A 72,089-nucleotide genomic window follows, 5' to 3' on the forward strand; every position below is an offset into this window, starting at 1 on the left:
TGAATTGTGGTATGGACATGTTCCTTTTGTAAAACATCTTAGGGTCTTTGGTTCCACCTGTTGTGCTTTGATACCAAAGGTACATAGAAACAAAATTGGTCCTAGAAGTCGTAGGTGTATCTTCCTGGGGTATTCAAACACCTCCAAAGCATACCACCTCTATGATGAAGTAAATAAAAAGTTTGTTGTATCTAGAGATGTAATTTTTCTTGAATCATCCAAATCTGACAATGTTGTTGAGTGGCAACTTGATCACTTGGATAGATTCACAAAAGAAAAATCATTTCAAGAATTTGATAATCAGATTCCACATCTTGAAGGGGGGGTTCCTATTCTAGATCAACATGTGGAATCTTCTTCTGAAGAACAGTCTCCCTCGAATGAAACTCCAACAACGGTTGATGCTTTAAGTGATGTAATTGATAGAATTGGGAGACTCAATATTGATTCAATCCCAACTCAATCAACAGATCAGCCTGGACCTTCTCAGAAAGGTCCCCCAAAGTGGCTGACAAAGACACTTGAAAGTGTTCATCTTGATGAAATTGAAAAAAAAGGAACCAGAAATTCAAACCGGTAAAATGGAGGTGATGTAGATGACTCTAATTCACATGTCGATATGGATGTTACTTATGATTGTGAATTGAACTTGTCTACATATTTTGAACCAACTTCCTTTAAAGAACCTGCTTCTCATGATGAATGGAAAGAAGCGATGCAAAAGGAGTATGATTCCCTCATAAAGAACGACACTTGGAAGCTGGTTGATCCTCCATTTGGAACCAAACCAATTGGTTGCAAGTGGGTCTACAAGAACAAGAACAAAGCTGATGGCTCACTTGACAAGCACAAAGCTAGGCTTGTGGAAAAAGGATTTGCACAGAAGGAAGGGGTTGATTATGAGGAAACTTTTTCCCCCACAGCAAAATGGGCCACCATCTGGACACTCTTTGCACTAACAGCTCACAACGGTTGGAAAGTCCATCAAATGGATGTAAAAACCGCCTTCTTGAATGGAGATCTAAAAGAGAATGTTTTTATGTCCCAGCCTCAAGGATTTGTTGTGAAAGGACATGAACATAAAGTATGCAAACTTTTGAAGTCCTTGTATGGGCTCAAACAAGCACCACGAGCCTGGTATGAAAAAGTAATTGAGCATCTTTTAAAACTCAATTTCAATCATTTTGATCTTGATGATGCAAATTTATTTGTCAAGAAAGTTGGCAAAACAGTTGTATATGTTGTGGTATATGTAGATGATCTTTTAATAACAGGGAACAATGAAAGCTACATTGCATCCATAAAGAAGGAATTGGGGAAAATTTTTGAAATGAATGATTTGGGCTATGTTCATTACTATCTTGACATTGAAGTAACCCAACATCCAAAGTCCATATTTCTTTCTCAAAAGAAATACGTTGGAGATTTGTTGAACACGTTTGGCATGACAGAGTGCAATTCTCTTACTACTCCAATGGAACAAAAATTAAAGCTCACATCTATCGAGGGAAAGGAATTTGAGGATGCAACAAAGTATAGACAGCTTGTAGGAAGTCTCAACTGCCTAACCACTACCAGACCAGACATTTCATTTGTTGTTGGAATCCTATCCAGGTTTATGCAAAAGCCTTGTGAGGGACATTGGTCTGCTGCAAAAAGAGTTCTAAAGTACTTGAAGGGAACTCGAGACTTTGGAATCAAGTACACACACGTGGATGACTTCAGTTTGATTGGATACTCTGATTTAGACTTCGATGGAGACAAAGAAACTGGGGTATCTACTTCAGGATATGCTATGAGTCTTGGATCAAGAGCTATCTCCTCGAGATCACGCAAACAATCAGTTCCAGCAGATTCCACAACAGAAGTAGAATACGTGGCAGTAGCTGAAGCAACAAAAGAAATTGTGTGGCTCATGAAAATTCTTGAAGATTTGTAGGTAAAACAAGTACAATCAACTCCACTCATGATTGACAACACCTCTGCAATAAAGTTGGCCAAGAACCCAAAGTTCCACGATCGAACAAAGCACATCAATACTAAATATCATCTGATCCGACATCATGTTGAGGCCAGAACAATCCATCTTCGTCATTGTTCCACAAATGAGCAAATTGCAGACATCTTCACCAAAGCGCTTGGAAGGGAAAAGCTTGAAAGATTCAGAATGATGCTTGGACTCACCAACATCCCTTCAGATTAATGGGGGGGGGGGAATGTTGACACCTAATTGTCACGATTGGGTGAATTTATGTAAATAATTAAATTAGGAATGTGAATAGTCATCAGGAGATGAACTGAGCAGTCACACCCTTTTGTATATAACAATAACATACCTAATGGAATAGATCGAATCAGTTTTACTGCCTATTACAGTTACTGCCTCGCCTGACATTATTTTCAAGGCATTTAGTTCATAGCATTCTCCTCTTCATATTAACATGGATTTTCCTTGGTAGTATAAAAGATGAGTCATATATGGAGGGTTCAAGAAAACTGCCCAAATTTTTGTGAGAGAAATCTATATTTTCAAGGATCTCATCCAATTTTCGTTACTTCCATACAAATTAATTATGAAAATCTGGCTAATAAACTATTTATCCAATTGTTCATATAAAATAATTATGAAGATGCTACTAAGAAACTCTTATCCTAATTTTGACCTAAATTAAATTTCCTTATTGATATTGCTCCCACATAAATTAATTATGAAAATGTAAGTAATAAACTCTTTATTGAAACGTTCACCCAAATTAATTAAGAAGATGTACTCTTTATCCAAATGTTTACATAAATTAATAATGAAAATATGACTAATAAAGTGTTTGATATTGAAAGTTGTGTGATGATTTAGTCCTTTTGAGATTGAAAGTTGTGTGATGATTTAGTTCTTTTGAAATTTAAAGTTGTGTGATGATTTCATTCATTGACTATCATGTTTAATAATAATTAATAAATTTGAAAGAGATACAATTAAAATAATTTGATTTTAATCTTACTTTATAAGAATTTTACCAAAAAAATATTAATAATGAAAAAATTGTAGGGAAGATCAAGAAAATCCATATATAAGTACATGAGACATTATCGAATTCATAAGAAAAATACAATACCAAGTATGCTCAACATAGAACAAAGAAGTGTTTCAAGTTGGGAGACAAAGTGTGGTCATATTTGAACAAGGAGAGGCTACATAGTCTTGGTAAGAAAATCAAGGCTATGTGATATGGTTCCTTTCAGATACTAGAAATGGTGAAAGGTAACATATATAGACTTAGTCTACCCCTATACATGTGCATTTACTTAATTGTGATGTGGAAAATATAAAGCCTTATGAGCCTTCCATGTGATGAGGAAGAGGAACAAATCCTACCTCATGTAGATGATTTGAGACCAAATGTTCAGCGAAAGTTGACAGACCTACAAAACTACAAGACAAGGATAGCATGACCTTTAGAAAATTGGGTAGAAAGGACAACTTCAAGGAAAATCTAAATGGTACACCCAAGAGAAGGTGGAGGACTAATTTCCTCACCTCATTCATCTTTTGGGGACCAAAATCCTCCCAAAATGGGGAGGTGTGATCCATATTAGATCATTATACTATTTATCATCTATGTTGATGATTTCTGACTCGAAAAAGTGGAGAAAACAACTCACAAGACCATTTTACCAATGGGATCCACTTTTGAAAATTAGGGTTTGAAACCTTTTAGAATCATTTTTAGGCATTAAATGAAATTTTTGGGGGTAAGACTTTGTTGCGTTAGTGTTGCACCTTATTTTCCTATTCTACACATAGAAACCTTTCCAATTGTACAAGAATCACTACATAGGAAGTATGTAGGAGTTATGCCACTTGAAAGTTGACCTTCCTATTTTGGCCACCATAATTCGAGAGAATTCCACGTCAACCCCCATTATTTATGGAAAAGGGGCTAACCTTGTGATCACAATGAAGGAGACTCTAGAAGAGTCTGTATTGTAATTTTAGTTAAGAGTTGAGGGAGTTAAACATATCCACAAGTAGGTTATTGGGTTGTGTTATAAGTAGACCACTAGGAGGAAAATGGGTTCCGTTATTTTCAAGTGCGCTTGTTCCATAGATATGAAGTTGATAGGGACACAGAGGGAGCACAAAATAGGATTTGTGCATTGTAATAGCCCACTAGCCATAAGCCTTACTTCTTTGTACTAAGGAACCATTTTCTATCTAGAGAAAGAGAGTAGCCTCACCTTCCAATTAGGTTTTCTTTGGAAATGATTTGCTTGGATATTTCTTGTGCCAAATGTGGTTTATGAGTTTCCATCTTGTTGTTCTCTATTCTGCGCATAAATTCTAATTTCCATGCTTATGTAATAAACAATTATATATATATATCTATATATATATATATATATATATATATATATATATATATATATATATATATATATATATATATATAAAAACAAAAATAAACCCTTGTAGTGAAGATTTTAGATTTTCAAGTATAATTTTATCATATATGTTGTGACAAGTTGTCCAAGTGGAATATTCACAAGATTTTATGGATAAGAATTTGTGCAACTTTTTTAAGAGGTACATTACTAGCCAAACCTCTATAAAAGTTTCTATTTACTAGATAAAACTTGTGTAAAGGGTTTTAGTGGTTATTTGCAATGATTTTTCATGTTTTGGGAAAATTTTGTGTATATTAATATGGTAAACTTTCAATAAAATGTGTTTACTTAAAGTAATGTTTGAATAGTCCATTTTTTCCTTCTTTGTTAAGTCCTAGACAAAGCTCCATGTTAAAGATAAAGTCTCATGCAAAGCCTTACATAGTGAGTTGTATTTTGATTGTTATATTAGTGTGATAGGCTAGACCCTTCAATCATAAACGTACCATTTCCCCAAGCTCTCTCTCTCTCTCTCTCTCTCTCTCTCTCTCTATATATATATATATATATATATATATATTAATGAGACCTAGTTTTAGAATCATCTCATCTTGCCTTGTGCATTGATTCACTATAAAGGGAGGTTTCTCCTTTGAAGTGGATTGTATTCATTGATTTTTTTATTATTTTCAAGGCATTTAGTTCATAACATTCTTCTCTTCATATTGACATGGAGTTTCCTTGGTAGCATAAAAGATGAGTCACATATGGAGGGTTCAAGAAAACTGCCAAAGTTTTTGTGAGAGAAGTCTATATTTTCCAAGGAACTCATCCAATTTTCATTCTCTCATATAAATTAATTATGAAAATGTGACTAATACACTTTTTTCCAAATTGTTCATATAAAATAATTATGAAAATAATATTGAGAAACTCTTGATACTATTTTTCACTTGAATTAAATTTCCTTATTGGCATTGCTCCACATAAATTAATTATAATTACTAAAATGTAGGTAATAAAGTCTTTATCCAAACTTTGACCCATATCAATTAAAAATTATACTATTTATCTAAATATTCACATAAATTAATAACAAAAATATGACCAAGAAACATTTTGAGATTGAAAGTTGTGATGATTTAGTTCTTTTCAGATTAAAAGTTGTGTGATGATTTAGTTCATTGACTATGGTTTAATAGTAATCAATATATTTAAAAGAGATACAGTTTAACTAATTTAATTTTAATCTTACTTTATAAGAGTTAAGAAAAAACATATTAATAATGAAAAATTATTTACTAAAATTATTTTAAATAACATTTTTCTTGATTTTAATATCATATAATAATTATTTTATTATTGTACTATGACTTTATTCTTGAATTCATTACTATATTGTAACCTTACCCTTTAATATATAATACATTAAAAAGTAAAATCTGTAGAGGTTTAGCTTCTTTTGGACAAGAAGTCTTGGCAATACCAAAATTAATGGGTTAATTTTTATTGTACTAACTTAGCTGTTTACATTTTGACTAATAATCTTAATTCCAAATTTTTAAAAATAAGATCACAATGAATTAATGTGAATAAATTCTTAATAAATATAAACAATCAGTTTAATATTTTCTATAAGTTTGATAATCTTTTTAATAGTGTTTTTTTAATCTTTCTCTGTTTTTTTATCGTTGGGTGAAAATCTCATAATTTTTAACAAGATTGTATTTGTGCTTTTATTTATTTATTTAAAATATATTTTTGAATACATAAATAAACTCAACACTTTGAAAATTTTATGAAACAATAGATTACCTATACTACATAATTTATAATTTTAAAAAATCCCTAAAATTAATTAGACAAATATACCTGAAAAAACCAAAACATAAAAATATTAAACTATAACTTTTTCTAACAATCATTTATTAAAATTACTAAAATCTAACATAATAACCTCTCCTTTACAAAAATTTAAATGTTACAATTTCTCTGTCCTTTCAGAAACCCACACTACAATCTATTGCATATGTTATGTTCACTTAGAAATGAAGAAGAACCATGACCATATTCCTTTTACCATCATGGGATTCTCTTTATTTTCCTTGAAACTCAATTAATATGAAAATGCTATTAACTTTGATTAAAGCATTTAATGTCCAAACTTGGAGTAAAATCTCATGCAGATTTTCTCATCTATGAAAACGCCCATTGTTGTCAAAGGCATCCAGTCAAAGATCACTTTTTTAAGATTCCACCAACCACAAACAAAGAGGGCCATCACGTGAGAGATCACTTAATTCATGGAGGACAACGATCAGCAGAAATCAAGGAGCGGCCATCCACATCACAAAACTATCATTGAAAGCCTTGACAAAAGTGGTTTATCTTATAATGTTTTATAAATTATTTGGGTGTCACAATTATTACAAAAGTGAAATTTATACAAAGTCTGATAAGTCTGACAAAGTGTGACACCATAATCACCAGTAATATACGTTCAAGTACTATTCCACCACCTAAGTTTTATTCTCCTGAAGTCTCCAATCTCCTAAAATCTAGTGGAGAAAGCCCTTGTCACGTAAGCTGGCCACTGTATCAGCCAAACATTTGTTTAGTGGGGTGAATGAGAGGCCTAGATCTCTAAGCCTCTGATTAGAAAACTTGTATGGCTGCTTCCTTGGGTTTTTCTCATCTGAACACCTGCAACATTCATGCATGGCCAACGTCATTGTCCACTACTTAATTCATCATTCAATGTCATTGCCCACTGCTTAATTCATTATTCAATAATATATAGGGGTTTAAATTTTTTTGAATTTCTTATAGTCTAAAATATATATACTAAATAGATTTAGCAGATATATAAGTTTTTAGCCAATTAAATAACTTAAACTTATAAGCTAAAAACTTATATTTTTAGAAAATTTTCATTGAAAACAAAATTAACAACATTAATGAGAAATTTTTTTTACTAGAAACAAGGTATTTTTTCTGCTACTTAAACCTTTTTCTGCTACTTAAACTAACGTGTGTATATATGGTGATTGCATACTTGATAGGAAGTGGATTGTGTGGGCACAGTTCAGCCAACATTTGGACAAGGTCTCCTCTGTGGAGATTGGATTCTGCACAGAGATATCTATAGCCGCAGGCAGAAGGCGTTTCATACACTAAAATGTGAGCCTCTGCCACGTCCCTCACATCCACATATGCCTGAGTTAAGTTTGCATACGTCTTCGCTGATCCTGATTTTCATCATCACAACGTCCATTCATGTAGCGGTTAAATCACTATTCCACTAACTACATACAGCAAAAACCAACTAACTCTATAAACCAACTAACTACTAGATATTCCCCACCTGTCAAGTATTTCATAATATGGGCAGTGCTTGCGTTCATGGCGGGCTGCAACAGTGGACCCAAAACCAGACTCGGATTCACCACTGCCATCTCTAAATTCCTTTTCTCGGCAATCTCCCATGCTAATTTTTCTGCCAAGGTTTTTGCATAACAATACCAATTCTGTAACGCATGAACCAGACCAACGATAAGATTAGTACATGAAAGTATCCATAGCATTTCCACAATATTATACCTAAAATTCACAGTACTCCTGCTGCTGTTTTCTTAAAAAATGACCTAATACCTTAGTTTGCATGCAGTAATCCAAATCGCTCCAACAGTCATCATCGACTATGGCGAGTGGATCTCTGTGAGGGTCCATGTAAACTGCGCCAATAGAAGATGTAACCACAACACGCTTCACTCCCATTGCTGCACATACCTCCATAACATTCCTGGTTCCATTCACAGCCGGTTCTATCACCTGCTCCTGTATCATCAAGCCAAACCACGTAAGGAAATTTTGGAATAGAAGTTACAGAATTTTCAATCTTAAAAAAAGTAATAATAAGAATATGGATGGGATAGGTTTAATAATGTAAGAATTTTTGGTAATATATATAATTCAGCTTTTCTAAAATGTTTTTTTGTTTCTGATCTCCACTCTTGGATTAGTTCTTGTTTCTGATCTCCACTCTTGGATTAGTTCTATATATATTCTTTTAGTTACTTGAATTCTCTTTTGTTCTTAGTATTAGAAATTTTTATATTTTTTTAGTAATTTGATTTTTTTGTTTTTTTTAGTATTAAAAATTTTCAGTTTTACAAATGGGGCATAGTTATTTTGATGATTATGAATATTTATTAGGCATTTAGTTCATATGGCTGTGTTAGTATTATAGTTTTTTGATTAGTTTAATTACTACATAACATCTATTTTCATTCAAATTCTCAAGAAATTTTATATTTATTCAATTATCCAGTAAATTGGTTAAGTTTATTGGATATGTCTTAAATATTTATAGTATATTGAGTTTAGTTTGGGCAGTTGATAGAATAGTTAATATTTAAGTTTGGTAATTTGATATAGAGTAACTAAATGGCTCTTTGAAGTGAGTATATATTGTGCACTAGCTAGGAATCAACAACCTTTTTTTTCCTTTAGGTTAGGAGGGAAGTTGATTTTCACCACCAAAAAGATTTTCAACGCCCAAAATTATGCCAATTGAGTGTTAAAAATTTGCTTTTAAAAAATAAACATGTAATACTAGTAAATGAGTATATTACTATATACACTGTCTGTTAGCCATGTACCAACAACTTTTCTCCTACTTTAAAACTAATAAAAACAAATTTCTTAACCAACTATCCCAATACCCAAAACTTTGTTCCATTTTTAAATGTATTAAATTTTTTAAATAATACCAATAAAAAAACATTCAAACACCTTCCTTCCTAAATAAGAATGTTACATTTACTTTGACTTGAATTTAAACTTTTATATAAAAATGTAACGTAATTTCTGAAATATAATAAAAATAGCATTAAATAAAACATTGTTTACGTCCTAATATAAATATCAATCACTAAACTACAAAATGAACCAGTGATTTGCATCGTAACATAAATATCAATCAACTGGATTACTAACTACGTATTAAGGCGAACAACCAATTTGAAAAGTCAAAAACCCACCTTTATACCTAAGACTTTTTACCTACCCTAGCTATATACATATGATGACTTCCCATCACAATCATTAAACCACTGCCAGAAACGAGAACAAAAATAATAATATAAATTACTACGTCAAAAATTTAATATAAAAATGTAACGTAACTCATAACACAAATATGAACCACTAACCCACAATTCACGAAATTGAACCAATGCAAACAAAAAAAACTAATCTGAAATTTGAAATTGCAACACAACTTCAATAAGTACAATGTTTGCAGCATAATATAAAAATCAATCACAAAATAAGAAAAAAGATTGCAGAATAACATAAATATCAATCGAGAAAGACAGCCTGCCAGACAGCCTGCCAAATATGACCAGCTATCCAAGATGAAGTTTGGAATAAATCTTTCAATTAATTTTTTCCTTTAAAAGCTATCCATATATCAAGGGATTGTGTGGGAGGTTTCTTATGTATAAATTTATCCATTAACTGTAATGACATGGTTACCCCTCAGATGATTGCTGGTGTCAAGAAAGATAGCCCAGCAAATATAATTAGTCATTAGTTTGTATTTTTTTCTAACTATATATACACTAAAGGAAAAGGTTGTGTGGTGGATTTCTGATGTAGAAATTTATCTATAACTATGTATTAACTTGAATTTTTATTTTTTGTTTACAAATTTACCCACACACAATACCAACATGATCACTACTCATATGATCACCTACACAATAATCACCTACACGATACTGACATGATCACCACTCATATGATTTCTAATTTTAATGAAAACTAAACTCCATACTGCCACCAAAACTTACAAAAAAACATACCTCTATCTTATTTCCTGTAAACTAAACCTGAAACTACCACCCAAAAAAAACATCCCTCTATCTTATCTCCTGGTTTATTGCATATGATGCATTGCAATTCAAGATTAACAAAGTTGATAGATTCCTTTTTTAAGCTCTAACATCTACGTTCATTAACAAAGAACATAAGAGATTCTATATGAAAATTACAGGGTTGTCATTTAGAAGGCAAGCCATGTGAAAGACACCCTGACAGCCTTGGATAACTGTGGCTAAGCTCTGGTAATCCAGAATATCAGCTTTCACAAGCTCAAGTCTCTCCTTTGCTCCTTCCAACTCTCTGAGATGCTTATACTTGCAATCATCATCTGTAATTGTCACATCCATTAGAATAAATTACAATACCCATTGCATGTAAAAAGATCAAAGAACTAAATGAAAATTATGTAAAGACTATTATGCTAGTTGGTTGGTATACCAGTTGGGTTGGTGCGAACTGCTCCTCTGACAGTATAGCCTCTGCTGAGGAGCATCTTGACCAGCCATGAGGCAATGAATCCCCCTGCTCCTGTCACACAAACAGTTTCATCTGTTTTTTTCTCCTGCTGCATTTGATTTGGTCCCATTTTTCTTTATTATTCCTCCTACAGACTGCAACACTCGGATTAACAACTTCACAGAGGGAGGCAGTAAGCAGTGAAATCTAAAGCTTCCTGAGAGTTGTGGAAATGAAGGGGAGGCCTTCCTCTTTAAAGGAGAAATTTTTGACAAGGCAAAGAAATGGCTGTGAGATAACCTCTACCGTACTTGAATGTATATATAGGACAACAATGCTTACATAAACGTATAGTTGGGGCAAAGAGCAGACATATATTGAGGAGTGGTTGAGCATTTACTTGGTTCGGATGGCTTCTTGGATGTGACTGATAGTGCAATGTCCTAAATGTTTTTATTTTTATAGAATTTGCACTTCCAAGGTAGGAAATTCTTGGAAAATATTCAAAGCTGCTCGATATATCAATAAAGTGTTTATTTAGGCCATGTTTGCATGGGCAATATTACATTTTAAGCTTTAAAAGTATTGTTAAAGCACGCTTACCTAAACAATATGATGGTGAGTATTCTCGCCTTTTATTTAATCAGATAAAAGTTATAATTTGGTTTGGACGGTGAAAAGGATAGCGACAATGTCCTCAATTCCACACAATCCCATTGCGTTTGAAATGTTAATAAGATTCTTTGAATATTTGGACCATTAAATTTAACATGCACATAGTTTCAACAACTAAATTTGTTTGATCAACTGCTAACGGGATATATGGGATATTCAGTGATAAAATTAACGTTTAACATAGTTAATGTACTTAACGTTTAACATAGTTAATGTACTTCTAGAATGATGAGGTTATTATCTTTCTAGAATGATGTATTTCCAAATGTCATTTTTAAAATGTTGCTTTAATTTATGTAATATAAGAAAGTTTCAGGTAGTTTAATATATATATATATATATATAAATAAAAAATAAATAAAATATAGATTGATATAAATAAAATAAAAAATAAAAAAATAAAAGATAGATTGGATTAAAAAAAAAATAAATCATTCCTTATTTATATTGGAAAGATAATTGTTTTGATATTTTTATTTGCTATTTATTTATTTATATATATATATATATATATATATATATATATATATTGTGAATCTTTCCTTATTTATATTGAAAAGATAATTGTTTTGATATCTTTATTTCTTATTTATGATACATTTTATGATTTTATAATATATTTTAATATGATAGAAAATAAAATTTCAATTTATAATAATTTAAAATTTAATAATGTATTTTAATATGATGGGAGATTACAATATTAAATATTATAATTTTATAATATATTTTAATAGAAAGGAGGATGATTTTTTATTTTTTTATATGATATTAAAATTTCTAATAATTAACCTTGAATGTAAATGTATTTAAAAATATGTAAATTTATATTTATATTTTTCTATTAATGATATAAATAATGTTTTTTTTTTCTTGAAAATAAAATATGAAAACAAATTTAAAATCTCTCCATAATTGAAACATTGTTACGAAGATTTTTAAATAAAATTTCACATAAATATTTATGGTTTGAAAAATCCTACAAAGGATGATTTGTGGAAAAGAGTTTTGCATAAGATGATATGTGTATAGACCTTTCAAAAACTAGTATGACTTATTGATTTAAATGTTGGTGGTCTAGGTTGATGGCTTTGGTACAATTCGTAGATTGATTCATGTGTTGGTACGCAAGAACTTGAATTGCATTAGGAGGTGACATTAGAGGTGCCTATTAAGGGGGTTTTCTTTCAACTACTACACAAGTATTGTAGATGTAAAAATAAATCAAATTTAATTTGTTTTCAGTCCCTCAAGTCATCTAATGCATGTTCTATTGTGATAGTCATTTCTTCATTTTGACTAAATAGTTGACCTTTTCACTTACACAGACATCTTGTATTGTGAATAAGTTCAAATCACACTTTCCATGCATATGTTGGCCTAGTAAGTCTTGGAAAATTTTAGGGGATAAATGTAACACTCTAATTTTTAATCCCTAGATTAGCAATGCATATTTGTTAATATGATGTATGGTCATAGGCCAAGTGATGCAATAAGTAAAAATTATATAGTGAAAAGAATAAAATAAAATACATCTTCCAAAAAGATAAGGATGGAGTCGTGTAGGCTATGTTTTCATAAGAGAGGAGGGCTTAAAAGAGGTGAAGGAGAAATTCCACATGCCTATTAAAGCCAAATAATTTTTATAAAATCACTTTTGTAATGGAATTTCTATTTGGTTTTTTATTATTTAAAAAAACCAATTATTGGATGCATGTAAGAGGTATGGTGGGAAAGTCACTTTGCATGGGAGAAAATGAAATTCAAATAGGGGGAGAGGGCTATTTTTGTAGTTTGGTAGAATAGAAAAAATGAGAGTTGAGTGTATGGAAGAAGGAAACCATAATGGTGCTAAGGACAACTTTCTTGAGCTAGTAAATGCACTAAGAATTGAACTATTAGACTTATTGAGTCATGAAAGATACCATTAATTTACATCCTTTTACAATCTTTACACAACCTTTCCTTGAATTTTATCCTTTTCAACTCTTTTGTAACCTTGTTTTTCTCTATTTTAATACTTTGTGTGGGATTAGTTTCAAGACATCCTCCAATACATTTATTTTAGTATTTTAAGTGATTTTGTGATTAAATATTAAAAAAATAACATGTTTCACTTATCTTTGAAATTTAGTTGAGTTTTCCAATGATTACATGGATATTTAGAGCTTGCAACAATGTAAATTTTATTACCTAACTCAAATTTTGAATTTCCTTTTCAAATCATTGAAGAATTTTCATGGATTTGGGATTAGTAATCAATCATCCAATATAGGGAAGCAATCTTGAAAATTTTGATGGGATTGGTTGTGTGTTGTTAGAAAACATCTTAGAGATATTTATGTGAATATACTTAGAGATATTTAATTGCTAATTATTAGAAAATGTTTGCAATTACTTGTGAGATATGTGGATCTAGATTATTTATTGTTTATCTTAGTTTAAATTCAAGTTTATATACAAGTAAGAGTTCCTTATCCATTCTAAAGGGATAACTCTTGGAGTATATGTCCAACTTATGATGGAACAAAACAAAACTTCCTAGTATTCTTTTCACATAGATTGTCATTCTCTAGTTTTAGTTGTAATATATTTTGATTTAGTTTATCATGTTATAGAGTAGTTTTCTACCTTGTTTTCAAGAGAATTTGTTAAACAAGTGTTATCATTGATATCAAAAGTGTAGTCATTAATCTCCAAAGTGTTGATATGATAAGGAGATGATTTGTTCAAGGGGAGCCTCTCCCTATTATTCCCCAAATTACAAAACGATGAATTCTTGAAATCTCAATGAATTGGGATCGAGGTGGATATTGAAGTCTTGTGTAAAATCCAAGCTTCTAGATGCATCCAAACCTCATGACTGTATCCATGTATCAAGGTAGATTTTGGTCCATCAAAGTAACACCTTAACAAAACACTCAGATCCAAATTTTCATCTTGGATAGCAGACGGACCCCAAGTATAATATGGCATTAGAAGTGGCATGTTAATTGGTGCCAAGTAGCAAAGCAGGTGATATGGAGGCATGAGGATTTGGCACATGACATTAATTTTTGGCATTTTTGTGTGGCTAATGAGATAGGTAGAAGGTGACATGTGGGAGATGCCTCGACACTTGGTAGTACTAAGGAACTCTACATGGCAATGAGTTGATTTTCTAGTGATGCAACAAACTAACCATAGGACCTGCAACTTAAATATTAACAAAAAACATAATTATGAATTCCACATAATAGGTATGCACATAAAATCTCATAATTAATTGATTAATAAATAAAATATTTACAAGGGAACTATTGGCTTCATGCTTGGCCACTGACTCTTCACTCCTACTCACACACTTACATGCCTCATGGGCTCACCTAGATTTATACAAGTGGATTTGAACCCAAAGTAGGTTCTAGATCCTAAACAAACTCCCAAAATGTCTCTCATGATCCATAAAAACTCTCATATAATCCCTTATATCTAGATAAGATATAACTAACCCTCAAATCTCTCAACTCTTCCAAAATACTCTCGAACCTTTTCCTATTTACAAGAATTCTCATTCTCTCTTAAAAATATAGGAAAATACATTAAATAATTAAATCCTAACTTATGAAACTAACTCCTTTAGTAAAAAATAAACCTTAGGTTAGATACACCCGCATGACACTCCCCAAGTAAAAGAAATTCATGGTCTCCTGACCATATATCTTCATAAGTTGAATAAAACTCCTCGTGGATCCCAATATTTAGTTTGTAGCTCATCAAATCCTCTGTCATATTCTTTCCATTATGTTGTTGTCTGTTTGCCTCATCTTGCAATATCTTGGTTTATGTGTCTTTTCCATTAGTTTTCTTAATTCTTCAACCTCAATATCCAATCTAGTTTTTTACTGAAGTTTGTTGTTACTAGCTTGGAATATCAATTCATCATCTTTAACATTAAATTGAAAATTACATTTCATCTCAGGTTCCACATTTTCAATACTTAAACATTTCTCTTCTTTATTTGTAACTTGATTAGATTCAAGTTCCATCAACATCTTTTCTAGCAATTGTAATTCTTCTTCACATTTCATAAGCATTTTACGATCGCTTTCAGAAATCATTTCAAAAGACTAACTTTCATCTTGTATGAAATATAATCAATTAAATGTCCATCATCTACAATATATCTTTCACCCATTCACCAATTTTCATATTTAAAAACACAAGGCTTCTGATCTTTATGTTGATGATTTTGTCCTCAAGTCATTATGTTGATCTTTTAGACAGTTTGTGGTTCCATCTGTGGGAATCGAACCCATGTTCATATCAACATATTTCATTTTAGCATCATCATCATCCTCACTAAGCATCGGTCCTTATTCTGGTTCACAAATGTATACATTCATCTCATTTATCTGGAGTTTTTCTGCTTCCCTTAACAAAACTTTCAACTTATGCTTCTGTCTCCTTACAATCAACTTCTTGATTAGCCATTTAAATTTCTTCTTCATTATCCATCGATGTTTTTGATTTTGTAGCAGATCCATTAATACATCAAGTCACGCCTTCAACTCAAATATATCTTTCTCGAGCTCTTCATCACTTATGCCAAGTGTTGTGGCATCACTGTGGTTTTTCTCTGAATTCTGCAAATGAATATCCATAGTCATCTTCATCTCCTCCCACAAACTTCACCTTGTTCACTATAAGCTGTAATTAAACTAACACGTTGCCAAGTTACCTCCTCTGAACTTGGCCAATGGTTTAATTCACTTGAACCATCTTTTGGAGCACTCCTTGCTCCTCTGACTACAACACTTCCCTAGCTTATTTACTGAGAACTTGCACTTGTATTCTTCCTAGCTTTTCCACATCGCTATCTCTTTGCTCCTACCGCACTCTGCAACTCATACATTTTAATTTGATGCAAGATTATTGAAACTCTCATTACTTTGGGTGTCGATCTCTATAGAAAATGCACCCAATTACAATCAACTTGACTTATCACTCTAATGTTCTTTTAAATCTAGAATTCTAATTTGATGGATCTTGGGTGTCGGGTACAACCGAAAATGCACCCTTTTATAAATTATATAAATGACTCAAGATTTAACTTGACTCCAACTTAGACTCTCAAATTAAACTCACGACTTTCACTTTTACCTATTACATAAAAATCTTAATACTTTCCATGAAGAGTTGAGAGATTTTAGGGTTAGTTATATCTTATCTAGAGATAAGGGATTAGATGAGCATTTTTGTGGATCATGAGAGTTATTTTGGGAGTTTGTTTAGGATTTAGAACCTGCTTTGGGTTCATATCCACTTGTATAAATCGAGGTGAGCCCATGAGGCATGTAAGTGTCTGAGTAAGAGTGAAGAGTGAGTGGCCAAGAATGAGGCCAATAGTTCTCTTGTAAATATTTTATTTATTAATTAATTATTTGTCAGATTTTATGTGCACACCTATTATGTGGATTTCATAATTATGTTTTGTTTTAATCTTTAAGTTGCATGCCCTATGGTTAGTTTGTTGCATCAACTAGACAACATGGTTATGAAATGGAAAAGATGACTTCATAAGAAAACCATGTGGGAGGTCCTATTTTGTATAAAGAATATTCACACAGCACTCTCTAAATCCTTGAGATTTGTGCCAAGGTAGTGTTCTGGTGAAGATTTAATGTGTATTTTAATTTGGACAAAATGGAGATGAAAAAAGAATGTGTGCCAAAAATAATAACCCTTAGTAGGTTATCCGACCATCTAGGATTACATAGAGTCATACATCGAGGTGTGTATCTAGTTTGGTCATTTGACAAAGGCACATATATTGATTAAAGTGAAGAAAAGGAGTTAAGTTAGAATTCTAATTTGCATGGTTCCATGCAAAATAATTAGAATTATATGGGAATCCATACATCAAGGTGTCTATGTAGTTTTTCCATTTGATAAATACCTAGATATGGATGCAATTGAAGAAAAGGAGATAAGTTAGAGTTCTAGTTGGGTCAAGGCTTTGCATACAGAAAGTGAAAAAGGTATCCATGTATCTAGGGATCTTCCTATGCAAGTACCATAGTCAATAAATAAAGACCTAGATTCCAAATACATTGGAGAGGTGAGTTAATACTAGGGTCCTTTCCCCAAGTTAAAAAAAGGGCTAAGTTCATAACACTTGGATCCAAAATCAAATAATAAGGAAATCTGGGGCATCTAGTAATATGGGAATTTTGAAAGTGTCTTCTTGGACCCATTTTCCAAATGTATTTCAAATAGTTGTTTACGGTTTTTCTCTTGATACATGGTCATGTGGTTTTGTGAGTTTGAATTTAAGGGCCCAGGGCATCAAGTGTTGGGTTATTTTATATTATTTCCATGACTAGCCCACGTAGTTAACCGAGGGGTTAGAGCCCCCCCCCCTTTGTTGCAATGATTTTGTAGTGGGGGGGTTACAGGATGTTTGAGGGGTGCAGGTAGCCCCCCCTTCCCCCTATTGGGTTTGGGGTAGCGCCCCAATTTTTTTTGGTTTTGGACCCTATATTAGGTTGGGCGGACGTACCTATGGTTTTGTGCATGATTTTCACACATGGTTTTGGACGCGATGATTTTCAGTCCATGGTATTGGATGCTTCTTCATGTATAAATATGTATTGTAACATTGAAAGGAACACACTGAAAAATCAAGCTGGTAGTCCCGATTTTGGGATCCAGGGGAAGATCTCTATATATATGTGTTTTATGTGTTATGCTCTTGCATTGTTTATTTTCTATGTTTAAGAATTTGTATGCATGTAATTTTTGTACGGGGTTAAAACCTACATCAAGGAACCTTGAAACGAGAAAATAATATAGGTTATATAGAGTGGTCCTACATGGCATGTTGGCTCTGCTAAGTTTCTATTAGCGTAATTTATCCTAAGCCAGAGAAGCTTGAGAGTGTGAAGAACATGAGATTGTACATGATAATGAATAATAGAATCAAGAAATATGAGTTTCGTGGGGCTTAATACAAAAGAAATATTAGAATGAAGTGTAAGGAAGATGTGCCAACTAGACAAGGAAGTAGTTTTATCTAAGTGAAAATATATGTTGTAAAATCTTGATGTACAAAACTATGTAGACATAAGAAAGTTAAAGAATGAAAGAGCATTTTACTGTTGTGGGTAAAGAAGTAAGAGACAAATCATAAATAAATGATTTTATATGATTTTATATGCCTATGGATTTACGTCTCAAAATATCATGATAAAGGGATTTCTAAGCTAGTTTAGGTTAGTGTATTAAAATATTAGGGGATCAGTTAGTACTTTTAGCTAGTGCCAATAAATCATTTCAAGGGAATGACATCTCCTTCTCATTGGTGTTGTAAATCATTTTAGGGGATTGGTGTCTCTTTTTTCTTCATCTCAATAAATCATTTTAGGGGATTGGTGTGTCCTTTCTATTGGTGCCAATAAATAATTTAAATGGGATTGATCTCTCCTTATGGTTAGTTCCAGTAAAAGTATTGTAACAATAGGTTGGTTCCTACAAAAACATTCGTACAACTATGTTTTGTGGTTTTCTACCATAATTATTTTGGTGTATTCTCATGTCGTTGATGTGATTGACATTTTATATGCATCGAAATGTTTTAATTATTAAATTTGACATTATATAGATTCACCTACCTCCCATTCTCAACGTAATCATACTTCCAATAATTGGTTTCAGAGAAGGTGCCTTCAAGAAGCAGTATAACCACTAGAAGCTAGATCGCATGGGATCATGGCTAGTGTTATAGACATATTTGGGCACATCAACCCGAAAATTATATGTTGATAAACTAGGGCTCATCAACCCCTAAAAGAGTTGTTTCATACCCTAAAAGAACATAGTCGTTTGATTACATCATTCCCCAAAAGTTCCACCTAAGAAACCATCCGGAATTGGCCTAAACTGAACCATACATACTGCTCCACTCACAAAGTGCGATGCATATTGAGTGTTACACTACCAGGGTGTGATGCATACTTTTTGGGCCTTTTATAGGGTGTGATGGGTGAGGATGGACAAATGTACTAGACAATTTGCTAGGTGGTTTCTCATGGAATCTTCTAGAAACTTCTCCTATGACACTTGCCTCCCTAAATTCGCCCAGGGATGAGTAAGAGATCCAAGAAATCTCCAAGTGGAACCAATTGTGACTAGTGGAATGACACTAATCAAAACCCTAGAGATGACTCACACATCTATAAATGGATCCCTCATCTAAGAGACCTAGAGGCTGGAATATTGTGAATTGCAAGGAATTTCTGATAGTTTGTAATTGAGGAAAGATCATTGCATTGCTAGTGTGATCTTGCTACTTCATTAGGTGAAGAGGTATTGAAGTTGGGAGGATGATGTTGGATCAGACAACTTGGTTGTAATTCTCCCTTATATTAATAAAGTTCTTCAAGTTTTCTTCCATATGATTGTGAAATTGTGAATTTTATCATTTGTGAATGCTATCATTTGTTCATTATATATCTAATTCTCTAATGTTTATGCTATAATAGATCACGATGCTTTGACGGTTATTTGTTGTTGTACTTGTGTGGATAGTCTCCAAGAAAGTTAAGTACGGAGAAGAGTTGCAAGCTCTATCAAGGGGGAGAGAGATCAAGCAAGGGATTAAGCGGAAGTTCCAGGTTGGTTCCATTATCTTTCTCTTATATATTACACATAGAAGAATTCGTTGAATTGCTTTAAACTATTGTTCCTATGGTAGCTACCAAACCTAGAGGGTTAGTCGTTCGATAAGGCACTAGTTTTCCCAGTCGCCAAATTGGCGACTTTGCTGGGGAATGGATAGATGTTTGTTTATTGTTATTGTTTTTTTTATAAACTATAGACAGAGCCTGAAGTCATCGAGGTAGCCTTCGAACTACTCTTGCTTTGCAATTGCATAGTAGTTGAATGTTGCTTCAGTCAATCTCTGGTTTAGTTTATGAATTAAAAATTTGAATTGCAAGCACATCTAGATGCCCTTTTGGTAGCTAAGTAACCTCTCAAGATCATTCCTCTATCTTTTTTCTTTACTCTCCATCAAAGCTCAGCCTAACTCACTGAAAATAGTTGCACATATCAGCCAAAACCCACTTCAGTTGTGCTCCCTGGACCATCACACTGTTTGTCATTGTAACCTAGTATGCATCACACCTCCCAAGTGTGTAAAGTGTGATGCATCCCTGTTTCTGTAAAGCCCAGGTGTGATGATTGATTGAACCTTTTTCCATTCTAGAAATTGGGGGTTTTTGACCTTGTTTTTAGTTTAGTTTAGTTGTTTTACTACTTATGAACAATGCCTCCTTACTGAAGCCTACTTACATCACATAGATCAACCTCCATTAATTTAGGATTAGTGAATGTTTTTTATGTATTTGTTCATCATTTACAATCCTTTGTCGAAAAGTTGCTAAAATCGATTTGTCGCTTTGGTACAAAAAGTGTCATAATTGTCGTTTTGTGTCGAAAAGAGAAGTGTCGTGGATTCTTCTTCCCTGGATGGTCGATTGAAATTTTCATCATGTATTTGGTCTGATTTGTTTATATTCGAAGTGTTGAAATAATTTTTTATTCAAAATTGAAAAGTGTTGTTTAGTCTTTTTTTCTCTTTTGAATAAGAAATTGTCGAAAATGTCATTTTGAAAGAAATATTTCAGATCTTTGCTACATTTAGTTTTACTTTTTGGCACTTTTCACATTAAGGAGAAAGAAAACGAATACATGCATTTGAATTTCGCATTTTTTTAGTTTGGATTTAGGAAAATGCACTAGTGTGTGCTCTTTTCTCTTTGTTTGAAAGAATTGTAATCTTCTTTCTCTAGTAGCTAGGATTTTCATTGCTCAAAATAAACAAGGATTGTTTATCATTGTAGATTGCATTTTAGGAATTTCAAATCAAAATCACACTGTGAACCATTGAAAGGAAAACTATAAATAAGATCAACTTTAAAATAAATTTCAATAAACCTAACAATGCTTTGGAACTTAACGCAACACATCTAGAGGTCTAGGCTAGAGACGTGTTCTGGTGTCATTTAAACTAGTAACTATCATTTTCATTGAAGGTTGGGTGATTCCTCCTCCTTGATACGACAAGTGATAGCACGGACTTGTGCTCCCCGTACTGTCACGTATATATTGGGAGACCACAATAGGCTTATATCCTTTATCCATAGGAAGTTGAGCCTATCGCCTTATTGATTGCAATGCACTGAACACAGCATTCAGGAAGATTGACTGCCGTACATAAGTCCTTGGTAATTTCTCTTTAATTTATCACCAATGTGTATATTGCAGTTTTGCTATTGGTTTGGTAATCCCTCAGTCTAGATTTTCCAGAGTAGTCACTTTCATTCCTTTTCAACTCTTTAAAAGAAAAGGTCCATCTGAGCACTTGTAACTTCAGGCTCATTAAAAATCGAAGGAGACTAGAGTCATCTTTAGCTTTTTCTTGACTCTAAAAAACTAAAAAAGCAAAGTTGTGCCAAAGCTTCATTAAAATTCATTGAATTCAGAATAACATCCATGTTCCTTAGTTGATCTTAGATTGAGACATATGGTGATGAATCTGGAGTCCACTGATCAACGAATCCCTTTTGAGGGGAATCCTACTCCTTTTTTCCTCTCGGGAATTACCATTGGCATACTGATATAACTGTTTTCAACCTCTGTGGTTCAAAATGCCATGATTCCTCCGCAATTGAATCAACCTCCAGTTGATACTGAAGTTGACCCTTCGCCTTCTTTTTCATTTGTTTCTCCCTCCCTTTCTTCCTCTTCGCTTGGTGAAAGTAGTGATGCTAGTAACCAGGTGGCTGAGAAGAAGAAGAAAGGGAAGGAGAAGAAGAAGAAGCCAATTTAGCAAGGGGGAAACCAGGCAACCATTGCTTTGAATGCATCATCTGGTGAAAATCTGTGCATTAAACTTCCCAAAGCTAAATTTCCATGCATAATTTGTGTGGGTGACCATTTTTCTCGGGACTGTCCTTGCTTTCCTTAGATCTTGAAAGAATGGTATTCCTGTTCACACCATCCTATGTCATCAATTTCTTGAGATCATGTTGGTAACACACCTTCAACTAGTGATAATAAAGTTCATGAACAGAGGAGAAAGCTTAGATTTCCATGTAGGTTATGTGAAGGGAACCATGCCCTTCACCTTTGTCCCTTTTTGGATGAATCCAAAAGAATGTTGGATAACCGTCCTGCTTCACTGTAGTGACTTCCATATAGCTACAAGAAACTCTCCCCGAGTCATTCTCTTGTTGAAAAACCGACTGACATAAATCAACCATTGGTCGAAACCACTCTCTCTGAAAGTGAATCTTATGAGTCTATACCCAACCAAACTCAATAGGTGAAGGGGACAATTGACCCAAGTTCACCTTCAGCTAATCGTACCTTTCCCGAGGAGAGTCAAAATTATACTGTTCAAGTTCACACATTAACGGTATCGCTTGAACCTTCATTCCATCCACGTGATAACCATGAGTAGTCCGGTGAATGTAACAAAGATTAGGGGGCATGCACCCTTGTCTATTCTAGATGCACCTAGTTGTAAAGATAAGTTTCCTTGTAGGTTATGTGACTGGTTTGACACACCATTCACCTTTGTCTATTTTGGACGAAGTCAAGGAGGTGTTTTGTCTATTCTGGATGAAATCGTCCTGCCTAACCACAGTGATTTCCATCTGGCTACAAGAGACTCTCCTTTTCATCATATTGGGGGCGTGCAAACCATTTTCCTTTCCGTTTTTAATTTCATTTTTCAATTTTTAGTTTTGTTGTTTTTCAATTTTTAGTTTTGTCATTTCAAGCTTATATAAAAAATAAAAAAACTACATCCAAGCATAGTTCCCCTATGGTTCAAGCTTGTAAAAAAAAAATGAACCCACCAAGCATAGTTCCCCCATGGTTCAATCTTGTCAAAATATGAACCCACCTTCAACTAGAAAACCTTTGTGATTGCCATTCTATCAGCCTTTTGAGCCTTGGTTGTGTACCTCTCATCACCTCCATCCCTTTGGCTAATCATACTCTCCCACTTGGTTGTTTTACCCCTTTTGAGGAACAGTTGCAATGAGTTGTCTTATTAGCCAGTCTCTTCATAGAATTCACCATGTTTTGAGAAGTTCCAAATTCACCGGAACCAATTGCTACCCTAGACACCACTCATTCCTCAAAATCGAGTCTCCTTTAAACTCTTTTCAGACTCATTAAATGTGAAAAGATTGTCGAGCGCCGACCTTTCCAGCTTGTTAAAGTGATTGGAAAAGTCATCCGTCCTGTATGATTTTATAATTTTTCGGATCCGAGGGATTATCTTACAAAAAACTCAAGTGCTTGTCTTTTTCGGCTCATTAAAGTGATTGGAAAAGTCATCCCTTTTGTATAATTTTATCGTTTTTCAGACCTAAGGGATTATTTTACGAAAAATAACTTCTGGAGTTTTCTTTTCATCCCTTTTCAAACTCTCTAACATGAAAAGGACCGAGTTATCCTTGTCGTTAAACTCGTTAAAACAATAGTGACAAACTTTTCCATTCTAGACAAGACCAAGTTTCACTGTCGCTAGACTCATTAAAACATAGCGACAGGTTTGCCCGAAGGGCAAATTATAGAACGTGCATATGTTATCCTCCTCAATCTTGAAAAAAATAAAGAGGTATTGGTCAAAAATGACTGGGGAAAGAGGGAAAATCTTGAAGAATTTATCGTAGCAGGTTGCTCTTGAACATGACACTTTCACTCCATCACCATTATTGAGTCGGGTTGGGTTAGTCGGGTTGGATTATCTTTTTGGGTTAATGCTACCAATCCATCTCAGTGTCACCAACATGTTCAAGAGAAGTCACTCAGTTGATAAAACACAATCCAGTTAATGTCTCATCCACTGCAATAGCTCCAAACCTTCATTTTTTCATGATCGCCTTTCCTGAACCTTGTGTCGTCAGTCCATTTTCACCTCCAGAAATCATTTGCTTCATTTCATGTCATAGATGTGGGATACATTAAGGCCCTCCTATGACGATTCACTTCTTGTCAACATCAGCTCATTATCCAATAAGTTGACTTAGAAACACCCCTTTCAGTGCTTTGAAGCTTGCACACATCAATGGAAAGTTTCTCACTTCCGGCGATAGGTTGACATCAATGGCCTTCGACCGAAAGATTTTGTGTGATGTTCGACATCGAATCATATATTCACACCACGTGAATTGTACTGTAGTACCTTGAGGGTCATTATCATTATTGTTGATTCCTCTTGCGTCTGTTAACAACTCACATTATTGGCTGGTAATCAGGTGATGTCTTTCCATGTTCGACTTCAAGTCATCTCTTCACATGGATTGACCTGTACATCGGGTGAAGATTGAATGAGTTTGAAGACCCTGGATCTAGTTTCATCCATCCGGGCTGTGATATATTCATGGATATAAAAACATCAAATGTAGAAAGGTGCTGCACAGATGGTCATCCAAACCATGGATGATGACTCTACATCTGAAGAATCACCAGTCTGCATCTACAGACGACTATCTGATCTATGTACATGAAATGAATTTATAAAGCTGAGCATGGGAATGCCCACCTCAACTAGATCATGAAAATTATATTATGATGATGTATTGTATTGTAACTTATACAGGTCACCTTCCAGTTCGAAACCTCGGATCCTCATGATAAAGCATTTCATTCGACATCATTATTTACGACTTCATGCTTTAGGGGGCAACTGTTATAGACATATTTGGGCACATCAACCCCAAACTTATATGTCGATAAACTAGGTCTCATGAACCCCTAAAAGAGTTGTTTCATACCCTAAAAGAACATAGTCATTTGATTACATCATTCCCCAAAAGTTCCACTTGAGAAACCATCCATAATTGGCCTAAACTGAACCATACAGACTACTCCACTGGCAAAGTGTGATGCATATTGAGTGTTACACTGCCAGGGTGTGATGCATACTATTTGGGCCTTCTATAGGGTGTGATGGGCGAGGATCGACAAATGTCCAAGACAGTTTGCTAGGTAGTTGCTCATGGAATCTTCTAGAGACTTCTCCTATGACACTTGTCTCCCTGAATTCGCTCAGGGATGAGTAAGAGATCCAAGAAATCTCCAAGTGGAACCAATTGTAACAAGTGGAATGAAACTAATCAAAACCCCAGAGATGACTCACACATCTATAAAAGGATCCCTCATCTAAGAGATCTGGAGGCTGGAATATTGTAACTTGCAAGGAAGTGCTGATAGTTTGTAATTGAGGAAAGAGCATTGTATTGTTGGTGTGATCTTGTTATTTCATGAGGTGAAGAGGGATTGAAGCTGGGAGGATGATTTTTTATGTTTTTGGAAAAACATGTGAACAATTTTTGAAACCAACATTTCGGACTAGCTTAGTGAGTCCATCATCAGGGCAATGAGATTTGTATTTGAGAAGAGAGAGTGTGAAATCATGGAGCTACTAATAGTTAATTGAAAAATATTTGATTTCTTTTATTTTCGACGTTCAATTGACCAACTGATTAATAATTATCTATTTATTTATTTATTTTTGGTTTAATTAGTGATTGATTATATTTAAATTTATTTATTTATTTATTTATTTTTATTTTTTTAGATTCTTTGTCATATATTTAAGTTCTTTGTTATGTATTAAATGCTTTACTAGTAATGTATATAATTTTGAAGTTAGTTTGAAGGTTTATTTAAGTTGTATTATTAAAATTATATTTAGGAGAGAGTTAGAGTCGGATGATGCTCGATCAGACAACTCGGTTGTAATTCTCCCTTCTATAAATAAAGTTCTTCAAGTTTTCTTCCATATGATTGTGCAATTGTGAATGTTATGAGTTGTGAATGCTATCATTTGTTCATTATATATCTGTTTCTGTAATGTTTATGTTATAATAGATCACGATGCTTTGACGGTTTTTTGTTGCTGTACTTGTGCAGGTACTCTCCAACCGGGTTAAGTACATAGAGAAGTTGCAAGATCTATCAAGGCGGAGAGAGATCAAGAAAGGGATTAAGCAGAAGTTCCAGGTTGGTTCCATTATCTTTCTCTTATCTATTACACATAGAAGAAATCGTTGAATTGCTTTGAACTATTGTTTCTAGGGTAGCTGCCAAATCTAGAGGGCTAGTCATTCGACAAGACACTAGTTTTCCCAGAAACAACTAGTCACAAGGGATGTTCCTCAAGAAAATATCCATTATTTGATTGACCAAATTATGCCTTTTGGAAGGTAAGAATGAGTACCTATATTATATATCTAGGTATTGATATCTGTTGAAAATGGTTATTCAGTTCCAACAACTTCTCTAACTAATTAGGATGGAAAATTGCAATATTCAAATAATGAAAAGGAAAAAAGTACCATATTATGTGGATTTTCAGATACAAAATTATTCAAAGTGATGCACTACAAAATCTCCAAAGGTATTTTGAGCAAGCTTCAAAGGAGCTATGAAGGAGATGAAAAAGAGAAGAAGGCTAAGCTACATACTCATAAAAGTCAATTCAAAAGTCTAAGAATGGATGAATATGAAAATGTTACAAAATTCTTTCTTTGTGTAGATGATATACTCAATACTAACAAAGGTATTAGTGATATAGTTAAGGAATCTAAAGTTGTTGACAAAACAGTGAGATCCCTTCCCTCAAGATTTAATACAAAAGTTTCATCTATTAAAGAAATGTGAGATCTTAAAAATATAAATATGGATGCCTTTCATGGAATTCTCACTACATGCAAAATAAGAATAGAGAAGGAGGATTGAGAATCAAAAGAGATTATGATGAGGTTATTATCTTTCTAGAATGATGTATTTCCAAATGTCATTTTTAAAATGTTGCTTTAATTTATGTAATATAAGAAAGTTTCATGTAGTTTAATTGATATAGACGTGTGTGCGCGTATGTATATATATATAGATATATATATATATATATATATATATATATATATATATATAAAATGTAGATTGATATAAATAAATAAAAAAAATAAAAAATAGATTGGATTAAAAAAAATTAAATCATTCCTTATTTATATTGAAAAGATAATTGTTTTGATATTTTTACTTCCTATTTATGATATATTTTTTTTTTAAATCATTCCTTATTTATATTGAAAAGATAATTGTTTTGATATCTTTATTTCTTATTTATGATACATTTTATGATTTTATAATATATTTTAATATGATAGAAAATAAAATTTCAATTTATAATAATTTAAGATTTAATAATGTATTTTAATATGATGGGAGATAATCTTTCCCGTTTAAAATGATATTTAAATTTACAATATTAAATATTATAATTTTATAATATATTTTAATAGAAAGGAGGATGATTTTTTATTTTTTTATATGGTATTAAAATTTCTAATAATTAAGGTGGAATGTAAATGTACTTAAAAATATGTATATTTATATTTATATTTTTATTTTAATGATATAAATAATGAATTATTTTTTTTCTTGAAAATAAAATATGAAAACAAATTTAAAATCTCTCCATAATTGAAACATTGTTAGGAATATTTTTAAATAAAATTTCAAATAAATATTTATGGTTTGAAAAATCCTACAAAGGATGATTTGTGGAAAGAGTTTTGCATAAGATGATATGTGTATAGACCTTTCAAAAACTAGTATGACTTATTGATTTAAATGTTGGTGGTCTAGGTTGATGGCTTTGGTACAATTCGTAGATTGATTCATGTGTTGGTACTCAAGAACATTTCATTAGGAGGTGACATTAGAGGTGCCTATTGAGGGGGTTTTCTTTCAACTACTACACAAGTATTGTAGATGTAAAAATAAATCAAATTTAATTTGTTTACAGTCCCTCAAGTCCTCTAATGCATGTTCTATTGTGATAGTCATTTTCTTCATTTTGACTAAATAGTTGACCTTTTCACTTACAGAGACATCTTGTATTGTGAACAAGTTCAAATCACACTTTCCATGCATATGTTGGACTAGTAAGTCTTAGAAAATTTTAGGGGATAAATGTAACACTCTAATTTTTAATCTCTAGATTAGCAATGCATATTTTTTAATATGATGTATGGTGATAGGCCAAGTGATGCAATAAGTAAAAATTATATAGTGAAAAGAATAAAATGAAATACATCTTCCAAAAAGATAAGGATGGAGTCGCCGGGGCTATGTTTTCATAAGAGAGGGGGGCTTAAAAGAGGTCAAGGGGAAATTCCACATGCCTATTAAAGCCAAATATTTTTTATAAAATCACTTTTGTAATGGAATTTCTATTTGGTTTTTTATTATTTAAAAAATCCAATTATTGGATGCATGTAAGAGGTATGGTGGGAAAGTCACTTTGCATGGGAGAAAATGAAATTCAAATAGGGGGAGATGGCTAGTTTTGTAGTTTGGTAGAATAGAAAAAATGAGAGTTGAGTGTACGGAAGAAGGATACCATAATGGTGCTAAGGGCAACTTTCTTGAGCTAGTAAATGCATTAAGAATTAAACTATTAGACTTATTGAGTCATGAAAGATACCATTAATTTACATCCTTTTACAATCTTTACACAACCTTTCCTTGAATTTTATCATTTTCAACTCTTTTGTAACCTTGTTTTTCTCTATTTTAATACTTTGTGTGGGATTAGTTTCAAGATATCCTCCAATGCATTTATTTTAGTATTTTAAGTGAGTTTGTGATTAAATATTAAAAAAATAACATGTTTCACTTATCTTTGAAATTTAGGTGAGTTTGCCAATGATTACTGGGATATTTAGAGCTTGCAACAATGTAAATTTTATTACCTAATTCAAAACTTGAATTTCCTTTTCAAATCATTGAAGAATTTTCATGGATTTGGGATTAGTAATCAATCATCCAATATAGGGAAGCAATCTTGAAATTTTTGAAGGGATTGGTTGTGTGTTGTTAGAAAACATCTTGGAGATATTTATGTGAATATATTTAGAGATATTTAATTTCTAATTATTAGAAAATATTTGCAATTACTTGTGAGATATGTGGATCTAGATTATTTGTTGTTTATCTTAGTTTAAATTCAAGTTTATATACAAGTAAGAGTGACTTATCCATTCCAAAGGGAGAACTCTTGGAGTATATGTCCAACTTATGGTGGAACAAAACAAAACTGCCTAGTTTTTCTTTTCACATAGATTGTCATTCTCTAGTTTTAGTTGTAATATATTTTGATTTAGTTTATCATGTTATAGAGTAGTTTGCTACCTTGTTTTTTGGAGAATTTATTAAACAAGTGTTATCATTGATATCAAAGGTGTAGTCATTAATGTCCAAAGTGTTGATATGATAAGGAGATGATTTGTTCAAGGGGAGCCTCTGCTTATTATTCCCAAAAATGCAAAACGATGAATTCTTGAAATCTCGATGAATTTGGATCGAGGTGGACATTGAAGCCTTGTGTAAAAGTCGAGCTTCTAGATGCATCCAAACCTCATGACTGTATCCATGTATCAAGGTAAATTTTGGTCCATCGATGTAACACCTTTTTTTTGTGTAAGTAAGCTTTGATATTAACAGAAACAAATATAGTACAAAAATTCTGCAGAAGCAGATTACTGGCCGTTAAACTGCAGGCCTTGCCCCATGATACCAGAAGAGACTAGATTGACAAAGTACTGGAAGAGACTAGATAACAGAAAACTAGGAACATGCACACCACGCAGGGCGGCTATTAGCAAGAGTGGACAACAGACAAAGACAGAGGAAACCTGGACAGAAGACATAGTAACCCACTGAGAGGAGAAAAGAAGGGGAGGCTTGATGGACTGCAGAATCAGAGGCGTTTGAAAATTTCCAGGACCGAGTTGGGTCTAGCCATATAGCTCTACCCAGGCTTGGATGAGGTGCCTTGCTGCTCTCCTGAACGTTCATTCTTCTACATGTCGGAGGGCTTGTTGTCTTTCCCAATGGTTTGCTTCAGAATCTTGATAAGCACAATGAGTTTCTTCTCCATGTTATCGACTTGTTGGTGGATCGCGCTCAATTTAAATTCACTGCTTTCCACCACTACCATGTGGTCATGCGATATAGTTTCAGCAAATTGTTTGAGCTTACGCAGCTGTTCCGCGTGCTCGCCTTGGACATCCATAGCTTTGGCAAGGAAGGTCTTCATTCGCCACGCTTCCGCTTGAGTTCTTACAAACTGAGTGGCCTGAGTGCTGGGTGTTCCCGGGTCCTGGAGCCAGTCGAATTCCTTCTCGATTTGCTAATCAAAGAGCTTACTTTCCTCATCCTCGACAGTGGCTTCTAAATCAATGATTTTGCGCTTGTTTTGTTGCGAGGTTCGCCTCTCGAACATCTATCTTGCCTGCTGCAGATCATTGTTGGCTGATTTGTTGTAGCTAGTCTCCCCAGCCATGGTGCTGCTGTCTTGCCTAGCTGTATCCCGATCATTGTTTGCAAATGGAGTAGGGACGAATTTGCTGCTCACTGAGACAATGTTTGTCGATGGGTAATTGAGAGTGGTTAAATAACCAAAATCGGGGAGGTTTCCGGTGAGTGATCGGTTAATTTTGTGCAACTTGCACGTCAGATCACCATAATTGCTGCGTGATGGAATTTTGGTTGGGTTGAGGGATAATTGAGCCAGTCTACGGTCACCCCGCCCTGCTTGCTCCATATTGTGCCATGTGTCCCTATTCCTTGTAATGTTTCGGTGGCTCATATCACCACAGATTATGGCTCTGCCCAAATCTTTGTCACCTGCTTCTGTCATGGTTGCCCTCATCCTGTATGTCCTTCGCATTCTGCCGGTAATTAATGGTACGCGCCTAGTCAGCCTGTTCATGCAATTATGGCGTTGGGCTATTCGACCCTCCGGTCGGACTCCTCTGTCGTCACCATATCTAATCGTGAGAGTTGGATGCATTTGCTCTTTAATTGCTGATTGTTGACCTACTGCCAACAGCTATACCATACTTCGTTGGGGTGTTCAATCCCATGATTTGCCAAGTGGCCAGCAACCGCATTGGCATTTCGCCTTACCGCCTGAAAGATGAGGCCTTTCATCCCTCCTATCAGCTTGGCAATGTTGTCTGTGACCTTGGACAGTCGCCAATGCTTTGTGACTCTGCTAGCCAGCGTTCCTTCATGGATTTTCCTGGCCACATTGATGGCTACTTCGGAGTCTCCTTCAATTACTGCCTTGCCTATTTGATTAGTTTGGAGGATTCCTTGCCCTTTTTCCAGAGCTGCGAATTCCATTTCATTATTTGTGCCTTCCCCCAGAGCTTTGCTGTATATGTAGAGTATGTCTCCTTCATGGTTTCTGATGATTCCTCCAATACCTGCTTGGCCAGGATTTCCTCTCGAGGCATCGTCAAAGTTTAGTTTTAAAAACCCTTCAGGCGGTAGCCTCCAGCGCTTCGGTTCTGTATTTAGGTTTTGCTGCTGCCCGAAGGATCCCGGTTGTTGTGCATTGAGCAGGTTGAAGGCATTCAGAATTTGCAGGTCCTCGGCCGAAGGGTGATTATCAGGGTCTGCCTTGCATTTTACGAGGATTAATTGGCTCACATTTTGGATTACGGTGCTATGCAGGTACTCTATGCTTCTGTGCTCATCTTGAAAGACTCTACGATTTCTTTCTTTCCATAAGGTCCAAGTGATGAGGCCTGGTAGAATTTTCCATATGTTGTTGATTCTTATGTTGTTGGAGTATTTGCTAGGCCAATTCATGATGGTATTTTGAATGGATTCCCTGTCTCTGTTTGTTTGTTGCAATATAGTTTCCATGCCTTGCCATAGTTGATCGGCCCAATCACAGGAATTGAAAAGGTGGTTCATGGTCTCTTCTGCTTGTTTTCACATAGGGCATATGGAGGGGCCTTCAAAACCCTTTCTGCGCAAGTCCTCCCATGTAAGAGTTTTCCTGCTCATGAGGAGCCATAAGAAGGTTTTTATTTTATGCCAGAATATGGCGTCCCAAACCTTGATGCTCCATTTTATTGCCTCCATTTGCTCCGAGAACTCTAGCTGTTCTCTGGCCTCTTTGAGAGTGAAGTTCCCGCTTCCTTTCATGCCCCATCTCAGGATGTCGTTTTCTGTGGTCTTCCTGATAGTGCGATTGTTTATGCCTTTCAGGAGGTCCTTTGTGTTGTCGTTTTCTTCAATTGGGTTCTCAGCATCCTGGATAGCCCATTCCCTCCATTCCTGGTCGCGGCTGTTAGGGTTCCAGTAGTGGTGGACAGTAAACTTTCCCCTGCTCTGGCATTCTGTTTTGAACTCTTCAAGCTCTGGTTGTTCCAGCTTTGGGAGCTGCTGCCACGCATCTTCCCAGAAGAGGGCAGTTTCCCCGTTGCGGATCTCCCAGAAACTGTGGTCCTGAATTAAGTTGCGGTTTCTTCTGGCTAAGTTCCATATTGGAGAACCCTCCGGAGTTTCCTGTATCCTGATTAGGTCCTGATTGTTGTAGTTAGGAGTGTATTTTTCCTTCCAGTGTCTGGCCCAAGGTAGGTTGATTTCCTTTAGCCAGCGCCACCACAACTTGGCTCCACATGTCTTATTGATGGTGTGGGGGTCAATTAAGCTTAAATCGCCAGCTACTTTCGAGGTGTAGAGCTTGCTCCAGGCTACCAGTGCCCATTTTCTTTTTTCCGCATTGCCACTCCATAAAAGGGATCTTTGGATGTTTCGTATCTTCTGCATGATACCACTGGGGGTTGGCATGATGGAGAGAAAATATTGCGGGATGGCCTGCAGTACAGCTTTGGTGAGGACAAGTCTTCCAGCGAAGTTAAGAGCTCTGTGAGTCCAATGCTTGCATTTTTTCTCCATCTTTGCTAAGATGTTTTCCCAGTGAATTTTTTGCCAAGGCTTGGTAGTGAGAGGGGCTCCCAGATACTTAGAAGGGAGAGAGCCTTTTCGGAAGCCCATAATGCTGGAGAGATGGTTCTGGATGGCAGGATGAGTGTTAAAGAAGAAGATAGTTGATTTGGCCTGGTTTATCTCCATGCCTGAAGCTTTGCTAAAGAGATGAAGGATGCTTTTGAAATTCATAACTTCTTTGACGGTTGGAGAACCATGCAACATTGTGTCATCGACAAACTGCTGGTGCGTTGTGGCAGGTATGGTGGGGAAAGGGTGTAGGCCATTAAGCTTTCTCTCCATTCTTGCTTTGTGAATGAGCCTGCTGAGCCCTTCCATGAGGATTACAAATAGGAAGGGGGATAGAGGGTCTCCTTGACGAATGCCTCGGGAGGGGGAGAAAGGAGCAGAGGGGGAGCCATTTACTAGAATGGAAAAATTGGAAGATTTGATCAGAGCAAGGATCCATTTGGTCCATTGCCTGTCAAAGCCAAAGGCATTTAGAATGGCCTCCAAGTAATTCCAGTTGACTTTGTCAAATGCTTTTGAGAGATCTAGCTGCATTAGCATGCCTGGAAGTTTCCTTGTCTGCAGGGTGTGAATCATCTCCTGAGCTAAGAGGATGTTGTCTAGAATTTGCCTGCCTTCCACATACCCTGACTGTTCTTCTGAGATTAGGTCAGGTAGAACGGGCTTAAGTTTGTTGGCTATGACTTTAGAAATGATTTTATATATCACATTGCAGAGAGCTATAGGTCGAAACTTGTTAGGGGAATTGGCTTCTTCTTCCTTGGGGATAAGCGCTATGAAAGTGGCGTTCAGGGATTTGAGAATAGAGCCTGAGCGTCTAGAGTCTTCGACAATTTCCCATACCTCTGTTTTGATAGTTGGCCAACAAGCTTTGTAGAAGTTGATTGTAAAGCCATCAGGCCCCGGTGCCTTATCATTTGGCATGCTTTTGACCGCGTCCTCCACCTCCTCCATTGAGACCTTTCTGAGCAGAGCAGAGTTTTGCTCTGAGGTTATGATGCGGGGTATGGCTTTAGTTAGCTCCTCTATGGCCTCAGATCTATCTTCTTGCGTTTCCTGAGCTATATGCTTGAAGTGCCTGGTGAGCAGCGTTGATATGTCCTTGTGGTTTTGAAGGATTTCCCCTGTTTCATTTTTGAGCCTGAGGATTTTGTTTGCCCCCCTGTAGTCCATCGTTGATCTGTGGAAGAATTTTGTATTTTGTTCTCCCTCCTTCAGCCAATGGATCCTTGATTTTTGCTTCCACAAAGTTTCTTCCTGTTGGCAACGAAGTTGCCATTGCTGCATCAGAACCTTCTCCTGTTCTTTTGAGTCTTCTTTGTAGTTCCCGGAAGCCCACTCCTTGTGAATTTGATTTATCTTACCTTCGATGGTGTTCTTTTCCTAGAAGATGTTTCCAAACTTCTCAGTGTTCCATTCTTTGAGTATGTGTTTGATGTGTTTTAGCTTGCTTTGGAACTTGAACACTTTGGTGCCTCTTAGATCTAATGGTTTGCGCCACCATTCCTTCAGCAGATTTGCAAAGTCGGGATGAGTTAACCAAAACTTTTCAAATCTGAAGGGCTTGCTTCTAGGGGTGCAGAGGATGGCTGCTTCCAAAGCTATAGGCCAGTGATCTGATCCTCCACTGGGGAGGATGTCAAAGTCCACTGTGGTTCCTCCGAGTAGGATACTTTCCGAAATCAGAAATCGATCCAGCCGGGAGGCAATCCTATTGTCTCCTCCTCTTCTATTGTTCCAAGAGTAGGAGCCATTTTTGGGGAGAATGTTTACTAGCTTGGCAGCTTCTATGAAATCAACAAAGAGTTCTGTATCTTTGTTGAGCTTTCTGAGACCTCCTTTCTTCTCCAGTAGGGATGTAATCATGTTAAAATCTCCCCCCATGATGATCTTAGAGGTGGGGTATCTTAACTTTAAATTCATAAGAGAATTAAGAAAATAAAATTTTTTGTCTAGTCTTTGCGGGCCATAGACATTAATGCATAGGTAGGTTTCAGAGTTACCTGTTATTTGAACTTCTGTGGCAATAAACGAGCGTGCAGCCTCCATTGAGATAATTTTTATTGCGCGGGTGTCCCAAAATGTAGCTATGCCTCCTTCCCATCCTTGACTGGCTACATCTATATATTTGATTAGTTTGCCTAGTATTTTGCTGATGTTATCCATTTGATTGGTAGCGCATTTGGTCTTTTGAATGAACATGATGTCTAGTTTTTCTTGTTGGAACTTTCTCTTGAGCATTATTTGCGTAGCTTGGTTGTTAAGCCCTCATGCATTCCATGAGATGACCTTCATTGATAACTAAAAGACTCATTGGTAGGTCTGGAAGGCATGAAGAGCCTTCATTTTCCCAGAGTTGATCATTAGAACCCCCAGGTCATGCAATACCTCCCCACTGGTTCTTCTGCCTCTTCTTTTATTTGGCTTCCGGCCTATTGGGTTAAGAGATATGCTCTTTGACTGATTACCTGTGCCTTTTACGATGCCTAATCTTATGTTTTGCCTCTCGAGTTCCACCTTTTGTCTTGCTATGAAGAGATCGCTGATTTTCCTGATTTCTTCTTCCGGAATGTTGTCTAGCCCTTGGGTTTTCCAATTTTTTTCCATAGCTGGGAGGTTGACTCCTTCTTTTTCTAGGACTGCATTGAGCTCTAGATCCTCGCTTCCCCCATCGTTGGTTAACATGTCTGTGTCTTCATCATGTTCCTCTTCGAACTCTTGCATTTTCACTTCTGTTCTGAGTGTGTTTTCCTCCCCATCCTGAGTGGTGTGTTCTGTCTTGTTTTTTGGTGCTTCAATAAGTTTTGTATCTCTGTTAGTGCCTTCTGAGTCTGTATCCGTTTCCAAAATGCTGAAGGTGTTGCTGATGATACCAGGTCCTGTTTCTGCTCTGTGTGTTCTTTTTCTGTTGGCTCTCTGTCTTATTTTTGGCCTTGTGAAGGCCTCTTTATTCTTTGTTGCTTGCTCTTGTTTGTGTTCATCCCCTATTTTGTTGAGAGGGCACTCTCGAACGAGGTGTCCGTGCTCATGACACTTTCTACAACGGAAGGGGATTTGTTCGTAGTCGATGGCTTGATAGTAGTCTTCATCTCTGAATTCCAGCCACAGACCTTCATGCAGAGCCCCTGAGACGTCCATCTCAACACAAATGCGTGCGCAGGAGGTATATCTTCGTTGCACTGTTGCTTCAGAAGCTTTAATGAAGGTTCCGAGCCGGTCTCCAATCTGCTTAAGCGTTGCCAGTCCCCAGTAGTCTATGGGAAGGGAGAATAGCCGGATCCACACTGGAACTTGTGTGAATGTCTCTTGTTCAGGTACGAAGTTTGCCTTACATGGCCTCATGTAGAGTCTAGCGGAGGCAAAGAATTATGGTCCGCCATCAAAGACTCTGTCCTTATCTTCTAAGTTTGTAAAAACAACCGTGAAGAAGCCTTTGGCTCCAAGGTGGAGTTTGACATCACCTTTTGGATTCCAGTGCTATTTAATCCATTGGCAGAGTGTGCGTTCTGTTGGCCACAGTCCCATAAATTTGCAAATGACTACATGCTCCATCATGTGGTCTCTATAGGCCTGAATGTCTGGATCTGAGAAGACTACTCGAAGAGTTTCCTTTTTCTTTGGTTTGCATGCACCTTGCGTTGTCTGTTTGGAGCCGGGGTTGTTTGTCTTTGCTTTCTCCTCTTCCTCTTGTGAGTGCTGCCCTGTTCCATTATCTTTTTCGCCTTCTGTTTGAGCTGTTATTGGTGTTGTGTGCCTTTGTTCTGCTTATGGTCTTTTATCCTCTGTCTCCTGTCCATTATTGGCTTTACCCGTCATCTTGGGGTTTTTCCTTGTCTCTTTCTGTAGCTGTTGTGTCATTTCTCCTCTGCTGCCGCTACCATCCTTACGATCTCTAGAGCCATTGATTTTAAATCCTTCTAGCGTTTTCTGCTTTTGCATGACTACCTGCTTGAAGGTTGGGGTCCCAGTGGACCCCTTGTTTACCATTTGTCGGGTCAGTCCTCGACCTCTGTGGAGTAAATATGCTAATCCATCTCTTTGTGCTTCCAGAACTGTTGTTGAGGCTGCAGGTTGCGGCTGCAAATCCTAGGTCTCTTTGCTTCCGAGGTCCACACTCATCTTCTTAACATCGAAGTAACACCTTAACAAAACACTCAGATCCAAATTTTCATCTTGGCTAGTAGATGGACCCCAAGTATAATATGGCATTAGAAGTGGCATGTTAATTGGTGCCAAGTAGCAAAGCATGAGACATGGAGACATGAGGATTTGGCACATGACACTCATTTTTGGCATTTTTGTGTGGCTAATGAGATAGGTAGAAGGTGACATGTGGCAGATGCCTCGACACTTGGTAGTACTAAGGAACACTACATGGAAATAAGTTGATTTTCTAGTGATGCAACAAGCTAACCATATGAGATGCAACTTAAAGATTAACAAAAAACATAATTATGAATTCCACATAATAGCTATGCACATAAAATCTCATAATTAATTGCTTAATAAATAAAATATTTACAAGAGAACTATTGGCCTCATGCTTGGCCACTCACTCTTCACTCTTACTCACACACTTACATGCCTCATGGGCTCACCTAGATTTATACAAGTGGATTTGAACCCAAAGTAGGTTCTAGATCCTAAAAAAACTCCCAAAATATCTCTCGTGATCCATAAAAACTCTCATATAATCCCTTATATCTAGATAAGATATAACTAACCCTCAAATCTCTCAACTCTTCCAAAATACTCTCAAACCTTTTCCCATTTACAAGAATTCTCATTCTCTCTTAAAAATATAGGAAAATACAATAAATAATTAAATCCTAACTTATGAAACTAACTCCTTTAGTAAAAAACAAACCCTAGGTTAGATACACCGGCATGAGACTCCCCAAGTAAAAGAAATTCATGGTCTCCCAACCATATATCTTCATAAGTTGAATAAAACTCCTCATGGATCCTAATATTTAGTCTGTAGCTCATCAACTCCTTTGTCATATTCTTTCCATTATTTTTTTTTTTGTTTGCATCATCTTGCAATATCTTGGTTTATGTGTCTTTTCCATCTCAATATCCAATCTAGTTTTCGACTGAAGTTTGTTGTTACTAGCTTGGAATATTAATTCATCATCTTTAACATTAAATTGAAAATTACATTTTATCTCAGGTTCCACATTTTCAATGCTTAAACATTTGTCTTCTTTATTTGCAACTTGATTAGATTCAATTTCCATCAACATCTTTTCTAGCAATTGTAATTCTTCTCCACATTTCATAAGCATTTTACGATCTCTTCCAGAAATCATTTCAAGAGACTAATTGTATGAAATATAATCAATTAGCTGTCCATCATCTACAATATATCTTACACCCATTCACCAATTTTCATATTTAAAAAAACAAGGCTTCTAATCTTTATGTTGATGATTTTGTCCTCAAGTCATTATGTTGATCTTCTAAACAGTTTGTGGTGCCATCCGTGGGAATCGAACCCATGTTCATATCAACATATTTCATTTCAGCATCATCATCATCCTCCCTAAGCATCGGTCCTTATTATGGTTCAAATATGTATACATTCATCTCATTTATCTAGAGTTTTTCTGCTTCCCTTAACAAAACTTTCAACTTATGCTTCTGTCTCCTTACAATCAACTTCTTGATTGGCCATTTAAATTTTTTCTTCATTATCCATCGATTTTTTTTATTTTGTAGCAGCTCCATCAATACATCAAGTCATGCCTTCAACTCAAATATATCTTTCTCGAGCTCTTCATCACTTACGCCAAGTGTTGTGGCATCACTGTGGTTTTTCTCTGAATTCTGCAAATGAATATCCATAGTGATCTTCATCTCCTCCCACAAATTTCACCTTGTTCATTATAAGTTGTAATTAAACTAACACGTTACCAAGTTACTTCTTCTGAACTTGGCCAATGGTTTAATTCACTTGAACCATATTTTGGAGCACTCCTTTCTCCTCTGACTACGCCACCTCCTTAGCTTATTTACTAAGAACTTGCACTTGTATTCTTCCTAGCTTTTCCACATCGTTATCTCTTTGCTCCTACCGCACTCTGCAACTCATACATTTTAATTTGATGCAAGATATTTGAAACTCTCATTACTTTGGGTGTCGATCTCTACAGAAAATGCACCCAATTACAATCAACTTGACTTATCACTCTAATGTTCTTTTAAATCTAGAATTCTAATTTGATGGATCTTGGGTGTCGGGTACAACCGAAAATGCACCCTTTTATACATTATATAAATGACTCAAGATTTAACTTGACTCCAACTTAGACTCTCAAATTCAACTCATGACCTTCACTTTTACCTATTACATAAAAATCTTAATACTTTCCATGAAGAGTTGAGATATTTGAGGGTTAGTTATATCTTATCTAGAGATAAGGGATTAGATGAGCATTTTTTTTTTTAAATGGGAGGGGCTAGTTCCCTACAGAAGCATTATGGGCCCTCTTTTTTATACATATGGTACATATGCTTGTCAGAATAGGCTGACAGCCAACACATCAAAGCTTTTTAATTTCCATCACTAGATCGCAATGGATCAAACATATGCTACAGCATTCGCGCAACCTCCGCATGAATGAAACTAGCTGGGGGGCATGGAAACCAACCCGCCCGACCGCCACATCATGTACTTGCGTGCATGATGAGAGATATTTTGGGAGTTTGTTTACGATTTAGAACCTACTTTGGGTTCATATCCACTTGTATAAATCGAGGTGAGCCCATGAGGCATGTAAGTGTGTGAGTAAGATTGAAGAGTGAGTGGCCAAGAATGAGGCCAATAGTTCTCTTGTAAATATTTTATTTATTAATTAATTATTTGTCAGATTTTATGTGCACACCTATTATGTGGATTTCATAATTATGTTTTGTTTTAATCTTTAAGTTGCATGCCCTATGGTTAGTTTGTTGCATCAACTAGACAACATGGATATGAAATGGAAAATATGACTTGATAAGAAAACCATGTGGGAGGCCCTATTTGGTATAAAGAATATTCACATAGCACTCTCTAAATCCTTGAGATTTTTGCCAAGGTAGTGTTTTGGTGAATATTTAATGTGTATTTTAATTTGGACAGAATGGAGATGAAAAAAGAATGTGTGCCAAAAATAATAATGGAGCCCTTACTAGGTTATCCAACCATCTAGGATTACATAGAGTCATACATCGAGGTGTGTATGCAGTTTGGTCATTTGACGAAGGCACACATATTGATGAAAGTGAAGAAAAGGAGTTAAGTTAGAGTTGAAATTTGCATGGTTCCATGCAAAATAATTAGAATTATATGGGAATCCATGCATCCAGGTGCCTATGTAGTTTTGTCATTTTATAAATACCTAGATATGGATGCAAGTGATGAAAAGGAGATAAGTTAGAGTTCTAGTTGGGTCAGGGCTCTGCATAAAGAAAGTGAAAAAGGTATCCAAGTATCTAGGGATCTTCCTCTGCAAGTACCATAGTCAATAAATAAAGACCTAGATTCCAAATACATTGGATAGGTCAGTTAACACTAGGGTCCTTGCCCCAAGTTAAAAAAGGGCTAAGTTCATAACACTTGGATCCAAAATCAAATAATAAGGAAATTTGGGGTATCTAGTAATATGGGAATTTTGAAAGTGTCTTCTTGGACCCATATTCCAAATGTATTTCAACTAGTTTTTTACGATTTTTCTCTTGATACATGGTCATGTGGTTTTGTGAGTTTGAATTTAAAGGCCTAGGGGATCAAGTGTTGGGTTGTGTTATATTATTTCCATGACTAGCCCATATAGTTAATCGAGGGGTTAGAGCCCCCCCCTTCGTTCCGTTGATTGCGTACTGGGGGGGTTACAGGGGGTTTGAGGGGTGCAGGTAGCCCCCCCCTCTATTGGGTCCGGGGTAGCGCCCCAAAAAATTTTGGTTTTGGACCCTATATTAGGTTGGGCAGACCTACCTATGGTTTTGTGCATGATTTTCACACATGGTTTTGGACACAATGATTTTTGGTCCATGGTATTGGATAGTTCGTCATGTATAAATATGTATTGTAACATTGAAAGGAACATAATGAAAAATCAAGCAGGTAGTCCGAATTTTGGGATCCAGGGGAAAATCTCTGTGTATATGTGTTTTATGTGTTATGCTCTTGCATTGTTTATTTTCTGTGTTTAAGAATTCGTATGCAGGTAATTTCTATACGCGGTTAAAACCTACTTCAAGGAACCTTGAAACGAGAAAATAATATAGGTTATATAGAGTGGTCCTACATGGCATGTTGGCTCTGCTAAATTTCTATTAGCGTAATTTATCCTAATCCAGAGAAGCTTGAGAGTGTGAAGAACATGAGATTGTGCATGATAATGAATAGTAGAATCAAGAAATATGAGTTTTGTGGGACTTAACACAAAATAAATACTAGAATGAAGTCTAAGGAAGATGTGCCAACTAGACAAGGAAGTAGTTTAATCTAAGTGAAAATAAATGTTGTAAAATCTTGATGTACAAAACTGTGTAGACATAAGAAAGTTAAAGAATGAAAGAGCATATTACTGTTGTGGGTAAAGAAGTAAGAGACAGATCATAAATAAATGATTTTATATGATTTTGTATGCCTGTGGATTTACGTTTGAAAATGTCATGAAAAAGGGATTTGTGAACTAGTTTAGGTTACTGTATGAGAATATTATGGGATCCGTTAGTACTTTTAGCTAGTTCCAATAAATCATTTCAAGGGAATGACATCTCCTTCTCATTAGTGTCGGTAAATCATTTTAGGGGATTCGTGTCTCTTTTTCTTGGTCTCAATAAATCATTTTAGGGGATTGGTGTGTTCTTTCTATTGGTGTCAATAAATAATTTAAATGGGATTGATCTCTCCTTATGGTTAGTTCCAGTAAAAGTATTTTAACAATAGGTTGGTTCCTACAATAACATTCGTACAACTATGTTTTTTGGTTTTCTACCATAATTATTTTGGTGTATTCTAATATTGTTGATGTGATTGGCATTTTATATGCATTGAAATGTTTTAATTATTAAAATTGGCATTATATTGATTCACCTACCTCCCATTCTCAATGTAATCATACTTCCAATAATTGGTTTCAGAGAAGGTGCCTTCAAGAAGCAGTATAACCACTGGAAGCTAGATCACATGGGATCATGGCTAGTGTTATAGACATATTTGGGCACATCAACCCCAAAATTTTATGTCGATAAACTAGGGCTCATCAACCCCTAAAAGAGTTGTTTCATACCCTAAAATAACATAGTCATCTGATTACATCATTCCCCAAATGTTGCACCTGAGAAACCATTCAGAATTGGCCTAAACTAAACCATATGGACTGCTCCACTGGCAAAGTACGATGCATACTGCGTGTTACACTACCAGGGTGCAGTGCATACTTTTTGGGCCGTCTATAGGGTGTGATGGGCGAGGATGGGCAAATGTCCCAGACAGTTTGCTAGGTGGTTGCTCACTGAATCTTCTAGAAACTTCTCCTATGACACTTGCCTCCCTAAATTCGCCCAGGAATCAGTAAGAGATCCAAGAAATATCCAAGTGGAACCAATTGTAACAAGTGGAATGACACTAACCAAAATCCCAGAGATGACTCACACATCTATAAATGGATCCCTCATCTAAGAGACGTGGAGGCTGGAATATTGTGAATTGCAAGGAAGTGCTGATAGTTTGTAATTGAGGAAAGATCATTGTATTACTAGTGTGATCTTGATATTTCATGAGGTGAAGAGGGATTGAAGCTGGGAGGATGATGTTGGATCAGACAACTGGGTTGTAATTCTCCCTTCTATTAACAAAGTTCTTCAAGTTTTCTTCCATATGATTGTGCAATTGTGAATGTTATCATTTGTGAATTTTGTCATTTGTTCATTATATATCTGATTCTGTAATGTTTATGTTATAATAGATCATGATGCTTTGATGGTTCTTTGTTGCTTTACTTGTGCAGGTACTCTCCAAGTAGGTTAAGTACGAAGAGGAGTTGAAGGCTCTATCAAGGGGGAGAGAGATTGAGCAAGGGATTAAGCGGAAGTTCCAGGTTGGTTCCATTATCTTTCTCTTATCTATTACACATAGAAGAAATCGTTGAATTTCTTTAAACTATTGTTTCTATGGTAGCTGCCAAACCGAGAGGGCTAGTCATTCGACAAGACACTAGTTTTCCCAGTCGCAAAATTGGTGACTCTGCTGGGGAATGAATCGATGTTTTTTTGGTGTTATTGTTTGTTTTATAAACTATAGAGAGATCCTGAAGTTAGCCAGGTAGCCTTTGAACCACTCTTGCTTTGAATTGGATAGTAGATGAATGCTGCTTCAGTCAATCTCTGGTTTAGTTTATGAATTAAAAATTTGACTTGCAAGCACATATAGATGCCCTTTTGGTAGCCCAATAACCTCTCAATTTCATTCCTCTATCTTTGCTCTTTACTGTCCATCAAATCTCAGCCTAACTCACTGAAACTAGCTGCACATCTGAGCCAAAACCCACTTCAGTTGTGCTCCCTGGACCATCGCACTGTCTGTCATTGTAACCCAGTATGCATCGCACCTCCCGAGCGTGTAAAGTGTGATGCATCCCTATTTCTGTGAAGCCCAGGTGCGATGACTGATTGAATCTTTTTCCATTCTAGAAATTGGGTGTTTTTGACCTTGTTTTTAGTTTTGTTTAGTTGTTTTACTACTTATGAACATTGCCTCCTCACTAAAGCCTACCCACATCACATAGATTAGCCTCCATTAATTTAGTATTAGTGAATGTTTTTTATGTATTTTTTCATCATTTACAATCCTTTGTCGAAAATTTGTGAAAATCGATCTGTTTCTTTGGTACAAAAAGTGTCATAATTGTCGTTTTGTGTCGAAAAGAGAAGTATCATGGATTCTTCCTTCCCTGGATAGTCGATTGAACTTTTCGTCATGTATTTGGCCTAATTTGTTTATATTTGAAGCGCCGAAAGCACTTTTTCTTCAAAATTGAAAAGTGTCGTTTAGTCTTCCTTTCTCTTTTGAAGAAGAAAATGTCGAAAATGTCATTTTGAAAGAAATATTTCAAATCTTTGCTGCCTTTTTGGAATTTTTCACATTAAGGAGAACAAAAACAAATACATGAATTTGCATTTAGCATTTTTTTAGTTTTTGTGCAAAAATTGATTTAGGAAAATGCACTAGTGTGTGCTCTTTTCTCTTTGTTTGAAAGAATTGTAATCTTATTTCTCTAGTAGATAGGATTCTCATTGCTCAAAATAAACAAGGATTGTTTATCATTGTATATTTCATTTTAGGAATTTCAAATCAACATCACGCGATGAACCATTGAAAGGCAAACTCTAAATAAGATCAACTTTAAAATAAATTTCAATAAATCTAATAATTCTTTGGAACTTGACGCAACACATCTAGAGGTCTAGGCTAGAGACGTGTTCTGGCGTCATTAAAACTAGTAACTATCGTTTTCATTGAAGGTTGGGTGATTCCTCCTCCTTGATATGACAAGTGCTAGCACAGACTTGTGCTCCCCGTATTGTTGCATATATATTGGGAGACCAAAATAGGCTTATATCCTTTATCCATAGGAAGTCAAGTCTACCACCTTATTGATCGCAATGCATTGAACACAACATTCAAGAAGATTGACTACCATACATAAGTCCTTGGTAATTTCTCTTTAATTTATCACCAAGGTGTATATTGTAGTTTTTCTATTGGTTTGGTAATCCCTCTGTCTAGATTTTCCAGAGTAGTCACTTTCGTTCATTTTCAACTCTTTAAAAGAAAAGGTCCATCTAAGCACTTGTCACTTTAGGCTCATTAAAAATCGAAGGAGACTAGAGTCATCTTCAGTTTTTTCTCGACTCTCAAAAACTAAAAAAGCAAAGATGTGTCAAAGCGTCATTAAAATTCATTGAATTCAGAATAACATCTATGTTCCTTAGTTAATCTTAGGTTGAGACATATGGGGATGAATTCGAAGTCCACTGATCAAGGAATGCCTTTTGAGGGGAATCCTAGTCCTTTTTTCCTCCTGGGGAAATATTGGTGCTCCCTATATGGCCACATTGTCCCTCCTCGGAATTACTATTGGCCTACCAATATGGCTGTTTTCAACCTCTGTGGTTCAAAATGCCGTGATTCCTCTGCAATCGAATCAATCTCCAATTGATATTGAAGTTGACCCTTCGCCTTCTTTTTTGTTTGTTTCTCCCTCCCTTTCTTCCTCTTCACTTGGTGAAAGTAGTGATGCTAGTAACCAGGTGGCTGAGAAGAAGAAGAAAGGGAAGGAGAAGAAGAAGAAGCCAATTCAGAAGGGGGAAACCAAGCAATCGTTGCTATGAATTCATCATCTGGTGAAAATCTGTGCATTAAACATCCCAAAGATAAATTTCCATGCATAATTTGTGCGGGTGACCATTTTTCTCAGGACTATCCATGTTTTCCTCATATCTTGAAAGAATGGTCTTCGCATTCACACCATCCTGTGTCATCAACTTCTGGAGATCATGTTGATAACACACCTTCAACTAGTGATAATAAAGTTCATGAACAGAGGAGAAAGGTTAGGTTTCCATGTAGGTTATGTGAAGGGAACCATGCCCTTCACCTTTGTCCCTTTTTGGATGAAGCCAAAAGAGTGTTGGATAACCGTCCTGCTTCGTCGCAACGACTTCCATCTGGTTACAAGAAACTCTCCCCGAGTCATTCTCTAGTTGAAAAACTGACTGACTTAAATCAACCGTTGGTCGAAACCACTCTCTTTGAAAGTGATGCTTATGAGTTTATACCCAACCAAAGTCAAAAGGTCGAGGTGACAGTTGACCCAAGTTCACCTTCAGCTAATTGTACCTTTCCTGAGGAGAGTGAAAATGACACTGTTCAAGTTCACACATCAATGGTATCACTTGAACCTTCATTCCATCCACCTGATAACCATGAATAGTCTGGTTAATGTAACAAAGCTTAGGGGGCATGCACCCTTGTCTATTCCGGATGCACCTAGTTGTAAAGATAAGTTTTCCTATAGGTTATCTGACTGGTCTGACACACCGTTCACCTTTGTCTATTCTGGACGAAGTCAAGGAGGTGTTTTGTCTATTCTAGGCGAAACCGTCCTGCCTAACCACAGTTATTTCCATCTGGCTACAGGAAACTCTCCTTTTCATCATACTGGGGCATGAAAACCATTTTCCTTTCCTTTTTTAATTTCATTTTTCAGTTTTTAGTTTTGATGTTTTTCAATTTTTAGTTTTTTCATTTCAATCTTATATAAAAGATAAAAAAAATGCATCCAAGCATAGTTCCCCCATGGTTCAAGCTTGCCAAAAAAAAATGAACCCACCAAGCATAGTTCCCCCATGGTTCAAGCTTGTCAAAAAGTGAACCCACATTCAACTAAATAACCTTTATGATTGCCATTCTAACAACCTTTTGAGCCTTGGTTGTGTATCTCTCATCACCTCCATCCCTTTGACTAATCATACGCTCTCACTTGATTGTTTTACCCCTTTTGAGGAATAGTTGTGATGAGTGGTCTTATTGGCGAGTCTCTTCATATAATTCACCATCTTTTGAAAAGTTCCAAATTCAACAGAACCAATTGCTACCCTAGACACCACTCGTTCCTCAAAATCGAGTCTCCTTTAAACCCTTTTTAGACTAGTTAAATGTGAAAAGATTGTCGAGCGCCGACCTTTCCAGCTTGTTAAAGTGATTGGAAAAGTCATCCCTCCTGTATGATTTTATAATTTTTTGGACTCGAGGGATTATCTTATGAAAAATTCAAGCGTTTGTATTTTTCAGCTCATTAAAGTGATTGGAAAGGTCATCCCTTTTGTATAATTTTATCCTTTTTCGGACCTAAGGGATTATTTTACGAAAAATAACTTCTAGAGTTTTCTTTTCATCCCTTTTAAAACTCTCTAAACATGAAAAGGACCGAGTTATCCTTGTCATTAAACTCGTTAAAGTAATAGTGACAAACTTGTCCATTCTAGACAAGACCGAGTTTCACTGTCACTAGACTCATTAAAACATAGCGACAAGTTTGCCTGAAGGGAAAATTATAGAACAAGCATATGTTATCCTCCGAAAGCTTGACAAAAATAAAGAGGTACTGGTCAGCAATGACGAGGGAAAAAGGGAAAAAACTTGAAGAATTTATGGTAGCAGGTCGCTCTTGAACATGATACTTTCACTCCATCACCATTATTGAGTTGGGTTGGGTTATTCCATTCACCGATCATCTCACGATTGGTCTTTCACACCATCTATATTTTGGGGTTAATGCTACCAATCCATATTAGTGTCGCCAACATGTTAAAGAGAATTCATTTAGTTGAGAAACCACAATCCAGTTAATGTCTCATCCACTGCAATACCTCCAAACCTTCATTTTTTCATGACCGCCATTTCTGAACCTTGTGTCGTCAATCCATTTTCACCTCCAAAAATCATTTTCTTTGTTTTGTGTCATAGATGTGGGATACATTAAGGCCCTTCTATTACGAGTCACTTCTTGTTGACATCAGCTCATTATCCAAGAAGTTGACTTAGAAACACCCCTTTCAGTGCTTTGAAGCTTGCACACATCAATGAAAAGTTTCTCACTTCCAGCGACAGGTTGACATCAATGGTCTTCGACTGAAAGATTTCACGTGGTGTTCAACTTTGGATCATATATTCACACCATGTGAATTGTATTGTAGTACCTTGAGGGTCATTATCATTATTGGTGATTCCTCTCGCATCTGTTAACAACTCACATTATTGGCTGGTAATCAGGAAATGTCTTTCCATGTTCGACTTTAGAACATCTCTTCACGTGGATTGACCTGTACATCAGGTGAAGATTGAACAAGTTTGAAGACCATGGATCTAGTTTCCTCCATCTGGGCTGCAATATATTTATGGAAATAAAAAAATAAAATGTACAAAGGCACTGCATAGATGGTCATCCAAACCATGGATGATGACTCTACATCTGAAGAATCACTAGTCTGCATCTATACACGACTATCTGATCTATGTACATGAAATGAATTTATAAAGCTGAGCATGGGAATGCCTACCTTATATAGATCATGAAAATTATATTATGATGATGTATTGTATTGTAACTTATGCAGGTCACCTTCCAGTTCGAAAACTCGGATCCTCGTGATAAAGAATTTCATCCGACGTCATTATTTACAACTACCTACTTTCGGCGGCAACTGTTATAGACATATTTGGGTACATCAACCCCAAACTTATATGTCGATAAATAGAGTTGTTTCATACCATAAAAGAACATAGTCATCTGATTACATCATTCCCCAAAAGTTCCACTTCAGAAACCATCCAGAATTGGCCTAAACTGAACCATACTGACTGCTCCACTGGCAAAGTGCGATGCATATTGAGTGTTACGCTACCAGGGTGTGATGCATACTATTTGGGCCTTCTATAGGGTGTGATGGATAAGGATGGAAAAAATTTTGAGACAGTTTGCTAGGTAGTTGCTCATGGAATCTTCTAGAGACTTGTCCTATGACACTTGCCTCCCTGAATTCGCCTAGGGATGAGTAAGAGATCCAAGAAATATCCAAGTGGAACCAATTGTAACAAGTGGAATGACACTAATCAAAACCCTAGAGATGACTCACACATCTATAAATGGATCCCTCATCTAAGAGATCTGGAGGCTGGAATATTGTGAATTGCAAGGAAGTGCTGATAGTTTGTAATTGAGGAAAGAGCATTGTATTGTTGGTGTGATCTTGCTATTTCATGAGGTGAAGAGGGATTGAAGCTGGGAGGATGATTTTTTATGTTTGTGGAAGAACCTGTGAACAATTTTTGAAACCAACATTTCGGACTAGCTTAGTGAGTCCATCATCAGGACAATGAGATTTGTATTTGAGAAGAGAAAGCGTGAAATCATGGAGCTATTAATAGTTAATTGAAAAATATTTGATGTCTTCTTTTATTGTCGGGTTTCAATTGACCAACTCATTAATAATTATTTATTTATTTATTATTATTTTTTTTTTTAATTGGTGATTGAATAAGTATGTATTTAAATTAATTAATTAATTTTATTTATTTATTTATTTTTATTTTTTTAGATTCTTTGTTATATATTTAAGTTCTTTGTTATGTATTAAATGCTTTACTAGTAATGTATATAGTTTTGAATTTAGTTTAAAGGTCTATTTAAATTTTCTTATTAAAATTATATTTAGAAGAGAGGTAGGGTTGGATGATGCTGGATCAGACAACTAGGTTGTAATTCTCCCTTCTATTAATAAATTTCTTCAAGTTTTCTTCCATATGATTGTGCAATTGTGAATGTTATAATTTGTAAATGCTATCATTTGTTCATTATATATCTGATTCTGTAATGTTGATGTTGTAATAGATCACGATGCTTTGACAGTTCTTTGTTGCTATACTTGTGCAGGTACTCTCCAACTGGGTTAAGTACGGAGAGGAGTTGCAAGCTCTATCAAGGGGGAGAGAGATCAAGCAAGGGATTAAGAGGAAGTTCTAGGTTGGTTCCATTATCTTTCTCTCATCTATTACACATAGAAGAAATCGTTGAATTGCTTTAACCTGTTGTTTCTAGGGTAGCTGCCAAACCTAGAGGGCTACTCATTCGACAAGACACTAGCTTTCCCAAAAACAACTAGTCACAAGGGATGTTCCTCAAGAAAATATCCATTATTTGATTGACCAAATTATGCCTTTTGGAAAGTAAGAATGAGTACCTATATTATGTATCTAGGTATTGATATCTGTTGAAAATGGTTATTCGGTTCCAACAACTCCTCCAACTAATTAGGATGGAAAATTGCAATATCCAAATAATGAAAAGGAAAAAAGTGCCATATTATGTGGATTTTCAGATAGAAAATTATTCAAAGTGATGCACTACAAAATCTCCAAAGGGATTTTGAGCAAGCTTCAAAGGAGATATGAAGGAGATGAAAATGAGAAGAAGGCTAAGCTACAAACTCATAAAAGTCAATTCAAAAGTCTAAGAATGGATGAATATGAAAATGTTACAAAATTATTTCTTTGTGTAGATGATATAGTCAATACTAACAAAAGTATTAGTGATATAGTTAAGGAATCTAAAGTTGTTGACAAAACACTGAGATCCCTTCCCTCAAGATTCAATACAAAAGTTTCATCTATTAAAGAAATGTCAGATCTTGAAAATATAAATATGGATGCCTTTCATGGAATTCTCACTACATGCAAAATAAGAATAGAGAAGGAGGATTGAGGATCAAGGGAGGTAGCATTTAAGATATCAAAAGAAATAAACATACAAAAGTTGCATGAAGTTTCAAGTCATGAATTAGATGAAGAAGAATCTCAATTCATGAGAAAGCTAAAAAGGGGAATTTGCAAATTCAAGGGTAAGCTTTCATTCAAGTGATTTAAGTGTGGTAGAATAGGTCACTATGTATCTAAGTATCCATATGTAAAATTAAATAAGAGTGATGATAGAGAAAGATTCAAATCTCATGATTATAGAAGAAAATTATATATCAAGAACATTGTGAAGGAACCAAAAATTTGTAAATCTTCCTCCATTAAATTAGGCCTAGGTCATTCAAAAAATAAAAATAAAGTCAAGAGAGAATCAAAGGAAGTAGAAAATGGAAAATATGGTAGTTATGTCTCTGTCAAAAAGGGAAGGTAAATTAAATTCAACGTAATTATTCCTTTCATCAAAAAATATACTCTAAGTTACCAAAATTTATTTTATGGATATTGTTCTTGATGTAATATTTTTTGTCATAAAGCAATTAATTGTAGAGCTTATGCAAGAAAATGTTGAGAAATCATGTAGATTAGAGTAGATTTCTCTTAACTTGATAATTACTTGTGAATGTTTGTTGGATTCTTATTAATTAATTTTCTCTTCTTCATCAAGCAATTACCAAAAGTACAAAACATAAAGATCTCAAGAGACAAAGAAAAAAAAATGTAGGCTCAAGGCCATGGCAGAACACCATAAGGGGGAGAACCCAAGAAAATCCTCTCATTATAGAATTAGATCAAAGTGAGATATCTAAGACCCAAGACTAATACCAAGATTGTCACAATGGACCCAAGTCAACCCTCCTCCAAGTCTTTGTCGGGACAAGGTCCCCTGGGTCATATTTTGTTAAAATTTTGTTAAGATATTGTAAAGTCTCCACATTTTGAGGAGAGGAGCATGAGTAGTGTAGGTCAATAGGAGTCAAAGGGGCTTTAGGAAGCTCAAAGCCCCTTAGTTTGTTAAAGTCAAGCTATTTTGAGACTCGCCCATGGTTCGCGGACCATGGTATTGTAATGAAGGAAGAATATAAAAGGAAGTCATAGAAGAGTCATAGCTTAGTACAAAAGTACATGAATTGAGTCTGATTCTATCTATTATGTACTTGGGCGAAGGGGAAGGCTCCTCCAGTGGTGTGCACAGAGACCTTGGTAAGCTTACAGCTGAGTGTGCAGGCCCCTACAGTTGTGAGCACAGGGTTGGAACGAGTTTGTATCTGAAAATATAAGCATAATAAAGGCATATTTTGAAGTGATATCTGTGTATTGTCATTTATTTCTGAAGTTGTTGTAATTATGATCTGTTGAATGCATTTAATCAGGAAAAGTACTTAATAAATTTGTGAAGGTGTAGATCTATTTATTTATATGATTTTATGCATGTTTAACACCATTGACAAAGGACATAAATCTGTTAATTGTTATTTACTGTAAGTTTTGGGTTTCAAGGGTTAAGGTTTGCGAAGGTCAAGATAAATCCCTAAGTTTTGCAGAAACATATCACATATCCTATTATGATCTTGACATGCGAGAACATACCAGAATACCAAATATGCGAAGAAATATACCTAGAACACAGAATAATAAGAAATAACACCATGTATTTTATTATTCAGAAAGGAAAGCAATGTTCACTTGCCTCTTCGAGGGGGCAACCTCCAATAGAGTTGGGCTCAATTACAAAATAAGACATGACGCTCCTCAAGGGGAGTCTCTATCCTTTATATAGGATTCATACATGCAATAAAATGGGTCAGTACCATGGTTCTTATTGATACCATCTATCTAATACCGTGGCCCATTTGCAACTAAATGTGGTCCCTTCTTTAATTCCAGGTCTACCACTTACAGTTATTAATATGGGCTTTATTGACTCTTTAACTAACTATAACTATGACTCGACACTATTACATAAATAAGGGGTTAGGGTTGGACCCTAACATGCCCCCCCCATAAAAATAGCCTTTTCCTCAAGGCTGAAGCTATGGAAACTGCTGAAGAACAGTGGCTGGTTCCTAGGTCGCATCTTTTGGAGAGGTGTCTTTCCACTTGACGAGGACTTCCTTGATCATGCAGCCGTGCAAGTGCTATTCTCGCGTGTCAAGAACCTGTTTAGGTTGAAGCTAGATTGGACCTTCTTCATCTGATTTTGGTAGATTGGTTTGAATTCTGCAATGGTTCCCAACCACTTTCTTGAGCCATGAGACATGGAAGATGAGATGGATTTTTGCAATGGGTGGCAAGGCTATCTTGTAGGCTACTTCTCCAATGCATTGAAGAATTTGATGTAGTCCATATAATTTTGGAGATAATTTCTGACAATCCTTGTCTTTTAGTGATGTTTTCTTATATGGTTGTAGCCTCAAGAATACCTGATCCCCTTCTTAAAATTTGCGCTCTAAATGATGCTGGTCTACCTGTTGCTTCATGTGATTTTGAGCTTGATGGAGATCCTCTTTGAGGTGGGCCAGTATGATTGCACGGTTTTGTAGGAGTTGATCCACTGCTTGTACCTTCGAGCATCCTTGGATATAAGAAGTAGGTGAAGGAGGGAGTTGACCATAAACTACTTCATGTGGAGTCATTTTGGTGGTGACATGATAGTTAGTATTATACCACCATTCGGCTAGAGGTAAGCACTGTACCCATAGATGTTGCTTTTCTGAAGTGAAACACCTGAGGTAGGTCTCCAAATATTTGTTGACTACTTCATTTTGACCATCAGTTTGGGGATGATAGGATGTACTAAGTTGTATTTGGGTACCTTGTAGTCGGAAGAGTTCCTACCAAAAGTTACTGGTGAAGATTAGGTCACGATAAGACACAATGGAAGTGGGCATGCCATGCAATTTGAAGATGTTGTCCATGAAAGATTGATCCACAAAAGCTGGTGTAAAAGGGTGGGGTAGTGCGCAAAAATGAGCATACTTAGAAATTTTGTCCACAACCACCATGATGACTGACTTGTTGCCTGACTTCGGAAGACCCGTAGTGAAATCCATAGAAACCTCCGTCCAGATTGAGGCAGGGATGTGCAATGTCTATAATGTGCCTAGGGATTTGATTGTTTCTCCTTTGTGGCGTTGACACATATCACACCCAGCCACAAAAGTAAGAATGTCCTTTTTCATGCCTATCCAAAAGAATGAAAGTCCAATGAGAGCATAAATCTTCTAAAAGCTTGAATGGCCTGTAGTGGGAGATGAGTGCAACTCTGCAAAAATGCGACTTTTGAGGGCGAATGTTGGTGATATCACTAATTTGTCCTTGTAGCGAAGAATCTCATCCTACCAAGAGTAGCCCACTGTGGAATTTGGATCCGCCTGCAATTTATTAATGAGTTGGGAGAGCAAAGGATGTGAAAACCATTCCTTGCGAGCCTCTTCAATCCACTCTAGAATGGGAAGAGAGATTGCCAGCAGGGTGCTTTCCTCCTCAAATTGGCATGATAAAGCATCCACTACAACATTTTCACACCCTTTCTTGTAAATTATCTCATAATCATATCCCAACATTTTGGCTAGCCATTTATTTTGTTGTGGCGAGGATAGGCGTTGCTCCAAAAAATATTTAAGGCTTTGATGGTCTATGCAGATTTGGAAATGCCGCCCCAATAAGTATGGTTTCCAGGTATCCACTGCATGTAATATGGCCATCATCTCCTTCTCATAGGTAGATTGTCCTAGATTTGTCCCACTTAGTTGTTGGCTAGTGAATGCCAAGGGTCAAGCTTCCTGCATTAAGACAACCCCAATACCCGTACCTGAAGCATCACATTGAATCACAAAAGATTTGGTGAAGTTGGGTAGTGCTAATACGGGAGTGGAACACATGGCATGTTTGAGAGCTATCAATGGTGGTTGCGCTTCATCATTCCAAAGGAATGAATTTTTCTTGAGAAGGTTAGTGAGGGGTCTAGCAATGCGACCATAATTTTGGACAAATTTGCGATAGTAGCCGGTGAGACCAAAAATCGTCTCAATCTCTTCAAGGTATTTGGTTAAGGCCAATCCTGCATTGCCTGCATCTTTTTGGGATCCACCCTAACACCTTCACGCCCCACAATGTAGCCCAAATACTCAACTTTTTCCATGCCAAAAGAGCACTTGGAAAATTTGACAAATAATTTATGCTTCCAGAGAAGTTTCAAGATCAGATCTACGTGCTGACGATGTTTTTCCTAGGTGAGGCTATAGATGAGGATGTCATCAAAGGAAACAAGTACAATTTTTTTGAGATATGGTTTGAGCAGGTGATTCATAAGGCTCTGAAAAGTGGATGGGGCATTACAGAAACCGAATGGCATGTCCAGTAATTCATAATGGCCTTCATGAGTTCGGAAAGCAGTCTTTGGAATGTCTAGTTCTTTGATGCGAATTTGATTATAGCCTGAGCGAAGGTCAAGCTTAGTAAAGAATTGAGCCCCATTTAGTTCATACAGCAAATCATCAACAACTGGGATGGGAAATTTATCTTTGAACCTCAGCTTGTTGAGGGCCCTGAAGTCTAGACGCATACGCCATTCCCCATATTTCTTGAGCACCATGACCATAGGCGATGAATAAAGACTAATTCTAGTACGAATGACACTGGATTCCAAGAGTTCGTTAATGAGTTTTTCAATTTCATTCTTTTAAGCAATGGATATCTATATGGGCACATATTTTTTGGTTGTGCCCCTGGGACCAAAGTAATGCTATGATCATGTTCCCCTCTCGAGGGTGGAAAATCATGAGGCTTGTTAAAGACCTATAGATGGTTGTTTAAAACCTGTTGCATCTCAAGATGAATATGAAGAGAAGTGGGTTCAAAGGCCTAGATGGCATTAAATTGGGCTATAACTCCATGGCGGCCCTTTTTTAACAATTTTTCCATCCAATGTGAGCTGATGATAGAAGGAGCATCTGCTTGGAGTCCGTGGAGGGTATGTGTGTGGTTATTTTGCTTAAAGCTCATATATAACTCCTGGAAATCCATTGTGATTGGGCTGAGTGTGTAGAACCATTCAGCACCCAAGACAATGTCACACCCACCCATGTTGATGGCAGACATGTGGGTCTTTAGGTGATAATCCCCCATTTGACGTTTGACATTTTCACAGTGGCCTTCACATTCCATTGTCCCACCATCAGCAATCTGGACTTGGAAATTAGAGATTGCTCTAACAAAACAATCCACTACATTAGTGACTCTTTGATGGATAAATTTATGTGTGCTGCCACTATAAATCAAGACTACTACAGGGCGATGCTTAATAAAACCTCTGACTTTGAGGGTTTGGGGAGAAGAAATTCTTGGCAAAGCATGAAGCGAGATAACTGGTTCTTTAGGTGTAGCTAGGAGCACATTGTCTGGTTGGTTGTCCTCATCTTCCTCCTCTGGTCCCTCAAATGGTGGGGCTTCCTCAGATGAACTGTGATCAATAGCATCAATTTGAAAGAATTTGGGTTCCTTGCATTTATGCCCTGGGGAGTATTTCTCATCACAATAGTAACACAATCATTGCTTTCTTCTTTCCGCCATTTCCGCTGGTGACACCTTTTGAACCTTAAGTGTTTGTGTAGTGCTCAGAGCCTGGGTGGGGTGTCCCTTGGCTATGAAATTTGAAGGAGTCGACTGGGCCGCTAACGTGCGTTCTACTCACGAGCTGTCATGCAAGCTGCTAGCCATGAGAATGGGTGTTGTATTTGGACAGGGGCTTGTATGATGTCTTTGAGATGACTGATAAAACATTCCAAGTATAATTCATCTGCTAGACCTCTTGCGCGAAAGGCTAATGCTTCAAAGGCTTTAATATATTCTTTCATTATGCCTGTCTATCGGAGCTTAGTAAGACACCCCAAAAAGTTAGATTCATGGTCAAAGCGATTATAAAGGGCTCTTGAGAATATTTGCCATGTCATTGGCCTTGCATAGCAATGTTGATTCCACTACCACCATTGCCATCTTTCTTGGTCCAAGTACAGGCTTCCCACACTTAGCTTAGTCGCATCATCTCTGATGTTATTCAATGTGAAATATTGCTCCATTTGTGCCTCCATATGGTCGAATGAGAGCCATAAAATTTATACATGTCTGGCTTGGGTGGTCGAGGCTGGGACTGTTGGTGGTTTCCATAGAAGTGAAGAGAATGGCTAAAATCGCCCTCAAGGTTTTCATTAAAATCATATGCCTCTGATTGTTCCCCCGAATTGCCCTTTGTGATTGAGTCAGTTAAGGTTTGGATCTACTTCGTTAATGCCTCCAAATTTTGTTCAAGGGTGTCTATCTTCTCATTGGCCATAGCTTGATATCTAGTTTGTACCATGCACAGATCTAGTGCACTTTTCTTTACTATGAAAAAAATTTGGGACCACCCAAAATTTTGACGCTGACAAGTGAATGGTACCACCTTGCTCACCGCGTCGACCTGATTCTTATGGGCTAAGTCTCCTATAAGCATCCCAGGAGGGTCTAAGATTATTATTATTATTATTATTATTATTTACTTCGAAAGGAGTTTTACTCCTCACTTAGGAATATTGTAGTAGCCGATTCCCAGAAAAGTTAATTCTACCCAACGTCCTGTGAGAATCACGCCCAGGTATAGGAGCCACACAAATAGTCAGATCTGTTGGTGAAACCATAAACTGCAGAGTATGAGTAGGAATATGGGAGTGATTGGCCCCTGCTGCTAGATCTGAATGGCGGATCTGATTGTTGTGGCTGCTACAAAACCAAAACTGCTAGATTTGAATGGTGGATCTGATATATTTGATTGGCAGAACTGATAGATCTCATTGGCAGATATGATAGATGTGAATGGCGAATCTGATAGATCTAAATGGCGGAACTGATTGTTTTGGCTGCGATAAAACCCGACCTGCTAGATCTAATCTGGCAAATATGACGCATGATCTAGAGAGAGACAAGGGAACTATGGTCTCAAGGAGTGTCAGGTGCTACAGATCAGAAAATACATAAGGGTCCGACAGTAGTATTTGGCCCAATATTTCAAGGCACTAACCAAGGAGGATCAACCACACCCTTAGCTATACAACCAGACTACCCTATCATACATGTGAGTAATCTCCATGAGTGCTTTTCTCGATGTACTGTAGCAGAAAGACGACCGACGGTTTATCTATGGCAATGTTTCAAGAGAGCCTAGGGGGCTTCTAATATACCCAGAGGGTACTTGGAAGATAGTCTATGTGTGGTTCTGTCTAATGCACTACTACTTGAAGGGGTACCCACAGGGGTTACAAGGGAGTCCAACAAGTGCGACCACCTCTTGTATTTCCTGTGTGCATGCCTCCCAAAATCCACAGGTTTATGTGCTCAATAATAGATTCCATGGTTTAAAGACACTGGAACACGTCTCTAGCCAAAAAAAATTATGCTAAAAATGGAGATCTGACTGGCCCTGGAAAGTGCTCTGATACCAATTGTTATGCTCTTGACCTGTGAGAAGATACCATAATACCAAATATGCAAAGAAATATACCCAGAACATAGAAGAATAAGAAATAACAGCATGTATTTTATTATTCAGAAAGGAAAGCAATATTCACTTGCCTCTTCGAGGAGGCAACCTCCAATAGAGCCGGGTTTAATTACAAAATAAGACACGACGCTCCTTAAGGGTAGTCTCTATCCTTTATATAGGATTCATACATGCAATACCATGGGTCAGTACCATGGTTCTTATTAATACCATCTATCTAATACCATGGCCCATTTGCAACTAACCGTGGTTCCTTCTTTAATTGCGGGTCAACCACTTACAATTATTAATATGGGATTTATTGACTCTTTAACTAACTATAACTATGACTCGACCCTATTACATAAATAAGGGGGTTAGGGTTGGATGCTAACATAGCCCTATAGATGCAAAAACCTAGTTTTAGCATCCCCCAATATTGCCTCTGGTGAGACTGCACCCTGCTCTATGCGGGTTATTACCCGAAGAGCCGGTAGTGTAGGGTTTTGTTGGTTAACACAACTAACTCCAAACCTGGGTCCAAGCCCCTTAAGCCAACAAACGGTTTCCTTGCTAGGCCTGGGATCTATCTGAGGGACGTGTGATGTGGGGTCCATGGAGACCAACAAAGAAGGAGATTGAAAAGTGGATAGATCAGAAGTTTCACAATTTTGCAGCTCAAGAGAACAGGAATTTGTGTGTGCCTAAAGAAGACTGGTTGCAGAGATATTTGTATATAGACGAACACGAAGTTTTCTTTTGCACCCTTTCATGTGAGTTATACAAATGGTTGGCTAAATTGGCAGATGGTCAACCTACCTAGAAGCTGGATAAACCTATTGTGTGGATTCCAGAGTTAGTGAAGCACCTAGAAGGATCATAACACAAGGTTGTGAACGTTGTCGATTACTAGATCGATATTATTTTGGGGGATTTATTACTAAGTTTTCGATTGATATGTCTGCCAGTTATAACGAATTCGAACATTGATTTTTTAAAAGGAACAAGAGATAAGTATCTAAAGTCTCTGAAAACTTGGATTAAAATTTTATTGTGTGAGAAATGGCTTATGCCACTAAAATGCTGTTTAAAATAGGCTGGATGGGAGCTACGCGAAGTGGGAAACCATTCAAAAAATATCTAGATACAATTTCTGAGTAGAGTCCTCTATTAGGAGAATCTAATAGTGAAGAAGAAAGTAACAATCCTGCCCAGAGGTGAGCCGTAGTCTGTAGATCAAGGAACTGCGGAATACCACATCCATCCAATCCACCTCCACCATCACCTCCACCTCACACAGTTACACCTCTACGTCCTCCTCCACCTCCACTATTCAGTATGGTGAACACTATGAAGATGCATATATTTAGGGTTCTAGGGATAGAAGACCCTGATCAATTCTAGTTTGTAGTAGATTTTGTGTGGAAGTCACATCAGATAATGGATGACGATCTGAAGAAAGCACAGTTGGTCATAACATTGCAAGATAAGCCATTGAGTTGGTATATTAAGTATAATACGACTCATCCAACTGTGTCATTAGAAGGTACAAAAGATTCACTGAATAATGAATTCAAAAAGCCAAAGTCTCAAGCCTAGTATGTGACTGAGTTCAAGGAAATTAAGAAGAAGGTGAATGAATATGCATGGGATATTGATCAAAGGATAAAATGTCTATTACAACATGTTCATCTACAGATCTCATATGAGCAACATAAGGAGTGGTATATTTCTATGTTGTTGCCTCATTTGAGATTACCATAGTCACATCATAATATTCGATTATAGGCTAAAATGCTAGAAATTTCTATGAAGTTGGAGGCTTCTCATATTTAAGACACGAATTTGGGAGTGGAACAGATTCAAATGCAGTTGGCTAACCTGCATATGGAGTTGCAGTATCTCAAAAAGGGAAAAGTGGTAAAAAATGAGACCCATTCTAAAGTGTAGTGCTTAAAGTGCAAGGAAATGGTCATGACAAGGATCATTGCCCAATATATCAGAACTATATAATTGGGGGAAGTCCTATACCCCTGAAACTAGAAACTTTCAATATATCAAGTAATGGTGTAATACCTTGGTGAACTATCTACCAAATAATAGGAAAACACTCAACTTACAATTGTCATTTGTTGGAGAAGTTCGTATAGACTCCCCAACAACTATTCTGCAATTTTTGTAAGTCTGTAGGCCATGATGAGCACAATTTCCAAAGCTGTGAGTTAATGATGGACATAACTCTGACATATAGGGTACAAGCTGAGACATGTCCATAGTAGGATAAATGTGCAACTGCAGTGCATGAATGATTCCAGGGATGAGGAAGAGGATGAGGGAGAGGAGCTGGAAGAGGTTGCAAAAAGGTTATTTGTTACAATTTTGGGGAACTAGGCCACTATGCATGATATTATCAGAACTCGAAACACTCCTCTTATCGATATTGCTGATAGTTTGATCACATAACAGAAGATTTTCCTATACTCATTGCAAAGATGCAAGAGAAGAAGAACTAGCAACCCACTCAAAACATCCAGATGATGAGGTCAGAACCACACGAGGATGGCCCAAGCATTAATATAGTTACGTGAAGTGATATAACTACTGGGGAAGATAAAGCCGTAGGGAAACAACCAAAAGAGAATCCGTGGGTGCACAGGGCTGCTGACAAAGATACTGAATTTGATTTGCATAAGGAAAAAGAAACATTTATGGAGGTGAAGAAGATCTTTGTTGATTCAAGGGCTTCCACATAAAAAGATCAGAATACATGAACATAGGAGCCAGAAGAGGTCATTGTTGCACAGGAAACACATCCCTCAATATTGAAATCCTTCTTGCAAAGCTGCATGAAACTCTTAAGGGAGCAGAAAGAAGTGCAGGGACTACAAGGGTTAATAGAAAAATGCACTGGCAAGGGTAAGTCACTATCTGAAGAGTGTGCAGTGCATAAAGTAGACAAAAGTAAGAAAATGACTCGTCAAGAAATGAGAATGATTGAAAAATTGGAGAATTTGAAATGGACCAAGTAATCTTATATTTGGGATCTCATGCGACTGTTTTTCCTAAACAAACTTGGGAAATAATAGGAAATTTGGTGTTGTAGTGGTCCCTAATTTAGCTGTGAATGGAAAACCAACATAATATTATTCCTATGGGACGCCTACATGGAGTAACTATAGACATTGAAGGGGTTCACACCATAGCAAATTTTGAGGTAATTGAAATAGTGGATGATAGTAATCCCTACTCAGCATTGCTAGGAATCGTTTGGGTATTCGATAGGAATGCTGTCATCAACCTAAAGAATCACAACGTGATGTTTGAGAAGAAGGAACCGAAAGCCATTGTTCCACTGGATGTAGCCAAGGGTGCACGGTCTACTGAACTAGTCCGAGATTACTATGAGGAGGATGATATTGAACATATCTATAAGCTTACTGCATGGAATGAGGATTGGATCAATCCTATGGTGGATGGAAGAATTACTTGGGAAAAGGATCACTTTTGCAACTCAAATTCAGATGAAGAGATCAAGCATTGGCAGAGTAGATTGCATGAAGTATCAACGCTACGATGCAACAGACTTACTAAATCACTCCAGTGTATATCCACTGAGGTACACAATTTACCATATTATCATGGCATAGACTATGTAAATTTGTTTCTTGATCAATTTGAAAGGGATGTACTAGAGGAGCATCAGTTCTAGGCATTGGACATCGCGTTGAGAGTTATGCATTCCATATGGTGGGGTACACATAAGAACAACTTTGCAGACTGGAAGGAGCACTAAAGGATGATGAAGTTGTTATTCAACTATGCAAATACCTATATTATTGAAAAAGATATAGGGAAGGATGATTCACATGAGAATTTGGCTCGTTGGATGAAAGCATGGGAGAGGAACCATAGCCTGATGGGTACATATATTCTACCACACCTTGGATACTATTATGATGAATTGGTACTTAGAAACCGAGCTACGACAAGGAACTGCAAAATGGGACGTTTTGATGGAAAGATTTCCGCTAACATTCAATTTTGAGGATGGATTTGAATGTATTGATGAAGAATTACAGGAAATTAAGGCTACGATATTCATAACATCTGTCGAGCCTATCACATGGGTACAACCTGACTAGAGTACGCAGTTGTTCCATGCTCTAGAATGCTACATTGTTGCCACAAAAGAAGGAGAGGAAGACCCCAAGAATATCAATGTCCGTGAGTCAGAAGGAAAACATGAAGTTGTTGGGCCTAAGGTAGAGGTTCCTAACATTTCGAAACAATTAAAGACCAAGAAAGTCAACATGGGGTCATAAGCATAGCCGAAGTTGGAAAATATAAGCGATTACTTGGATGAGGACATAATTGAAAAGGTCGTGGAGCTGTTGCAGGAATATCAAGACTTGTTTCCAAAAAAGTTCTCTGATCTAAAGGGGATAGTAGGTGATCTAGGTGTTATGAAGATCAATCTCAAGCCAGATCCAAAGCTAGTAAAGCAGTGCCCATACTGATTGAATCCTAAATACAAAGAAAAGGTGCGCAAAGGGCTCGATAAGATGCTCCTAGAAGGAATTATTGAGCTTGTAGAGGAATCAGACTGGGTTAGTCCTATTGTGGTTTAGGAGAAGAAGACAAAGGGAAAAATCGAGATCTGTGTAGATCTAAGGAAGTTGAATGATTCTTGTGTACATGACCCATTCCCTATGTTGTTCATAGATGAAGTCTTGTAGAACATTGGTGGCCAAGAAGCATACTCTTTTAAAGATGGATTCTCAAGATATCACCAGATCAAGATCACACCAAAAGATCGAGGTAAGACTACTTTCACCATAGAATGGGGCTCTTTTCAATATACAATTATGCCCTTTGGACTTAAGAATGCCCTTGCAATCTTCTCTAGGGTGGTAGTCGCAACCTTTAAGGAATTTATCCTCAAGTTTTTGGAGGTCTAATTTGATGATTGGATGGTGTTCGAGTTAGTTAAAAAACATGTTTCAAGTCTTCACCTAATGTTGGATAATTGTAGAAAGTATCAGATCTCCCTAAATCTAAAGAAATGTATATTTTGTGTACCATACGAAATACTTTTGGGCCACATCATTTGTAAGTAGGGGTTTGTTGGGGCTTCAAAATGTCATGCAAATATCACTCATTACCATACATTTTTCACCTATGCTTCCATTATATCACTCACTATTCACCACCTTGTCACTCCATTTTCCCTATTATTCACCATTAATCGGTCTCATTTATATTTTCCAAATGTTATTTAGTTTTAAGCATTTTTGAGAGAAATTCTTGATTAAATATTAGAAAATAATATATTTTACTTTATATATGGAAAGTGGGTTGTTTTTGTGACATGTGTAGGTGCCAAGGAAGCTTCCGAGACACCTTTATGTGGCCTTGAAGGATCAAATTCGAACTTGAAGAGATAAACCTCATGGAGAAGATGATGATCTCATGGAGAAGATCAAGGACAAAAGGGGGTTATGTGTCTATATGGTTGAGAGATGTATGGAACTAAAAGAGAGATTAGTGGATGATCATTATGAGTTTGTTACTCATCCCATTGTATAAATAGGAGTATAGTCTCCTCCATTTGTAATCTTAGAATGTTGAAGTTTTTGTAATCTTAGAATCTTGAAGTTTTTGTAATGGAGATTTTGGAATAAAGGATCATACTTCAATTTTGCTTCTACATTTGAGTCTCCATTGAAGTGGTGTGCTTGTGGAGTTATGGAGGGCCCCCATGGCCTCACTTGCATGCTTATTTTCTTATTTTAGGTATAATTTTTTGATGTTTTTTGTTTGATTTCAGCTTTCAAGTTTTATTAAATGTTCTAATATTGGAAGGATCTTATTTGAAAGTGTTTATGTAAAAGAGTCATAAGATCTCATACAATGATTAGATCTAGGTTTACTTCATTTCAGCTTTTAAGTTCTAATTGGATGATCTAATTTTGGAAGAGATCTTGTAGAATATGTTCTTGTAAGAGAATCATAGATCTCAAACAATTGTTAGATCAAGATTTGATTAGTTATAGAAAGAGATCTTAATGAATATGTTCTTGTAAGGGGACTTTAAGATCTTGGACAAATTAAGAATCTTTCTAGATCTATATATTTTAGATAAGCACTTCTATGTTTACCTTCCTGGGTTGACATTAAATTAAACTCTAATTTGCATCCGCATTTTAGACCAAACATTGTGGCGCCGTTGCCGGGGAAGTGCAACTAGAAGGATTTAGTATTTATTTTATGCATTTGTTTTTATGGACTAATTTGTGGAACTTGGTGACAACAGGTTCGTAAAGGAGTTCAAAGTTTGAAGCATTTTTATTTTCACATCTAGTTAATTTAAATTTAGTTTTTATTTTAAACCCCCCATTTCTCACTAATCCATCTATCCCATGAGGGCTTTGACAATGTTGAACAGGTACTTCTTGGAGAGCAAGGACAATCACCTTGAGCCAACTCTAAGACAAGATTCTCACCTACTTGCAAAACATAACGCAGAATTTTTAAATCTTGATGTGAGCATGTTCGAACTTTTAATCCGTAGATGGCTTCACTGGAAGCATGATTTTACTTAGAAAATAAAACATCTTTCAAGTTAATGTATAATAGATTAAAAATAAAAATAAAACGAGATCTCGTAGAATTTCACCATAGAATTTCATCGTAGAATTTCCTTGAAGAATTTTATTTTAGTCTTGTTTTTTGAAATATCATCATGAATAAAAAGAGCTGCTTCAACTTTGCATTTCTATGTCTTGTTTCTGTATCACGGGTGAGCCAGGAGCTTGATTATCGGAAAGCCTTGTCTTCCGAGAGTCTAAATGCCCCAATGACATTGCATAAATAGTGTAGGTAATGCAAGGCCTTCTCGCAGATCTTAATTGTGTTTTATCCATCCACGCTAACCTGCATAAATAAAAAAAATCAAGAGATTAGTATGGTCTCTTCCTGCGCTTCGTGCGATAGGAAGATCAGAAAATCTATTAGTTTATTTCAAACAAAAATACTCTCGCTGAAAAATTGAGCTGTGCATTCTATAGATTATAAGATAAAAAATAGTGCAACATTGATCTTATCCCTCCATTCATTTAAGCCAATGAAAACAAAAACTACTCTTGACTAAGGTTTTCTTCCTGCAATGCATAAACATGTAAATAAGGTGCTTCTATTGGAGGTTCTTCTTCATAGAGCTGCAAGCATATATCGCAACTGCGTTTATAAGCCTCAAAAAGTGGAGCCTCCCCACTCTCCAATGGCAAGGATTTTAATCTCTACTACATCATGCCATGGATATACAGAACATAACGAGTATCCTCTCTCATATACTTCAACATTTCTGAAGGGAGTTGTCGTAAATGCAAATCAGCAGTCTGGTAATTTTTATCAATGGTGAAATCACAAAATTGTTGTAGTGGAAGCTTGAGTTTATTTCGCTCCAATTGCAATACTCTTGAGGCATGGCCAGTATCAAATAAGTTACATATGAAAATTCCAATGTCATGTTGCATCCTAGATTGCGCGCTAGGCTTTCCCTGTGTTTTTCTATTCGGCACATTAGGAGAACACTTCACTTGCACTTTTAAATCCAACATTTTAGAAGATATTGTCTCTAAGTTGACTTTCATTTGCAGCTTTAGCTGATCTTATTCAGGTTTTGGCTGATTCTGTTTAGTCAAGCCACAGGCTTGACAGAGCCAATTGGATTTCGTTGGATTTGACAAGAAATCCACACGCAACCCATACAAATTTCAGTTTTAAAAAGCAGTTTGTGATCAAACCAGAATAGATTTGGACAAACGAAGACATGGGTTTTTACCAAAATAGAATTAGTTACATAACCCAGAAATGGTTTGCTTGAATTCCTAGCGATTTGAGAGGGAATCACAGTTCTTCGAGACCCTGTTTTGGTAATTGCGTAAAAAATGGTTTTAAAATTAATATACAGAGAATTAGGGGTTTTGTTGGCGGTGAAAATCTTTGAGAAGTGCATGAGTGTAGACAAAGTTAATAAAACATGGCAGCAAAAAAATTATTTCATAAAATGGCCCGACTCAGTTCTCCTTGCAGCACGGCCGTTCCTATCCTACCTCAACCAAACACCCTCCATATGCCTTCAATCCCACTATTTCACAGGTTATGCATTTTGTTTTGTGTTTTTAGTTTTGACTTGTATTTATTTTTGATTTTTTGTTCTATATTTAGTTTTAATTTGTTTTGATATATATTTTTAGTTGTAATTTGTTATTATGTTTGTTATTTAATGTTTGTTATGTTATTTAATTTTTATGTTTGTTATATTTGTATTAATATATTAATATATTAATTGTATTAACATATTAATATAATTGTATTAATTGTTATAGTTGTAGTTTGTTATATTTAATTGTAAATTGTTATATATAATTGTTGTTATGTTTGTTATGTTATATGATTGTATTAATATATTGTTTTATATTAGAAATGATTGTCATGTTATGATTTTAAAAAATTGTTATGTGTTTTGTGATTGTTTTGAAGCATTTAAAGAGTAAATATTGGCATGTGAAGGATATAGGCATAAAACAAAATTTTGGTGATATGAAAATTGAGAGAATAATGGAACTGGATGAAACTGCAACAGTTGGTACAAGGGCAAAAAAAAAAAAACACACTTTTCACAAAATTCACGCAGGTTTGAAAATAAATAATGGAACACTTGGAAACAAATTTTGAGGATCGATTTATCAAACATTTGGAGGATTCTATAGATGATGATTATCTTGTTTTGATAGCATCAAGTTGGCATTAAACTCATAACATATTCATGTTGAATGCTTTTATATCACATACTAATATGCAGAACACAACAGATCTTTCTAATGCCAATCTTTTTGCCGAGCATATTTCATCTGACACAAATAGGGAGTATTACTTTTCATGGTTATTTTTAAGAATGGATTGATTTTAATATCATGATTAAGTCAATTTCAACACTTTGATTATTCTTAATATGTTTTATTTGGTATGAAATTTTCGCGTAAGAATCATGAAGGAACTGCCCATTTCTTCTAGAACACACTTATGTTTTCTTTGTACCAAGTTTTTTTATAGGTTATAGGATAATAAAGTATTCATTAAGGAGATTACATTGTGCGCACAATTGGTCTTCAAACGACTAAATTCATGAAAAATTATAAAGACAAATCCATGTCCACAACCATTACTTTGCAACTCCCTTCTTGCAAAATATTTTGAATTCCACCAATTGTCAAACCATAAAGCATACCATTTCCATGTCCATTTTTCACAGCAAGAGTTCTTGTTAATTCACCCTACATTTCCATTCATCTATTCCTAACCCATCATTAAAAGCCATTTTTCATTTCCATTTCATTTTTCCTACCATTTTTCATTTCTACTAATAAAACCCTGCTTCTATGTATATCATTGAGTCAAAGTCCTAGGGTCTAATTATGTTTGTAAAAACACTTAGAGGATTGCATGCCTTGATGGCAAGTACTCTTGCCAATGAACAATGGGAGTACATTAATATCCCTTGTTTGTTGGATCTTGTAGGTGACTCGACCACGACAAATTTATTCGTACCTTCAAAGATGTGTTAGGCATCCTGACTCCCATTGGAATCAATGGTGGGAGCTCTTGTGTTGGCTAGGGGCATTCATTAATGGTCACTAAGTCAAGAACTTCTTGCTATGTTCAACACCAACACATTTAATCACATAGTAAGATTTATGCCATCGACCGTTGAAGACTTGAAAACCCATATTTTGTAGCAGATGAAGCAAATTTCCTATCATTGTTTTTCAATTTGTCATGACTTGAGGACAAGTCAATAAATAAGGTTGTGGGGGGGGGGGGGGGGGGGGGGGGGGGGGGGGAGAGGGAATGTAACTTATATGTTTTGTATACCTTCCAAGCCTTATAGATTTTCAGCCATATTTAGCAGACTCATCAGATTCATCAAACCATCCGGTAGGAGATACGACAATACAGATCCATCTTTCATCCACAACTTGGAGAAGAAGCTTGAGATCAGAATTGTAGCAGCTGAACATGCATGATTCATCCACTTCTTTAGATAAGTAAGGTATGATGTTTTCTAACACTTAATCTTGAAATTCTTTTTAAATGCTAAAATGATGATATTTGGAAAATATTCCACTATTTCATTGTTCCCTTTCTCATTAAAAAATTGCCAGAAACCATCAGTTGGGGAGGGGGGACTTTCACACTTCATTTTTTTTTCCTCATTCATATTACATCTTAACCCACATAGTTTTCCGACAATAAAACTACTACAAAATGATGAGCATATTAAATGACTTCTTAAATATGATGAGCATATTAAATGACTTCTTGAAATCATTGATCTCAACAAAGTAAATAATGATCGTAACACAAGAACCAATCATTAAAAGATGCAAATTCTTTGCAAACAAATAAAAGTTATCCAAAGATGTGCAAAGTTAAAAGGAAGTCCATAATTGAAAGATGTTTGTTACACAAGAACCAAAGATATTGTAAAAGGAAGCTCATCTAAGAAATAAATCAAATAAGTCATTGTAGTATCTTGCATGAGGACATGCAAGAGCTTCAGTTGGGGAGTATGTTGGGGTTTCAAAATGTCATGAAAATATCACTCATTACCATACATTTTTCACCTATGCTTACATTATATCACTCACTATTCACCACCTTGTCACTCCATTTTCCCTATCATTCACCATTAATGGGTCTCATTTATATTTTCCAAATGTTATTTAGTTTTAAGCATTTTTGAGAGAAATTCTTGATTAAATATTAAAAAATAATATATTTTACTTTATATATGGAAAGTGGGTTGTTTTTGTGACATGTGTAGGTGCCAAGGAAGCTTCCAAGACACCTTTATGTGGCCTTGAAGGATCAAATTCGAATTTGAAGAGATAAACCTCATGGAGAAGATGATGATCTCAGGGAGAAGATCAAGGACAAAAGGGGGTTATGTGTCTAGATGGTTGAGAGATGTATGGAACCAAAAGAGAAATTAGTGGATGATAATTATGAGTTTGTTACTCATCCCATTGTATAAATAGGAGTATAATCTCCTCCATTTGTAATCTTAGAATGTTGAAGTTTTTGTAATCTTAGAATCTTGAAGTTTTTGTAATGGAGATTTTGGAATAAAGGATCATACTTCAATTTTGCTTCTACATTTGAGTCTCCATTGAAGTGGTGCGCTTATGGAGTTATGGAGGGCCCCCATGGCCTCACTTGCATGCTTATTTGCTTATTTTAGGTATAATTTGTTTTATGTTTTTTTGTTTGATTTCAGCTTTCAAGTTTTATTAAATGTTCTAATATTGGAAGGATCTTATTTGAAAGTGTTTTTGTAAAAGAACCATAAGGTCTCATACAATGATTAGATCTAGGTTTACTTCATTTCAACTTTTAAGTTCTAATTAGATGATCTAATTTTGGAAGAGATCTTGTAGAATATGTTCTTGTAAGAGAATCATAGATCTCAAACAATTGTTAGATCTAGGTTTGATTAGTTATTGAAAGATATCTTAATGAATATGTTCTTGTAAGGGGACTTTAAGACCTTAGACAAATTAGGAATCTTTCTAGATCTATATATTTTAGATAAGCACTTCTAAGTTTACCTTCCCGGGTTGACATTAAATTAAACTCTATTTTGCATCTGCATTTTAGACCAAACAAGGTTGATGGTGGACCCTGTGTTAAAATTACAGTGATTATCAATTTTTATCCCCTAAGGAATGTAAAACAGTTGCGTGCAACATTGGGCCATATAGGATACTATACAAATTTCATTAAGGCATATGCACATATCACTATGCCCATGGAGAAATTATTGAAGAAAGATACGACATTTTGTTGAGATGATGATTGCTAGAAAATATTAGATGTTTTGAAGGAAAATATGGTTACAACACCTATTTTAGTGTTCCCTGATTGGAAGAAATAATTTCATGTACATGTGGATGCATCCTTCCTATCATTAGGAGTAGTTTTAACCCAAATAGGTGCAGGGAATATTGACCATCTGATTGCATTTGCAATCAGAAAACTATCTAAGGCAAAGAAGAATTATTCAACCATGGAGTGCAAAGGGTTGGCGATGGTATATGTGCTCCATAAGTTCAGGAGTTATCTATTGGGTGCGCACTTCAAAATGTATACCGACCACTCAACTTTGAAGTAGCTGGTCAACAAGCTTGTGTTCGGGGGGGGGGGGAGGATTTGCATGTGGTTACTGTTATTTCAGGAGTATGACTTTGAAGTAATTATGAAGCTAGGAAGATTAAATGCTGGACTTGATCACCTTTTGCGGATTGAGAATAGAGAAGAACCTGCAAGTATTGACGAAGCATTTCCTGATGCGCAAGTCGTTTCTATGTGCGTTGCAGATGAACATTTTGTGGATATAATCCAATTCCTCTCTATGGCTATAACTCCTGAAGGATATACAACACAAAAGAAGGAATTGGTGGTAAGGATTGCAGATTACTCTATATTGATAGGGCACTTGTATAAAATGGGGTCGGATGAAGTTCTGCGCAGGTATGTACTGGATTATAGAAAACAAACTATCCTTGCCAGAGCACATGGAGGAGTTGCAGGAGGAAATTATGATGGAAGAGACACTGTGTAGAAAATCTTACGAGCTGGGTTGTGGTGGCCAACTGTGCACAAATATTCCAAGGAATATTGTAGGGAATGTGATGTTTGGCAAAGAACTCGGAAGCCAACATGAAGGGATGAATTTCCTCTGGATCCATAAGTCTCATTACAAACATTGGACAAATGGGAAATATACCTTTTGGGGCCTATTCAGTCATTGGGAAAGAAGACATGAGCGTGCTACATTATCATAGTGACACAATACTTGACCAGGTGGGTCGAGGTGTAGCGTGTGAAGGATTTTAGCGCAACTACAGCTGCATAGTTTATATTTGAGTACATTCTGTTTAGGTTTGGCTGTCCTAAGATTTTAATGAGTGAAAGGGGTTCGCATTTCTTGAGTGAAATGATTGCCGCTTTTCTAGAATAATTCCAGATGTATGAGTAGAAAATCATGCCATACCGTCCTCAAGAAAATGGAACATTTGAAATTTTCAATAAAATCCTGGAGAATGCTTTAACGAAGATTTGTAATGTGAATGGGAATGATTGGGAGGTGTGCATACCAACTGTTCTTTGAGCATATAGAACTACATGTAAAACGTTTATTGGATGGACACCATTTTGGCTAGTTTATGGACAAGAAGCGGTGATGCCAATAGAGTACATAGTGCCAAGTTTGAGGATTGTTGCAGTCACAAAGATGGCAGATCGGGATATAATGGAATAATTCCTCGCGAAGATGCTTAAGTTAGAAGAAGATCATTTTTTGGCAGGTTTTCATCAACAGATGAAGAAGGCTAGAGAAAAGGCATGGCATGATCGCCAAATTAAGCAACGCATCTATAAAAATGGTGACTTATTGTTGATGTATGATAGCAAGTTTACGAAGTTCCCAAGAAAGTTTCAGATGCATTGGCTGGGACCATACATTGTCAAGGAGATTATGGATGGGGGTGCAATTTAGCTCGTGAATCTGAATGGGGAGCTATTTCTAGGAAGAATCAATGGGATCTGGTTGAAGTTGTACAAAGGTGATCTCGCCCCTGCACAATGCTTACATGGATGTAGGATAGTCTTAGTGCTTCAGACCGATGAAAAGAAGTGCGAGACTATAGAATATGTTGCCTGAAGAAAATTTTAGAAAAGAGAATGGGTTGCATAATGGTTCAGAGGAGGATGCAGATGGAAGCTGCAATGAAGGAGCTATGCTAGGAAGGTGGGTCCCGTGTAGCCTCACTAACAAGTGACCGTTGGAAGCATTGTAGATGATTGGATGGTCATTTTTCCGTTAAAGGGTGCAGTAGGAAAGCATTTAAA

The 72,089-nt window shown here is 36.1% G+C and overlaps 2 protein-coding genes across 2 annotated transcripts; both read right to left on the reverse strand.

Moving 5' to 3' along the window:
- Positions 1-6,785: 6,785 nt before the first annotated feature.
- Positions 6,786-11,000, reverse strand: LOC149161884 (cinnamoyl-CoA reductase 1-like). Its single transcript, XM_089435578.1, has 6 exons — positions 10,708-11,000; positions 10,440-10,597; positions 8,035-8,220; positions 7,748-7,910; positions 7,439-7,631; positions 6,786-7,086 (listed from the first exon to the last, which is right to left on the reverse strand). Exons 1-6 carry the CDS (start codon positions 10,853-10,855, stop codon positions 6,942-6,944), a joined length of 993 nt encoding a protein of 330 aa, XP_089291704.1. The 5' UTR covers positions 10,856-11,000; the 3' UTR covers positions 6,786-6,941.
- A 20,353-nt stretch (positions 11,001-31,353) lies between these two features.
- On the reverse strand, positions 31,354-32,190 carry LOC149161885 (uncharacterized). Its single transcript, XM_089435036.1, has one exon. It carries the CDS (start codon positions 32,188-32,190, stop codon positions 31,354-31,356), a length of 837 nt encoding a protein of 278 aa, XP_089291162.1.
- Positions 32,191-72,089: the final 39,899 nt, after the last annotated feature.

The sequence above is a fragment of the Pinus tabuliformis genome, chromosome 5_2 (assembly GCF_031772625.1).
Source record: "Pinus tabuliformis cultivar Carrire ecotype Pingquan chromosome 5_2, CPIR1, whole genome shotgun sequence".
NCBI lineage: Eukaryota > Viridiplantae > Streptophyta > Pinopsida > Pinales > Pinaceae > Pinus > Pinus tabuliformis.

Bases quoted from the DNA above. Each gene is read 5' to 3' on its own strand.
- LOC149161884 (XM_089435578.1), bottom strand. From the start codon at position 10,855: ATGGGACCAAATCAAATGCAGCAGGAGAAAAAAACAGATGAAACTGTT. The intron at 7,911-8,034 runs GTATTAGGTCAT...CATGCGTTACAG, and splicing joins ATTACTGCATGCAAACTAAG to AATTGGTATTGTTATGCAAA. The intron at 7,087-7,438 runs GTATGCAATCAC...TGAATGTTGCAG, and splicing joins CACAATCCACTTCCTATCAA to GTGTTCAGATGAGAAAAACC.
- LOC149161885 (XM_089435036.1), bottom strand. From the start codon at position 32,190: ATGGAAACTATATTGCAACAAACAAACAGAGACAGGGAATCCATTCAA.